Source organism: Podarcis muralis, chromosome Z, assembly GCF_964188315.1.
Source record: "Podarcis muralis chromosome Z, rPodMur119.hap1.1, whole genome shotgun sequence".
Taxonomy (NCBI): Eukaryota; Metazoa; Chordata; class Lepidosauria; order Squamata; family Lacertidae; genus Podarcis; species Podarcis muralis.
The window spans coordinates 38,516,739-38,580,133 of record NC_135673.1 but is presented as its reverse complement, the minus strand read 5'-3'; the positions used below and the strand labels follow the sequence as shown (position 1 = coordinate 38,580,133).

At 44.2% G+C, this 63,395-nt stretch overlaps 1 protein-coding gene across 4 annotated transcripts; it reads left to right on the top strand.

The window, feature by feature from the left end:
• Positions 1-3,566: 3,566 nt before the first annotated feature.
• On the top strand, positions 3,567-48,171 carry KLHL4 (kelch like family member 4). Of its 4 annotated transcripts, XR_013391267.1 has the most exons (12): positions 3,567-3,991; positions 25,995-26,171; positions 27,746-27,882; positions 28,129-28,325; positions 32,544-32,756; positions 34,571-34,757; positions 37,825-38,049; positions 38,708-38,870; positions 39,528-39,740; positions 42,131-42,302; positions 43,802-44,468; positions 44,548-48,171. XR_013391267.1 is itself a non-coding variant. In XM_028715441.2 (11 exons), the coding sequence occupies exons 1-11, from the start codon at positions 3,567-3,569 to the stop codon at positions 43,859-43,861; spliced, it is 2,169 nt and encodes a 722-aa protein (XP_028571274.2). In that variant the 3' UTR covers positions 43,862-48,171. The 4 variants fall into 4 exon arrangements, 3 of the variants coding, with proteins under 3 accessions (XP_028571274.2, XP_028571275.2, XP_077778282.1); XM_028715441.2 differs by having other exon boundaries at positions 43,802-48,171; XM_028715442.2 differs by lacking the exon at positions 42,131-42,302 and having other exon boundaries at positions 43,802-48,171.
• Positions 48,172-63,395: the final 15,224 nt, after the last annotated feature.

Here is a 63,395-nt window from a genome sequence, read left to right as displayed (position 1 = left end):
AGTCTTAGGAGTTTTTATACTCTTTCCCTGATTTTCAGTTTTATTTTGCATAAAATGTAAATGCTGGAGATTAGAAATGGGCAAATATGTCAGTTTTTGGTTTCTCTGTTTTCTCATTGTCACAATCTTAAGTTCACATTTTGACATCACTTTGCTTTAAGTGCACAAGAAAAATTATCAGCGGTTTAGTGAGAATTTCTTCTAATAGGTATCATTTTTGCAAAGCAAATTTCCCCAGTATAATGTGTTTTGGATGCTATTGTACTAATGCATTTCCATGCAGACTTTAACCTAATGCAGGTGTGGGGAATCTATTATGGTCCTCCAAATGTTGGTGAACTGCAATCCCTGGCCATTGGCCATGCTTGCTGGGGCTGATGGGGAAAACTGCATTGCAAAATTTGGAAAAATGCGAATTTTAAGGGGTTGCTGTGTTTCCGTTCTTGTATTGTTTCAGAAAAGGCACATTCAGTAAATTTGCCTTGAAATGAAAACTGGATCCAATTTTCTTTCCCCTGCTGAAGATGGAGTGAAATAAATACATAATGGCAAAAAGCCAAAGCTACATGGGAGGACCTCTGTGGAGCTCTGAAATAGAAAGGGAAAATTGGGAACCTAAGAAGATTGAGAAAGCACAGTCCAGCCAATTAAGCCCTTAGCAGTCCTCCTTATGTTGATTGAAGGCTAAACTAAAGCTTAGCTCCACCTGGACCAGGAACGTAAGGAAGTGCCCTCTACCAAGTCAAACCATTGGCCCATCTAGTTTAGCATTGTCTACACAAACTGGTAGCAGCTCTTCAGGATTTTAGGTCAGGGTTTCTCCCAGCCTTAGCTGGAGATTCCAGGGATTGATTCAGGGACTTCTGCATACAAAGTAGAGGCTCTCTCACAGACTCATAGTGTTTCCTTAAGGTAGGAACAGCCCTAGATTCCTGGGAGGGAACCCCAGGTTCGATAGGGTATACAGTAGTACCTCGGGTTACATACGCTTCAGGTTACATACGCTTCAGGTTACAGACTCTGCTAACCCAGAAATAGTTCCTCGGGTTAAGAACATTGCTTCAGGATGAGAACAGAAATCGTGCTCTGGCGGCGCGGCAGCAGCAGGAGGCCCCATTAGCTAAAGTGGTGCTTCAGGTTAAGAACAGTTTCAGGTTAAGAACGGACCTCCGGAATGAATTAAGTTCTTAACCCGAGGTACCACTGTATAGCCTTCTGATACCAACTACCTATGCAAGTTTAGTGTTATTTCAGCTACGTAAGGATTGACACTCAGAAGACTGAGCTTGCAGTTATTATGGAGAGCAGGGGCCACTAACCCCTTTGGGCCAGTGGGCGCACTGGGAATTTTGAGTTATAGTGTTATAGCTGCCTGTCACCAAATTGCTACTGTGAGGGAATGGCATGGCACAAAATGGCTGCTATGAAATTGTGGCATGGGTGCAAAGTGCGTGCCATATCTAAAAGAGCGCCAGAAGAGAGAGGACCACCAGGCGCTGCAGACACCACCTCCCATTAGCACCCATCAATGAAGAAATAAAAGGCAGCTATTTGATTACAGAGAGAAGTTCTTTGCACCTCTGTTCAGAATGCAAAGGAGTGTGGATGTCCAGTCCTGGCATTCAGTGAAATAGGAGCATGCTTAAGGGGACATGTTGAATTGGGGAGAGAGGCTGAGCCACTGCAAACAGCAACTGAGCCGGCAGAACAAACAGTCTGTTCTGCATTGTGGATTTTGCAGGTAATATGGACGGGCAGACTGGTGCCCATGGGCACCATGTTGGCAGCTCCTAATATAGAGATTCCTCATTGATGCTAATGAGGAAAAGCAATGGCACTTCTGGTCATTGTTTCAACAAGGCTGACATCCTTGACCCCAGGTGCTCCAGAAATGCAGTGTGTCAGGTGTCTGTCTGTGTGCACATACTGCACCCCTCCAAATACCCCACAATAGGTAGCTTCTTCTTCCAAACACCCCACCATCATAAATGGGAGGCATGTGGATCTTTAATAAAACGACAGAGGAACTTTAAATCCATGTGCTGGTTCTCTAGCACATGGGTAGGCAAACTAAGGCCCGTGGGCTGGATTCGGCCCAATTGCCTTCTCAATCCAGGCTGCAGACAGTCTGGGAATCAGCATGTTTTTACATGAGAAGAATGTGTCCTTTTATTTAAAAATGAATCTCTGGATTATTTGTGGGGCATAGGAATTCGTTCATTTATTTATTTTTTCAAAATATAGTCTGGCCCCCCACAAGGTCTGAGGTACAGTGGACTGGCCCTCTGCTGTAAAAGTTTGCTGACCCCTGTTCTAGCATACCCCAGCTGGTTACAGACAACATAATTGCACTGATTCTTTATGCAGTGTGTGTGTGTGTGTGTGTGTGTCAGAGAGAGAAAATAGATGAGCCGGATGGCATGAGGATATTTACATGGGCACTTAGCCAGGAAACAGTGTTGTGTTTTCCATAGATATGCTTCTTTAGGGAGGGTATCTCATCTGAATGTTTCAAGTTTCCTCTGCAGTCCTTCCTATAGGGAAGGTAAATTCCACAGAATTCTATGCCTACAAACTGGGGGACCCTGGGGGAGAGAAAGAAAGCGCATTTATGCCGGACTATGCCATTGAATTTAAAATTAAATGCTGTTCATTTCGTTTACAGTAATATTGTACGGTGCTTGAGGGCTACCTGCCTCTAGTTATTTCACTTTTAAAAAACAAATAACGAAAACAAGGAATATATGAAAGATATTCTTAAGAATAAACTGAACTGCTGGAGAATCACAGCACTGAAAAACCGAGCATTAAAAACCTACTTAGAAACATCCTCCCATTAATACCCCTTATAAAATCTTGTATCACATCCCTAAACCTCCTCAACTGACTTGGAAATGAACCAGATTTGATTTCACTGAGTGGCGTTTGCTTACACGTAAGAAGGCTTAAAGTTGTGCAACAAGGCATCCTGACCCTATGTGTGGGGCTTAACTTCCAGGGAAGCGTATATAGGATTGCAGCCCTGGTGTGAGGGAGAGGCATTTTGGCTTGCCTTGGTGTGTGTGTGTGTGTGTGTGTGTGTGTGTGTGTGTGTGTGTGTGTGGAATAAAGTATGAACTGCTTTCTTTTTTACATGCAGCTGAGGTTGCAGGCTAAGATCCCTTAGGATGATAGTGTAGCTCTACAGTGCTGGTTGCTTGAGTGTGTGTGAGCTGAGCCACCGGGTAGTGTAATAGCAGATGCTTGCCTGCGCTAAGCTGATTTACTTGTTTAAGATCTGACCTCATCATTCTGTCAGGATGGATTCCCACCTATACAGTTAGGAAGATCTTAGCAGAACTGTCCGCGACATACAGAGGAAGCCTCACTGAGAGAAAGGGAAGGACAAGTATTAGGAACACGAGCATTTCTTCCTTTCGTTCCTTATTTTGGAGAGGATGAAGCGGAGGCATTGAAAAACACAGGAGACGAACACAGGGTCTGTTTCCTTTCTGGAACAACAGGATTTTTTTTTGTAGCAGTGTTTTCCTTCTCTCTTTCTCTTTCCCCTTCCACAACTTGTGAAGATGTCAGTCTCGGGGAAGAAGGAATTTGACGTGAAGCAGATCTTGAGGCTTCGCTGGAGATGGTTCAGCCACCCCTCTCAGAGTTCCACAGGCACCGGAGGTTGCCTGCAGCAGGAAGGATATGAGCATAGAGGGACACCAGTTCAGAACAGGCTGAAGAGCCACTCGCGGGACAGAAATGGGCTGAAGAAAAACAACAGCCCAATACGACACAACATCTTGGCACCAGTGCCTGGACCGACCCCAGTGCCCCACCGGCCGATCCAGACTTGGCCTGAGCAGCAGAACTTCATTGAGCACCTGCAAGCCACAGAGCAGGCACCGAAAGCTGGCAGAGAGGAGGAAGGGGACAAAGAAGAGCTGGACAGAAAGGCACAGGAGCTGCAGATGATCACAGAGGAGAGCAAGGATGAGTCCATTGAGAGGTGGGTGATTTAGAGGGCAGCGCTGAGGAAAGCCAGCTGCATGTTATTGCTGTTATTAATGGTCATTGTTTGTAGTTATTGCTAACGTTGTTGTTGTTGTCATATATAAAAAGCACCATCAATGTGCACAGCACATTGCAATGCACAAGAGAACAAGTCCCGGCCTGGAGGAACTTACAGTCTAAAATATGACATGGCAGGGGGTGAGAGAGGAATGGCAGAGAAGTCGAAGCAGACAGGGTATCCATGTGCATTTATTTTGGTTGCATGTTCTTATACTTGGTTAGAGCAGGGTATGGAAAGGGCCTTAACTCAGTGGTAAGGCATCCACACTTTATATGCAGAAGGTCCCAGGTTCCGTTCCCAGCATCTCCAGGCAGGGCTGGGAATACCCCCTGCCTAAGATTTTGGAACACTGCTGCTAGCCAGTGTAGACAATACAGTGGTACCTCGGGTTAGGTACTTATTTTTTCCGGAGGTCCGTTCTTAACCTGAAACTGTTCTTAACCTGAAGCACCACTTTAGCTAATGGGGCCTCCTGCTGCTGCCGCACCGCCGGAGCACAATTTCTGTTCTCATCCTGAAGCAAAGTTCTTAACCTGAATCACTATTTCTGGGTTAGCGGAGTCTGTAACCTGAAGCGTCTGTAACCTGAGGTACCACTGTACTGAGCCATATGGGCCAGTGGTCTGACCTGGCATATAACAGCTTCCTTTTCCCCCAGTTAAGGTTTTGTGAGCCTAAACTTTAATGAGAAAGGTGAGCTTTGGCCTGAACTGCTTACTCTTTCTTTCTCTCCCAACTCTCTCTTCTTAAATAAACCTTACTGTTGCTGTTGTCTTGGAAATGAATATACTGTCCAGTTCTTAGGAAGCATGCTTTGTTTCATTTTTAAAAAAATGCTGGGGCTTTTTAACCCTAAGTGAATGAAACCCCTTCCTCTAAAATTCACACACATCACACTGTGCTAAATACTGCTATTTTGTGTGTGTGTGAATGGCGTTTCCTGTTTATGAGATGCACCCCCCCACCAAGGAACAAGGTCTTTTGTGCTTCACCTTGTTTTTACTGCCCCCCTTCCCCCCGACACATCTCTGAGAATTTTCAGTAGCTTCTGTAGAGCGTGCTAATTTGTCTTCAGATAAATGAACCAGCTCAAAACCTTCCCTTTCCCCTGACTTTATCAATAAGTTCAAACTTTGATGAATGGAAAACGTTGGGACACACACAGACACTGCCACCGGTCCTCTTTGTTGCTGCTGTTTATTGCCTCATTGATGAATATAATTAACCTTGAACCATACTGGGAAGTGGCAAGGAGCTTCTTAAAGGTTTATTTTAAAATTGCAGTAATCTCACCCGCAGCTTGCTGAAGGGAGAGAACCGAGGGCAGTCATGCACACTTGCTTGGGAGTACTATTAAACTAAATGCTTGACGGCGGGGGCAGTGGGTGTGTGCGGGGGGACGGGACACTTGCTTGTCAGGGATTGATATGTTGGATTGACCTGTAAGTCCTAAACACACATGGAGGCTGATCCTCTAGGAATAAGTTCCCTTGTGTTCATTTGAACTCACTGCTAACCCAGTGTAGACAAGCTTTCTAAGTAAAATGTCACTGAAAATGAGCAGGAAAGCATTAGGGTTCAGATTTAGGATGGGAGTCACTTCTTGTGAGAAACTGATAGCAACAGATAGCAACAAGGGCCAAAAGCAAAAAAAGGGGACGATGGTGGAAATGTGGTTCCAGAAGTAATTTGTTTTAAAAAACAGTATGTTGTAGTGGTTGGAGTGTTGGGACAAGAAACCTGAGAGGTCAGGGGTCAAATCCCTTCTCAGTCCTGAAGCTCACTGGGTGACCTTGGGCCAGTCACTTTCTCTTAGCCTAACTTACCTCACAGAATTGCTGTGAGAATATTTATTTAGTTCAGTCAGGATGCAAATGTATTTGCTCCAATACAAACTGTACATGTATTGCAAAAAATATATATAATTTTAGTCTCCGGCATTTTTTCATGCCAGGGAAAAAGGAATTCTGTTTGACAACCTGCATTTTTAAAAATTGCTTCTCATTTCTCCAGCTTGTGATGTGTAGCAATCCTGATTCGTTCAAATCTATGTCTAGGCAAGTTGAACAAAAGGCACGTTGGCATATTGAAATCTATAGAGAATTCATTAAGTGCCTGACACCAGTGTACTTTTTGCACTGATGCCAACAAGGATGCAGCAACATACTCAGTAATGGAATTTCCCTTGTGAAGTCTGATTCTACACACCTTTACTGATAAGTGTTCAATGGAGGCCAATGGGGCTTACTTCCAAGTAAGTGTATGAGAGAGCATAGCTTGAGCAGGGACATTGAGCATGAAGAACAACAAATATGGTGGAAACAGTGGAAACTGCTATACAAAGGCAAATGCAGCAATGCCCAACCAACTTTGTTGTGACCTCAGCTTGCATGACTTCTTACTTATGGCCTTTCTAAGGGTAGCACTGATTACCAGCTGTCCACTCCTTATAACTCAGAAGAGAAGAGGATGGGGGACAAACAAGAATTACTTGACTCCACCTAGCAGCCCAGATACGCACCAACCACCATTGGCTGGAAAGATCCCTTTCTCTGCTGGTAGCTGGCTAAAGTTGGGCTGAAATTCTCAGAAAAACAATTTTATCAGAATTTCTTTGAATTTTTCTTTTTCTGAACTGTTGGAAAAGGTTGATTCTCCCCTGGAGAATATTCAACAAAATGGCCTCCTCAGTTTCTTAATCCAATAATTGGATGGAGAATTTCAGCTCCTGCTAAGCACCCCCAATTTTCATATTGTTTTATATTCAGTAATTCAGTAATATTAAATAAAGCAATGGGCACACCTTCCTTCTCCTGGTCCTTTTCTCCTGGACAATTGCTTCCTTCCTCTATCAGAATGAATGAGCAACAGTCTCATTCAGCATTAACCTGAATCAAAATGTCTTAAAAGAGAATTTTCTGGGAATTCTTTTTGCTACCACAAAACCTGTTAGAGAATTCCACATCCCTCCCAGAGATTAATCTGAATATCCTCCTCCCCAGTCTTGCCTCCCACAATAAGGGTGGAAAATTTTGGGAGGCCACTTTTGCCCAGCAAAACTCAACAAGTCAATATAGTCATCACTGCTGGGATGCCTTCAAAATTGTGTGGAGTCTGGCCTTCCTTTGAGAGTCTCTCCATATATCCATATATCAGGAATATTGAACAGGGACATGGAAAAGTCACTGTATGAGAACAATTCCAGGCACTAAGTACTTCCAGTTGTAATGGACCTGGCATGGGGAATCATAAGAAGCTGCTTTGTACCACATCAAGCTAGTTGTCCACCCAACTTGGATTGCCTACTTTGACTACTCAGAATGAGGTCCTCCTCATTGACTGTTTCTGGATCCTTTCAACTGGAGTCCCTGGGAATTAGGCCTTGAACCTTCAGCATGCAAAGTGTGCTCTCTTCCTCTAAGCTATAGCCCAACTTAGAAGCCCCTCAGAGTCTGTGGAGAAGGTCCTTCACATTTCCTGCTTCCTGCTCGTTTTAACTGGAGGTCCTGGGGAGTGAACCCAGGATATTCTGTGTGCAAATTGATGCTGCCCTATCACTAAACTATGGTCCCTACCTGGCTAGGGCAGCATCACTGTGTTTTGCAGTGTCTGTGTTTTGAACCCCTAAAACATATTTCCTCTGGATTGGATTCCGGCTAGGGGCTTCAACAATGGGATCAGAATGAGAAGTTGTTTCCAATTACTAGGCAGGAAAGAAAACCTGTCACTAAAGCAGTGCATTGTTGTTGTTGTTGTTGTTGTTGTAGTTGTTGTTGTCATCATTGGTAGTGGTGGTGGTGAAGAAGAAGCTCCAGGTAGATTCCTATATGTGTGTCATGGACTGGTTGGATGCAGAGGAATGGTGGGAGGAACTAGCTGGAGAACCTCCAGGAAAGGAAGGCTCAGAGCCCAGGGATTGGTGGTGGAATGATGATGAGTGGTCAGAGGGAGAAGAGGGAGAAGACAGGGAAGAGGAGGTGTCAGATGCTGAAGAGGTAACAGGGCTGAATGAGCTGGGAGAGTCTGTGGCAGAGAGAAGCCCAGAATCAGAGGCAGAAGCTGAAGCAGGAGAAGAGGGAGGCCAAGAGTAAGAGGTGAGTCCGGCTGGTGAAGAGTCACGGGTGTCTCCCCCTCTTGCTACGACAATCTCCCCTTCCCCTCAGTCTCCCAGAACCAGAAGAGGCATGAAAAGAGCAGAGGAGTGGTTGGCTTCATGCAGGCGCAGTCTCTGATTGCTTGGAAAAAGCCTGAGGAGGTGGGCACTTTCAGTCTTGGCAACTGATTTTCATGGAATAAGACCACTGGGAATGAGCTGCTCTGCTCATTAAGCCTCCACAGTCAAGTCTGTGGAGATCCTTCTTTTTGCTAATAAAGTTAACTATCTTTGAACTGTGTGATTACAGACCAGCACACTCCTGTGACAATGTGTTAGAAAAGTCTGATCACTGAGCTATGGCCATGACCCAGCAACTGCTTTAGAACCTGAAAGTTCTAATTGGTTCCCATTAGCAGCTCAATAGGATTGGTAGGCAGGGAGACCAACAGCAGGTGAAGGCAGAGCAAAGGAAGGCAGAGAAAACTAATTTATTGTTTTGTCCCTGGCCTCTTCCATCCTGAGTTGCACAAGGGAAATGCTGAGAATGAGGAAGCACCAGAGGATAAGCAGTGACATCCCTTTGACTGGTTGTAAGCCAGGAGACAGGTAGGTGAGAAGGCTGAGGTTGGTGGGGCACTTTATCCTAATGGACCAGCCTCCACTGTTAAGCCACCAGCAGATCTATCCTCTGTGAAAACAGTCAGTGAAAGGGCCAGTATTAAAAATGGCCAGAGGGTTAGACATGCTAGTCATGTCGCTTCTTAAACATTAACTCATTTATTATGACACATGCTTCTTCAACCAGATCCCTGCTTCATCAGATGCATGTAGTGTTATCCTCACTTGGCATATGTATGGGTGCAGAAGGAGGCAAAAAAAGAGGAGTGAACACTGGTATCAAATGTCCCAAAATGCAAAAAGTACTGTCTGTGACCATCTGCTTGAAGTTTAAAAGCATGTGGTGCAAACGCAAGCTGTTTGTACATTGCATATTTTTTGACTGGGTGTTTTATTCTGTTTTGCAGTGTTAAAGTTAGTGATTGTCTGCGTTACAACCCAAGAAGGGGATGGGTGAGAAAGTGGAAGGCATAATAGTATTTAACATTCCTGCACCCAGCAATTAAGGGTCAGGGTATGGCACTTCTCATCTGCTGCCTAGCTTCCCCAAATCGTGATGACACATGTCTAGCGTCTCTCATGAACTTCACCAAATGACAAATACAGGGATTGTGGACTCATCTAATGGGAACCGTTTGAATCACAACCTCTTTCTATCAAGGATTCGTGACTGTCAGGATTGACTGGGCGTTGCGTTTTTCATGTCCCTGTCAATGACTATCTTCTCATTACCATAGAATATGGTGTTCTTGCCTCTAAAATGTCTAGTGTTTTGACAGACATTCTAGGCATTTTTTAAAAACTGAGTGGCCAAATCCCCCCCCCCCGTGGTTTGGATCCAATGATGACACAATACAAGTGGAAGACTATTCTATTCATAGAAGAGCTGAAGGGTGTGTGTGTCCAAAATTCCCTATTACAGCTGCAACCTGCCATTCCCACCCCTATAATAATTTTGGATAACTCCCTCACCACCAGGAGAACCTTCTCAAACAGTATGCATCCTTGGCAGGCAGAAGGTCACAAGTTTGATCTGCAGCAACCCCAGGTAATAATAATAATAATAATAATAATAATAATAATAATAATAATAATAATAATAATAATAATAATAATAATAATAAATCTTTATTGTCATTGCCCCCTCTCGGGGACAACGAAATTACTTAGGTAGGACTGGGAATGGCCGTTGTCTGGAGAGCCACTGCCAGTCAGTGTAGACAGTATTGAGGTAGATGGACAAATACTCTCACTTGCCATAAAGCATCTTCTTATGTTCCTAAGGAAACCCTGTTGCATAAGAGGAACTCTGCTCATTAGAAGGCAAAGCTGTGCTGGATCAGACAAGGGTATATAAATTCCAGCCTCTTGATGCCCACATTGGCTATCAGATCCTTTCCAGGAAGGTCACAATCCCCCAAGGTGAGAGCCTTCCATGCTGTGGCTCCCAGGAAATCATATTCAGTGGTATTCTCCTCTTGTAAATGGAGGCTCTGTTCGGCTCCCATAGCTAGCAACTTTTGCTAAACCTCGTAGTACTTAGGCTCCATTTGTGTGCCCATCTAACAAATGCTTCTCATTGCGTCCCAAAATAGTCACCATGCTCAATGTGTATTTATCAAATATTCCAAGACTGAAATGGTCAAGTGTAGAACCTTTTCTTACCCCACGCAAGAAGGAATCAGCAGGCTTGCAAGAGGCTCAGACTTTGCAGAGGGAAGAAACGCCTAAGGGTGGAAAATCTTGAAAAGCAGCTCAGTGGGGACTGAGCATGCTCAATGGGCATGGAATGCTAATTCTTATGGAAATGGAACTCTGGGGAGGGGGGATAGAATGGAATGACACATCCAGAAAGAGGATGCGACTGACCGACTGACTGAAATCAGGAACGGCAACATTTTGTTATTGCTGCTCCTGTTGTTTTTGAGTACATTATGAATGTAGATGACACTTTAATACAGGGCTGGCAAATCTAGATATCATTGGACTACAGATCCCACACCCCAGACCATGGCCATGGAGGGTCCCAGGTCCCCCATCTCTGCTGTAAGGGAAACAAATGGCTGCGTCGAGGAGCTTACAATCCAGATTTAGACAGTTGCCTCTCTATTTCCTTTGCTGCTATTCTGAACTGACACTTTAATTCGGGAAATATACCTTGAGCACAGGGAGAAATATTCTGGCATTTAAACTTATGACCCAGACTTGGGAGTACAGATTTTGTCTCCACGAGTATTTATTTGCTACAGGTGTTGAAGCTGTTTCCATAGAACTGGGGCTGCTAGGTGGGCTGGAGGGCCATGATCCTGATAGAGATGAACCACACAATAAGCCCAGTGGTGGAGGAACCCTCTCTGGCACCCGGGGCGGGATGCCAAGGGGCAGGGCAAATCGCCCGGTGACACATGCACGACGTCCGTATGGACTGCGCATGTGCAGCATCCCATACGGAGAGCGCACATTTACAAACTTTGCATGGCAGTGCAGAATATTGCCAGTGAGAAGTGGCTCCAAGCAGTGAGTATGAACGACACTGGCCAATTCCGGTTTCAGGATGGTCCTTTCAGGCCATTGTGAGCCCTCCAGGATTTTGCTGCCTGCAGAATTGCCCATTTAAATTTCAAGTCACATCTGCACTTTCTATGCAGATGACATTGAACCGGACCACTAACTAGCAGTGTAAGCTTATTCCAGGCTCACACAATGACTTCCAATCAGCGTCGCCTAAATAAGGTCAGGGTCGGCTATACAGAAAATCATTAAGCTGCCTCCGAGTCGGCAGACTTTGGGTGCGAGACTGACAAGGTGAGATGCACACAGCTTGCCTTCAGAAGAGGTGGTTTGGGAGCTCTGGCAGCCTTAGCTCTTTTCACCACCACTATCACCAAATCTGTAGTTTATTAATATTTTTATCCAGAGCTATATCAATAAAGAGGAGAATAATGATAACTGAAGGCAGAATAGAGAACTGAAGCAACGGGGAGGAACTCCCATCATCCCTGACCACTGGCCAAGTTCAGTGGGAGCTGAAGTCCAACTGTATCTGGAGATTCACCATCAGACTGAGAAGTCTGAAAAAATAGCTATCTCTCTTCTTTTTTTGGTGATACAAAATTCACAGGGGAAAAGAAAAGAGGCTTCTAATAGTTGAATTTTCTCCTTGTTACTACTGTCTTGGACTTGTTGAATTACCAACAAATCTGATTTTAATTTTTTTAGATAAATGTGAATATAAGGAACAAAACAGAGGAGGGAAATAGGTGAGAAGGAGAGAGAGATGAAGAATAAAGATTTGTGTGTCAGATAGGGAAGGTGTCAGATAGAGAGCTAGGCAACCACAGTTCTTCTTCCAGGGTAATAATGTTAGCAGAGCACCACTCTTGATAAGTCATCAGCATTTTTGTGCCAATATTTACTGATATACACATTTTTGCAAGGCATTTCCCCCTAACACAATGCAAATTTGCACAGTATTTTCATGAACATATGTGTTTCTATGCACACTTTACCATAATATATGCATCCCTATGCAAATTACTGGGCTGCAGAACTGCACTGTAAAATTTGGTGGTGTTTTTTGTGCATTGTTTCAGAGAGTGCAGATTTTGTGGGTTTGCCTTAAAATGCAAACATAATCAAATTTCTCCTGCATCCCTACATGTGAATAGCCCATTTGTTTTCTCATCATCTCTGCCAATTTCTTGCCTCCACAGTCCCCAGTTTTTAAGCTCTTATGACCTCACTTTCTTCATTATCCCAATGTACTCTTTGATTCTTTTCCCTAGGCAAAGAGACCATTCACTTCTCTCCCAGAAGTTGCACAGTTTGCTAACATTCTGCAGTTTCATTTTCTCTGAAACAGCCTTTGGCTGTGTAGGTAGAGACCACAGGCAACAGATAACGTTTTGTTTATGATAAACATGACATTTGGTAAACCTAACACTGTTGTATGGCTGTGCAATATCACCCAGTGGAGGGACCTTTTCAATTCTACTGGGCCAAGGAAGAAAAATATTCTTTTGTGAATATACTTAATGTTTTCACCAGCTCATTATTACCTCTTTCTTTTAGTTCTCCTGTGCCTAATGTTAGACTTTTCTTGTGTAAAGCCTCTGCACTGCAACTCAGGTTTCCCATTTAATTGCATTACACTCAGTAGGGGCATTGTTTGGAAAATAGCTTAAATTATATATTATAGTTTCTCATTATAGGCAGCAAAAATTGGCTGTAGCTGTTACCTAAGGGAGCAGCAAGCAGCAACTAGCAGCATGGAAGTGCCCTTTAAGTAAAGGTTATACACAATTCTGTAAAACGTAGAGGCAATAAGTGAAGTCATTTACACTTCCATAACAGGCTTTCTATCCTCTTCTTGAAGCCAGGCACACACTTGGGATAAATCACACAACTTTTTATGTTTGTGGCTTGATCCAAATAGCTTGGAAGAATGGCACAACAATGGGCATGGACTCTGAACAGCTGCCCATGATCCTGGCAATATGCTCACAGCACCCTTCCCCAACCTATGTGCTCCAGTGGTTTTTGGACCACAGCTCCCATCAGGCTCAATGGGGGGAAATGCAGTCCAAAATCGTAGTCCCATGGGGTTGGTGGGAACAAAACATCTGGGGGGCACGAGGTTGGCTAAGGCTGCATTACTTTAGCAGCACTGCCCTCTTTATCATGGGAAATAAAGATAATGGAATGGTACATTTTACTCTTTCTAATTATAGTCCATAAATCTTTCAACATAGCCATTGATTATTCTTGTGAAAAATGGTATCTCAAAAAAAAAAAAAAAAGGGGCCTGCGGACAGTGTATGAAATAGCAATGAAATTAGATACTTCAAGCATATTAAAGCAGCGTTTCGATTGTTTTCACAGAGAAGTTGGGGTGACACAGCTATGAAATCAACAGGAAATTGCATCACAGTGTGCGCATTCTTAGGAGGACATAAAAAACGATTGCTCGTTTTATAGAAATGCAGTCTAAAAGCACTTTAGTTAGACCTAATGGACAATTAAAGGTTATTTTACGGCTGAATCATTGACTTCCAAACTATTTATGAGGAGTTAGGCACAGGCCATTAGCGCTGTGCGCTTCATGCTTTAGACAATTGTCCATGCTGTGTTGACCACTTTACCCATCAGCTTTGGTCCTTACCAGGGATGGGAAAGATATTTGGTTCAGTTCCCATTTAAAGGTGAACCCACATAATTTGCACATTTCACAGCTATATGAGAAATAAAGCCTTCAGAATTCTCAGAATTTTGCAATGCAATAGTCCAGCCAACTGAGACCTGTGGGCGTAGGGCTGTATACAAAATAGATAGACAGACAGATAGATAGATAGATGATAGATAGATGATAGAATGAATGCTAAAATGCATACATTCTGAAAAAGTGTGCATAAAAGTGCATATTGTTGTTAAAATAACACACAAAAGGCCACTACATTAGGGAAAGTTGTTCTGCAAAAATGTGTATGGTAGGTACATCCCCCCCCCCCCGAAAAACTTCACCAGGACAACCCGCCTGTCTATCACATGACACCTGCCAAAATCTCTTGTGTGGGGTTCCAAAGCACCTGACAGCCAGCCATGAAGTCTGTTCCTCACACTCTCCTGTGAGTGGAGGGTTGTGGTTGGTGATGCAGTGCACAGACCTCTCTGCGGCAGCACATCCTTTGTGTAATGTACTCCTTCTATAGCAGAGGTGGGGAAATGCAAGACCAGGGGCTGACTGCACCAGCCCAGGAGCTGGCATACTTATTTCCCCTCCAACCTGCCACCCCCAATCTTCCATCCTGGCCAGCGTGAGACTCTCAGGGTTCTGGTTTGGGTGATTCTTCTGCAGCAGAGCAAATAGATGCTCCAGCTTCATTATCTCCTGTTCTTTCTCATGCACATATACTAGAGAGGGGAATGTAAGCAGCATTCCTAGAACTCCATCTCAGCTTCAAATGAGTAACCCTTTGCTCTCTCTTTCAAAACTGCCAGCTGTTTCTCTCTCTCCCACTCTCTCCCACTTTTCCCTAAGTTTGACGGGTGCAACCATGCCAAAGTGCTGAAGTATATCTCATTCAGAGACCAAGAGAGATCCCCAGCTCTCAGGGGACCATCTCCTAAGAATTAATTCCCATCAGCTAGACCTCTTGGACCTCCTAGCCATCCAACTGTTTTACAAAGGAGTGGCTGGACAGCAGCTGCTTAAACTGCATCTATCTTCATTTGTGGCAGGAGCAGGGAATCTGTGGGTCTTCCAGATGCCATTGAATTCCAGCTCCCTTCATCTTAAACCAGCATGGCCAAAAGCCAGGGATGATGGGAGTCTGGACAACATCTGAAGGGCCACAGCGCCCCCTCCCCCCACCTCCTCGACTACAGTATCTGTTTACCCTCATTCTCCATGAATACTGATCTACTCCTCTGGAAGTTTCAAAGCAAAATGCTGGTCACACCACATTATGCTTGGCTCAGCTTAGATCAGGCACCCCCAAACTTGGCCCTCTAGCTGTTTTGGGATTACAACTCCCATCATCCCTGACCACTAGTCCTGTTAGCTAGGGATGATGGGAGTTGTAGTCTCAAAACAGCTGGAGGGCCGAGTTTGGGAATGCCTGGCTTAGATCCATGCAACACAGCTGTGAGTTGTGAGTCAGGATGACCTCCAAGAAAAAAACACAGCAGATAAGAGCATAAACCCCTCCAATTGCCACCCAACTTACCAGAACAGCATGTCTGAGGGAGAGGAAAGGAATTTGTGCAAGGCTGACTGGTGAGCTTTGTGGCTGATCCTGAACTCCACATTGGCACAGAGTAGTCAGTGCCCTCCCCTTTAGTCTCAAGTGTGCATCCGCCTCCTGTTCCTTTAGCTCCAGAATTAAATCATGCTCAGTATGGATTCCTGACATCTTAGATTAGCATTTGGGTGCTCCTCCCCCTGTTCCTCTGCACCCTTCAGCTCTAAGAGCTGTCAACACCTATTAATTCTAATCAGAGCGGAAGCCTCACCACATCTTTCAGAACTGGGCCCTACACGCTTACTGCAAGCTGATGTGCAAAGTGCTAAAATGCATGAAATCCCAACTGTGGGAAAATAACAATTCTGAGGTTTTCCATATGACTAGAAGCAGCACCTTTGCAATAACTTTTCAGAGCAGACCTACTGTGTTATTCCCTAGAATCACAGAATTCTACATTTTTAATTATTCTTCTCCTTCTCCTTCTCCTCCTCCTCCTTCCTCCCTCCCCTCCCCCATATCATTTATAAATTGGTTCCCATGAGGCATCCTGAAGTGATTCACCAAATAATAAAATATATGTATAAAATAGTTTACATTGAAACACTTAAAACAATTGCATTTATAAAAAACACACACAATTAAAAACACAGTTTGTAGTTTAAAACAGTTCAGAACAACAACAACACGTGCATGCATTCAATCAGTTCAAAACAGCACAACAGAGATATTGACTGGGATCAAGATGCCAATTTTGGGAGTTTGTTGAAAGGTGAACTTAACCTGGAGCTGGAGTTCCTTCGCCGCTTAACCCCAGAAAAACCCTTTTCAGATCTCATGTATGGCACATATATAGTAGAAGTCACGAAGGGGCAGTATTTTCCCTTCGTTTTTGCCCTTGTCTAGCTGGGGATTTGCTCCATGCTATGATAAAGATATTTCCCCTGTCATCTTTCCTGAACAGCTTTTGGTAGATTTCTCTCTTTCCACTCCCCCTCTCCCCCCTTCCAGTTGACAATCCTCTCCTCTAACCCCCTCTTGCTTTTCCGTCTTTTGACACCAAGTATAATCTTCTGCGTCATCGGAACAACAGTGTGAAAGGTATCATCAGGACAGCAGCTCAGTTTCCCAAAGATGCTGTTTCTACGGAAACGCATGTTTCTAATTATGGTGGGTCTTTCTGACAGCTTATGCAAAACTGTACATCACTTTAGAGGGGAGCTTCATGGCACACATGCTCCCAGCACCCATTAATTTAACATTCTCTGGATCTCAGGTACTCAGTTACTTGGAAGGGGGAAGATGGTAGAGATTTTCATCCAGTTCACATTTTAATGGAAGCTACCTTTGGAAATTCACACGTCTCTGAATTTTGTGATGCATTTTCACAGCCAAAAATTGGACACACAAAAAGTGTCTATTAAGGTAAAAGTGTGCTCAATAGATTAATCAACTAAAGCTTTCACTGATCATTTCATGGAGGCACATTCTCACCAGTATGACTGTCAGCTAAAAGCAGTCTTGCTTATTTCCCCCCTTAGGCTACTTTTAGGCTATTTTTGTTACGATAAATTATTAGGTAATGAAAAATAACATGCTACACAACGACCTTTCCTTCTAACAAATCTTGGTAGCTTTTATCTATGAGAAAGTATGTGTAGAGAAGTTTTCCATGAGAAAATCTGTATAAAGTTTTTCCTCTCCCCAAATACTAGAACGTGTGGAATGTCTTGCCGTAAGATATGGTGATGATCATAAACTTAGATAACTTTAGATGGGAATTGGGCAGATTCATAAAGGACAGGTCTGTTAATAGCTGTATGGAATCTTCCAGTTTAGAGTCAGTATGACCCTATATACCAGTTACTGAGGGAACAAACCTTGGCAGAAGGCAATTGCATTCAAGCCCTTCTTGTGGGAAAGGATTTTTCTGAGCATTCTGAGCAGGAAATGAAAAATGTGAGAAACCAATTTGGGAAAAAAATCATTTCCTAATGCAAAGTGTCACTCTTCTAGTCCTCATCATACCATCTATTTGGGAAGTCATTTTACTGCAGTCACTGATACCTAAGTCAAATATGAAAATGTATAAGCAATTTCAAAATAAATAAGATTAATTGGAAAAGCAATTATTATAGAGCGGCAGAGTGAACAATTACCGAATCTAGCATAATTAGACTCGCTGTACACAGCCACTACAAATAAATTAGGTCCATCGGCGCCAGCTCCTCTCTAAAGGATTTGTGTAGTGGCTCCCCAGTTACCATAATTCTTCTGCATTTTGTAGCCTTTGGACTTGGACAACTAATCAAGCCATAATTGGCTATTTACCTGACAAGCTGAAATGATTATTAGTATTGCAGAGCAAGGCTCATGCTTTATTACCACGTACGTGAAGGCGCATCTTCTGGGATGTTTGGGTGCATAATGAGAGTATTATTTATTAGGTCACAGTTGCCAAATGGTTTCTAATGCTTCATAAGAGTATGAATATGGAACTATATTAATAAGGTTATTGGGAAAATACATAAAGTTTAAACCAGGGAGCATTGTGCTTTATTAGACAGAGACGCTCTTGGTGTGAAACAAAGCAGTAACTTAAAGCCTCTGGAAGTTTACCTCACACATGCTAAGCTCATTGCCCTTTCAGCTTCTTCTCAGGGCCTTTGTCTGCCTGGTCATCCAAGCCTGTCGGAACAGGGCATGAAGGCAAGGATAATGCCTCTCTCTGTCATTGTTTCCAGGCACTTGTTATTCAGTGTCCTATAGCCTGGGAGGGTGTTACAAGAGTGTGCATGCTTCCTGCCTGCTCAACCTATACTATCATCATCTTACCTGTGAGTCTTGGAAGACCTGCTCCCTTGCCTTGCAGGCTTCCCCCCCACCTGGCCTGGGAGGGCAGGGCCCTGACTGACTCCAGCTACAAAAGTTGAGGGAGCTCAGAGAGACCAGATACCATCATGGCTGCGGATGCATACCTAGGGTCCCTTGAACTCTTGACAAGGGACCATATGGCTCCCCTCCCCCCTAAAATCACTTTACCACAATAACCACATTAGAAATCATTTTACGTGGCCCAAGTACTCGAAGAATCCTGAGTATGGGAAAGGTGAGGAGGAAGAGTGGAAAAATTCACATGCCTTGTGCTTGATATCATCACAACAGTGGACTGACTCCAGCTTCAGAAGCTGAGGCTACTGATGAGGCCAGAGACCACCTTGGCTCCAAGTCCTGAAAGACTTACTCCCTGCCTTACAGGCCTTTTCCACCTGTCCTGGCCTGGGAGGGTAGGGCTCTGACTGACTCTGACTACAGGGGATGAACATACTTTTGGGCTGGGATATTGTTTAAAGGTTTTTGTTGGGGGTTTTTGTTGCTGTTACTGCTTTTTTTTTTTGTAGCTTTATTTCTTTTATTTTTTTATAATTGTATTATGATTTATGTCAAAATTGATTGTATAATGTCTTTAATTTATTGTTTATGACTACTTATGTTATAGGAGGTGGGTGGCGCTGTGGGTTAAACCACAGAGTCTAGGACTTGCTGAGTCTAGAACTTGGTGGTTCAAATCCCCGCGATGGGGTGAGCTCCCATTGCTCGGTCCCTGCTCCTGCCAACCTAGCAGTTCGAAAGCACATCAAAGTGCAAGTAGATAAATGGGTACCACTCCGGCAGGAAGGTAAACGGCATTTCCGTGTGCTGCTCTGGTTCTCCAGAAGTGGCTTAGTCATGCTTGCCACATGACCCGGAAGCTGTACGCCGGCTCCCTCGGCCAATAAAGCGAGATGAGCGCCACAACCCCAGAGTCGGTCACGACTGGACCTAATGGTCAAGGGTCCCTTTACCTTTTTACTTACGTTATACTTATAATTCTGTAGTTTTTTTTATGTTGTAAGCTGCCTTGAGCATGGTTTTATTTGTGGATAAAATGATGATGTATGTATGTATGTATGTATGTATGTATGTAATTTCCTCATGATCACGTATTAGAAAAAGGCAACACCAATCTCCAGTAATCTTTCTTTAGAAGGAAGCACTTGGGGAAAATGGGAGCAGAAAAGAATATCAGTAAACCACGCACTCAATAATCTGTGGGCTTGAGATATAGGACACAGCTATGACACCACTCTGACTCCTTGAATGAGAGATCTAATGCCCTGGCATGGAATTGAAAATTGGGAGAAAGTAGTGATATGTTTTATTGAGTTGGGAAAGGTAATCATAAGTCACTAGCTGGAAAGAAGCAGCATAGGTATAGATCTTCAAGAGAGCGATGATGGTTTTTAGGGGGTCTGTCATTGCTTTGGACAAATGCTGCTTATGTGAATGTTCCTTCTCCTCTGCTCAGTCTGTGTATTTGTACATGAATGACTCTTCCCATACTGATAAACTCCAGTTGGCCTGCTGCAATGTATTTTACATAGAGCTGCCCTTGAAGATGCTGCAGAAACTAGAATGCAGCTGCTAGAAATCTGACTTGGACTTCCCATTGGGAATATATCTTGCCAATGTTGAAGTTTTACCATTAATTGCCAACAATTGCCAAGCCCAGATCACACTGCAGGTGTTTGCCTTCCAGCCACTCATAGTGGGAACTCACATGCTTAAAGACACTCCTGCACCTGTATCAGCTCACCTGTATACTGTGGTCATCTGTTGGTACTCTTCTTCAGGTGTTTGCATTGTCAGAATTGAGACAAGTGGAGACCAGGCAGGAGGCTATTTTTGGCCGTAGCACTGCACCTGTGGAACTCTTTTTTTAGGGAACCTAATCTGAAATTTACCATGTTATCTTTTAAGTGCTGGGTCTTTTAAGGTACTTTCATAAAGTCTGCCTGCTGCTGCTATTATCAATATTTTATGCTACTTGATATGTTACTGAGACTTGCTGCATTTATTTTAATATGTTGCACGCTGTCTAGGGATGAATGGTGGAGCTGCAAATTCTCAAATGAAAAATAAATAGCTAGATAAATAAATAAATAAATAAATAAATAAATAGATAAATAATAGAAACATAAACCAACAAAAGCAACACAGTCTTCAGCAGTGAGCTTTTGAGAGAGTTCAAGTGGATCCGAAGCTGCCTTAAATCAAGTCAGACCATTGGCTAGCCTAATAGAGACATTTTGGAAAGTGATTCCCCCTAATACAGTGCACTTTGTATACTGTTTTCACTAACATGTGCATTTTATAATGCATGTTTTACCCTAGTGCGTGCATTTCTGTACACATTTCTTGACTGGAGGACTGCACTGCAAAATTCAGAGGAGCAAAAATTTCAAAGTTAGCTCTGTTTCAGTCCGTATGTTGTTTCAGAAACTGCATGTTAGGTATGTCTGCCTTTAAATGTGCTCCGGATGGAATTTGCCCTCCACCTCTAGCTTTAACAGATATAGGTCTTAATGTATATTCCATTTTGAGTGTGTGATGGCAAAGAGGTGGATGTTTAATCACTGGGTCTTCATGGTAGCTAAAAAGCTACACACTGTAATGCTGCTTGTTCTGTAAGTCTCCTGATAGTCTTACTGCCTCATAAATACAAACAAGTTCCCTGTTTTCTGAACCACATAAATACTCAACAAGAGAGCTGGGAGCAGGGAAATGGCTCATTTTAATCCCAAACTCATAAAAACAACCCAGTGGTGATAAATGAAAATGATTCTCCAGACCTAACATCATATAAGTTTCCATTAATGTTACATGAGTTTCCCATTATATTGGAGACACATCAATATCACCAGCAGAAGACATTTTCACAAGCATCAGAAATGTGTTTCTTTGGGTTCCCCCGCCCCTTCAAAAAGGAAGATGCAGCCCATTCCTATCTGATGATACAATTCACTGAGAGAGTTAAAACAAACATGTCTGCATCCCATCTCTCTGCTGTATGTGCAATCAGGGATATGGGCAGAGCACTCCAATGGGGCAGGGAGAGGGAGAAACTGAGGTGGAAAAACTGCTTTTTCCTATGCCCTGGTGACTTCTATCAGTCAGGCAAAATGTGTATGTAAGAGGGGGGATGGGAGAAGAATTAGATTCAGTCCGCATTTAAAGTTTGCGCGCTTCCAAAGTTTGCAGTGCAGTTTTCCATATACTAGGGTGGAGGGTGCATAAAAATGCATATATTCATGAAAATAACATACAAAAACGCATTATTAGAGAGCATTGCTTTACAAAAAGGTACATAGCAGGCAAAATTTTCATTCAGATATGTGTATATTAAAAGACATTCCTGTTATTATGCTGATGAATTTTCATAGAGACTTGGTTTTTAGTTTTTAAATGGCAAACAATTGTGGAAATATGAAGAACTAAATTTAGGATTGGGAAGATGAGAGACAGCCAGCTTGAGGGTTGAGTGGAGATTTAAATTCTGGTATCCTAGGAACTGTTATGATAGTTTGTAAGGTGGCGGCGGCCACCTTTCTTCAATTGGACTTCCATGCCCATTTATCATGCTAAATTATTTTCCTTCCATTGCTCCTAACACAATTTCGTTGAGTTCAGGATAATGTCTGCAGCAGTGGCGTAGCGTGGGGGGTGCAGGGGGGGCCGGCCGCACCGGGCGCAACATCTGGGGTTAGGGCAAATCCACAGGTTAGGGGGCGCAAATCCACGGGTTAGGGGGTGCAAATCCACGGGTTAGGGGGCGCAAATTACTTGCCTTGCCCCGGGTGCTGACAACCCACGCTACGCCACTGGTCTGCAGCAGTTGTGGAAGTTCTTCTCTTGCAGTTTAGGAGCCTTGCTATTTTGGGTTGTAACATGCATGCTCAGCACACAGATAAGGCTTTCTACTGCTGACATTATCATGAGCACCATGAGCGCAAAAGTGGGGCCAGGAGCAACAGCATGACTTGGGGGCGGGTATTAAATGCACAGTCATAAGCCCCATTTCCCACATTTCCCATCTACATGAGGGTCAAGGCTTGCTGAATTTGGGTCCTATTGAAAACATTTGGATAGGTGAGTCATACCTTCCCAATGTCTATGATCTCAGTTACAAAACTGTGAGATGATAGATAGATAGGATAGATAGATGATAAATATCTTAAAACAGTGGCGAGCCACATAGCGGGAACAGTAAGGACATAGGAATCTACCTTATATCATATCAGGTGATTGGCCCTGAGTATTGTTTGCATCTGAGAAGAGAAGACTCCCCAGGGAAAAGACTCCCTGGAAAAGACCCTGATGTTGGGAAAGATGGAGGGCACAAGGAGAAGGGGACACCAGAGGACGAGATGGTGGGACAGTGTTCTTGAAGCTACCAGCATGAGTTTGACCAAACAGCAGGAGGCAGTGGAAGACAGGAGTGCCTGGCGTGCTCCATGGGGTCACAAAGAGTCGGACATGACTAAACAACTAAACAACAACAACAACAACAACAACAACAACAACAACAACATTGTTTGCATCAACTAGCTGTGGGCTCTTCAGGGTTTCAGACAGGGAACATTCCCCAGCTCTTCCAGGAGATGCTGGGAATAGTCCTTGGGAACTTCTGAATGCCAAACAGAAGCTGTTCTACTAAACTATGGCTCCTCCCCTAAAAATAAAGCAAGGTCCCAGTCCTCATGATTCCGAATAAAAGGCTAAAATAAATAGGAGCACAGAAAGCTGCCACTGGTCTACTTATCTCAGTATTGCAGACTGTGACTGGCAGGGGGGTCTCCAGGGTTTCAGAGGGTGGATGTTCCCAGCCCTACCTAGAGATGCTTGGGATTGAACCTAGAACCTTCTTCATGCAAAGCAGACACCCTGCCATTGAGCTTCAGCCCTCCCCAAACAAGAGAATAAGGTGGCTGTTTAAACCAAGCCCCAAACCATGCTGTAAAGGTTATGCTGCCAGGCAGAGTGTAGCGAGGCTGCTGATCAGAAGCTTCAAAAGAAACTCTTCAGCTGGAGTGGGATCTTCATTTTTTACTCCCCCCACCCGTATTTTCGAAACAATTGCACCAACAGGATTAAAGAGGCCACCTTCAGGACATTTCTGTCCTCCACGGTAATTCTGGTGCTAGCGCATCGCTGTCTTCTGCCCAAAATGCAATGCCAGCAATTCGTTGCGCTATTTACCTAATAGTTCCAATTTTTGAGCTCAGTCTCCCATATTTATCTTCTAATGCAGCAGCCGGCTCGGCGCCTCCGTTTGAAATGTATGGGCATTCCGTTGGATATAATGAGTTTCCGTCAAAAGCTCTGTTAGTGGCTGGCACTGGGGATAACTCATTTTGGTGGAAAATAGGAAAAGAGAGTGGAAGAGGGAGTCGCGCATTCTCAGTCAACTAGAGCAAATCCTTAAGGCTATGTACAGATTATGATTTCTGCGCTGCACCTGGACTTTTCTCTCCCTCCCCCCCCCGCCCCTCTGCCCAGCCACATTGCTACTCAGTAACTTTACAGGTGCACAACTTAGTGGGAATGCAGGTGGGACAAGCCTGCTCAGTCCAGTCCCCTCTTACTGGAGCCACTCCTAGCCTGGTGCAAGTTAATGGCACATTGAAATTGACTAGACCAGCCTCAAACTGCTTCTGGTCTAGTCAATTTCACACCAAAAGATAAAAAATCCCTCTAAATAAGAACATGTTATTGAATGTGGACTTCCCATTGGCATCTAGCTGGCCTCTCTGGGAATAAATCCTGGGCCTTTGGTTTGATCTAACAGGGCTCTTAAATAAATAAAATAAATAGGATGCCATAAAAGCTATTTGATGGTGGCAGCATACACTGTTAGACATTGTGGTAGCCCACGAAGCATAGAACTCCCTCTCCACAGAAGGACATCTGGCATTTTCTTCATATACCGTATTTTTCGCTCTATAGGACACACTTTTTCCTCTCCAAAAATTAAGGGGAAATGTGTGTGTGTCTTATGGAGCGAATGCAGGCTTCTTGGCTTCAGCGATTGCAATGAGAAGCCTCTGAAGCACAGAGGGAGCGCTCCCTCCGCGCTCCGGAGGCTTCGCATTGCTTTCGCTGAAGCCTGGAGAGCGAGAGGGGTCGGTGTGCACCGACCACTCTCGCTCTCCAGGCTTCAGGGATAGCCGCCTGAAGCCTTCGGAGTGCAGCGCAAGTTTCCGCTGTGCTCTGCAGGCTTCGGATTCCTTTCGCTGAAGCCAGGAGAGCAAGACTCTCCCGGCTTCAGCAGAGAGGGAGAGCTGCGCAGAGCCCCTTCAGCCAAGCGGGAGGAGAAATGGAAGGGGCTCCGTTTCTCCTGCCGCTTCGCTGAAGGGGCGCTGAGCAGAGAGGGGGAGAATTTTTTTTCTTGTTCTCCCCCTCTAAAACAAGGTGCGTCCTATGGTCCGGTGCGTCCTATAGAGCGAAAAATACGGTAGCTTCCACTTCCCTGACCTCTCAACAGCTAAAGTGTGTGGTTTTTTTAAAAATAAATAAATAAATAAATAGGGTCTACCTCTTCTGTTTTGTTTTATGTCCTTCTGCTTTTTTTAAAGACTTGTTTTGCTTATTTATTATAATTTTATAATAAAACTATTTTATTTATTTTATTGTTTTTAATTGCATGATTGCTTGTAACCTGCTCTGGGAAGTTAGGGCGAAAGGCAGGTCAGAAAATGTCTTTGCAAACAAACAGACAATCAAACAAACATAAATTATCTCCAAAATTTACAATATCACATTAACCAAACACAGTTCCAAGACATGTCAGTGATAACACCTTACGTTAACTGAACTTTTATCACCTGTACGTAGCTTTAGACACTTCAGCTTGCGAGATGCCATGCCATACTTCGGAAAGTACTCCCGCTCTAATCTCATGCTTCCTACACCCTTGGCTTGCTGAATTCAGGGTGAATTTAATTTTGCTTATCCCCTTCAACCACAGAAAAGCACCTAGAGAGACTAGCAAATCACTATGAGAGAGAGGAAGAAGGAAACCCAGCCACTGGTCATATATTGTAAAAAAGAAGAAGAAAGGTTTATTTTATGGTAAAGGGTGGCAAGAAATCTACTATAAATAAATAAAGACACAACACAAAAGGAAAATGGACGAGGAGGGAGGAGGAGATAAGGAAACTCGTGTACAAGTTCTCAGTTACCAGCTATAATTTTTAAAAATGAGTTGTTGATTTATAATTATTTTTACAAATAATTATTCTATTGAGCAGTGGGGTGGTACCAGTTGAATAACAGCAGGAGTCAAATACTGTTATTCTCTCAGCTATACTGGTGAAATGGCACTACATTCCTTCCATCCCTGCTCTCCTTTTATTTTATATCCTCAGTAAAAAAAATTGTGTATGTATATTATTTGTTAAATGTTAATGATAAGAATGAAGTGTCATTTGGCAGAAATGAAAAACCTTAGTAGTTGTAGGTAGATTTAATTATATACAGTTTTTGTTCCGTTTCCTCAGTAAAGCATAATTAGGATTTCTTTTCTCTTTGAACTCTATGTTATTTAAGTGACTTTGCTAACAGCTATTACTGCATAACAGTGACCTCATTTTTTCTCCAAAAGGCTATCAATAAGCAGCTGCTCCTCTCCTATGGGAGGGAACAACAACAGATCAGATGAATGCTTTCATTCTGCAAACCATGCAGAGCAGACATTCCGCAAGATGGAGAATTATCTCCAGCAGAAGCAACTATGTGATGTTCTTCTCATTGCTGGAGAGCATAGGATTCCTGCCCACAGGTAAAGATTTTGACCTGCTATAGGTGCCCAGCCTCCCTGACTGCCCTGCTTCTTCTAATATACACATTTTTAAACGGCCTCGGCCCAGTATACCTGAAGGAGCGTCTCCACCCCCATCGTTCAGCCTGGACACTGAGGTCCAGCGCCAAGGGCCTTCTGGCGGTTCCCTCATTGCGAGAAGTGAGGCTACAGGGAACCAGGCAGAGGGCCTTCTCTGTAGTGGCGCCCGCCCTGTGGAACGCCCTCCCACCAGATGTCAAAGAGAAAAACAACTACCAGACTTTTAGAAGACATCTGAAGGCAGCCCTGTTTAGGGAAGCATTTAATGTTTAATAGACTATTGTATTTTAATATTCTGTTGGAAGCCGCCCAGAGTGGCTGGGGAAACCCAGCCAGATGGGCGGGGTATAAATAATAAATTAATAATAATAATATTTTTTCTGTGCACTTTTGTCTAATATGCACACTTTTGCAGAACAATTTCCCCTAATATAATGCATTTTTGAATGCTGTTTTCCACTACATATGCAGTTATATGCACACTATTTAACCCAGTATATGGATTTTTTGTACATGTTTTGTGGCTTGAGAACTACTTTACAAGATTCAGAGAGGTGCAAATTTCAAAGGATAGCTGTGTTTCAGTCTGCACATTGTTTCAGAAAGTTCAAATTAGGTAAGTTCACCCTTAAATGCAAACTGAATTGAATTTCTCCCCTATCCACACCTCGGTGTAAGTTCCCCTGAAAACAATGATACTTCCTTCTAAGTAGACGTGCAGAGACTTGCACTGTCAGTGTATCAAGCCAGTGAGGGGGGATTTAATTTGCCCAGGGAAGAGAAACAGCTCTCCAAGAGAATATTAAATTACTGAATCACCTTATTCTCTTCACTGCACAGATGTGTGACATTCTATTTCCCCCCCTTTTATTTCTTTTTTCTTTTAAAAGATATTTATTAAAGTTTTAAACAATAGAACAAACTTCACAATCGAAACAAGAGAAAAGAGAAAAACATTATCATAATCAAGTAAAAATAAAAAAATACAATAAAAAACGTAAAAAAAAAATAGACAAGAGAAAAGAAAAAAGACATTAAAAAAACCATAAAAGTCCGATTTCTTACTTCTTGTTTTCATAACCCTCCTTCCAGACTCCCTCACATCTCCCTTTACAGTGTTCCCTTTTACACAATCATATTCAGCAGTACCTTACCCTCTTTCAAATCTTATTCTGTAATATACATTTCAACTATTATGTCTCCAATTTTTCCCTTTATATCAATTTGTTTAAATTTGACATAATATTATTCTAACTTTTCCACCCTTATTCTTCTGAAACATTTTTTACATATTCCTTTCCACTATGTCACTAATGCCATATTATCTTTGTATCCTGCATCATGATGTGTGACATTCTAGTCATAGGCCAAAATAAAATATGTTATTCCATGTGCACGCAATGCATCATTTAGAGCAACCCAGGCAAAAAGCAAAACAAAACCAACGTAGTGTGGAAGGCTGATGCTTCCATCAAGATAAAGAGCTGACACAGATCCTTACCTTCTCTTCCCAGGTTGGTTCTGAGTGCTGTGTCTGACTATTTTGCTGCAATGTTTACCAACGATGTCCGTGAAGCAAAACAGGAAGAAATCAAAATGGAAGGAGTGGATCCCGACGCACTGAAAGACCTTGTGCACTATGCATACACAGGTAAACTCCCTGACAACTCTCTTATGCACAGCGGCTTCCAAATCAACAAACTGTATTATGCTCTTTCACACAAACAGTTGTGCATATTTGGAGGCAGCTTGTGCCTGTGCTCATCGTGTTGTGCGAACAAGTCTAATACCTTGTGCAGTCATAAGAACACTTTCTTTGAGTTTCCCCCACAAAAAAAGAACAATCCATTTTCATGCACCTCTCTCTCTCTCTCTCTGAAAATATTAAACCACACAGGTGTCTTGGAACTCAAAGAAGAAACAATTGAAAGCTTGCTGGCCGCTGCATGCCTTCTTCAGCTTTCACAAGTCATTGAAGTCTGCTGCAACTTTCTTGTGAAGCAGCTCCATCCATCAAACTGTTTAGGGATTCGGTCCTTCGGAGATGCTCAGGGGTGCACAGAACTCCTGCGGGTGGCGCACGTGTACACTATGGTGAGGTCAAAGGAACAAGTTCCCTGGAACTAACTGCTGGGAGGTTAAAGCTAGAGAGGAACTGGCAAGTTGTGGTTGTGGTCGCAAATGGCTACAACAAGATTAAATGCCCAAGGAATCTGTACAGGGCACCATCAAGGTAGAACTTTGCAGCACATATCCAGGGCACAGATCAGCAGAATGAGTGACATGGCCTGTAAGTAGAGCAAGGCTGGCTCACCACTTTTTAAAGTATGTAAAATAGTATACAGTGGTATCTCTGGTTGCGAACGGGATCCCTTCCGGAGGCCTGTTGGCAACCTGAAAAGAGCGCAACCTGAAGCGCCGTATCTATGCAGGTGCGCGGCACGATTTGGCGCTTGTGTGCATACGCAAAGCACGATTTAGCGCTTCTGCGCATGCTCGAATGGTGAAACCCAGAAGTAACCCTTTCTGGTACTTCTGGGCCGCCGTGGGACGCAACCTGTAAACGCGCAACCTGAAGCGTCCGTAACGTGAGGTATGACTGTACATTTGCAATCTAAAAAGAGCTACCCCCCATGTGAGAAAATGAAGAAGCAAACACTCAATTCCCCCTGCCTCCAATTTGAAATGAGAGGAAGGACCATAGCTCATCTGCTTTGCCTGCAAGAGTTCCCCAGTTCATTTCCCAACTTTTCCAGGTGGGGCTGAAATCTTAGAGAGCTGATGCTAAGCAGCCGCCAGATGGACTGTGGGTATCTGACTTTGTATAAGGCAGCTTCCAATATTCCTAAATCATACAACCTCACAACAGGTAATCATTATGTAGACCTTCTGCTCAATCCCAACCCAACTGCCCCAAAGACTGATAAACATAATGCAGCGGAATGAGATGGTAAAAAAAGTGGAATAGTCCAGAGGTGGCAAAATGGACCCTGCCATTTCAATCAGCAAACGCTAGGGGAATACTGTATCTGAAAACTTACATATATTCAACAATAACAACAACCCCAAGCACTCTGCAATTAGAAAACCAGCACGGCAAGCAGTGGGCTGGAGCTCATGTCCCTGATGTGTCTGATGCCTATTTTAAGGGAGGTTTGAAGTAATCTTTACAAAATAGCTTCTTCTCCCTCCCCTGCATGCTTCCTAAAGAGGTACGGTCCACTCTTCCATCACGGCCACTGCATTTGCATACCCGCCAAGTGTCCTGGGAAAAAATGGGAAATCCTGTTTCTTCATGCAAGACCACAGTTGCCATTTTGGGTGCCATGATTTTGCGAGCTCTTGCACAATGCTCATACTGGGGGGGGGGGGGGGGCGGGAAGCATTTTGGTTGGGGCTGCAATCCTGTGTGGCATCCCAAAATGTGTGTGTGAGATCGCACCCTGAAAAAGTGTTTTTTTTCAGGGTGAGATTCCGGCGCGGTTCACGTGACTCACCCGGGAGCACATCCAGGAAGAGGCACATCCCAGTTTTTGATCTGAAATAGTTGGCTGTTATGCATTTGTAGCTCCCTAGGTCTCATCAGAACTGGCATGTCCTCAGGTCGTGATGGAAAGGGCTTGGTACAAGAGCCCATCTGCCTGACTCAATTTAATCTGAAGAGGTTTTTTTAATTTGCGACTGAGCTAATCGATTAGATGCACCGATTAAAACCATTCAAGCCTCTTCACTTCTACATTTCATCTTTTTTCAAAGAGCAAAAGGATGCCTTCTCCCCTCCCTCCTGTTTCAAGATGATAGGGTAAACGAAGGCTAGAATCCTCTTTCAGCTGTCAATAAAGTCAGCGGCTCCCCAAAGAGCACATTAGCTGTGGGTGGGGTTTGATGCCTTTGGTGGCAAGGAAAACACAGTGGTGCTTTTCAGAAAGGGAGCAAATGACTGGGTGTGATCGGGAGCTGGAACAAGCGGATATGTGAAAAATATCTATAATCTGAGGAGCAGAGAAGAGCCTATACACTGTTGCCCATACCCCAGTGATTCAAAGGAGAGGAAGGAACAATTGAGACATGAGGTGAGAAAGAGGAAGCCTGCTGTGAAATAAAATCTAGGTATAAATATTGCAGAGGGGAAGAGTTAAGAGAACCTCTTCAAATGCACAAAGAGCAACAATTCCTGGGTCTGAATGTGAAATGAAAGTGATGTGTGGCTGGGCACAAGCTCAACCCAAGTTGCTGTTTGATTCAAAAGCAGCTTAAATCCCTGTGAAGCAAAATAAGAGAATTTCCATGGTTTTTGAAGCCACCAAGATGAGTTAAACTGGAGCGTACACGCTGCTGCTGAATTTTTATGACCCATGGTAGTGGTATTAAGGTGTGCAAGGCACTGGTTGCATAGACTTCTGGATGGGTTGTAGGCCCTCTGCTCTTGGGGTGGGGGGCAGCTGAGTCCTCACACCTTCACTTGTAGAGAACCAGGAAGGTGCTTACCTTAGATCAAGCTTCCTCAACCTTGGCCCTCCAGGTGTTTTGAGACTATAATTCCCACCATCCCTGACCACTGGTCCTGCTAGCTAGGGATCATGGGAGTTGTAGGTCAAAAACATCTGGAGGGCCGAGGTTGAAGAAGTCTGCTCTAGATACACCAGGAATTAAGTGAATGCTGGGCCATTAGGGCAAATGGAGAAATGCACCACCAACCTCGGTCTGCCCTCAGCCAGCCCCCACTTATTTCCCTACTTCCCTATTTCCCTGGGGAGTGGCATAGACTGCTGGATCTCCCCTCCATAGTTTCAGTGCTGCCCTTGTAGAACTCAGCAGGGAGGAGGAAAATGGGGGCAGAGAAAGAATTAGTTGTCTCTGTTGTTGGCGATGATTCTACCTATTATCTTCCACCCTACCAGGCCCAATGGGCAAACACTGCCATGATTCCATCTAGCTCATCATTGTCAACAGGCATGAGAATGAGGAGAGTGACTCCCAGCAATAAACACTCAATGGATATAAGAAGCAGCCTCTAAAAAGTCATGTGAGAAAAGATCATTATTATTTTAGATTTGTTGTTACTGATGTGAACTATTAACAGTCTCCTACCTGGGAAACTTGCTTCAACAAGCAAGAAACTGCTTACAGTCATACCTCATGTTACGGATGCTTCAGGTTATGTGTTTTCGGGTTGCGGACTGCAGGAAACCTGGAAGTACCAGAACGGGTTACTTCCGGGTTTCGCCGCTCGTGCATGTGCAGAAGCACCAAATCGCGGCGGTGCCTGCGCAGATGTGGTGCTTCAGGATGTGAACGCTGCAGGCTGCGGACATGCCTCCATCATGGATTACGTCTGCAATCTGAGGTTCCACTGTACTATAAACAGCTTGTGGTATTTCTTAAGCTCATCACATCTGAGTAGAGATTAATTCTGCATAGTTTTTAATCAGTTCATATAACTGATTAATGAAATGCTGCACTCCTACTTTATCCTAGAAATGTTAGCAAAAATATTGCATCCAGAGCTCAGAACTCCAGCTGAAGCATATTTCTCTAGAGACTTGGTTGGGATTAGGCAAGGAAGTTATGGAGTGAGGAGTTATCTCTTTATTGTCAAAAGTACCCTTATATGTTAGGCGAAGACAGCTCTGTGTCTCTCAGCTCCTCCTAGGTGTGCACCCAATGAGGCATTTGCCACAAGAGAGAGGCCTTGTCCCAATCTCAGCTTAAGTATCTTCCCCACTTGAGCTGCAGGCAAGCAGGCGAAGACTCCACCTGCATATAATCTGCTTCTGCTCCTCCCACTTCAGTCCTCTTCTGGTCTTGGGAGAGAGTGAAGTAGGAGAGGGGAGGGCAGGAGGAGGAGGTGAGGAAGCCCTTGACTCTATGCCAGCTGGACCTCTCTCTCCCTCCTCCTGCATCTGCACCTGTTCTTCACCCTCCAATCCTGCATCTTCTCCTGCCTCTGACTCTCAATCTCTTGGCTGTTACAGACTCCCTCAGATCACTGACCCCTTCTTCCAAGTCAGTCTCCAACCCTCCTTCTCCCAACGCCCACTCTTCAGTATCCAGCCACCACTCCCCAGCGTCCAACCAGGCCCTGACACTAGAGTTAGAAGAAAGAAAAGTAGGCTACTTGTAATTGCAATACTATCCTCTCTGAGCCTCTAGGCTCATACGGGATAAAAGGCAGTATGAATGAAATTCTTGGGCGTTGGGCTAGATGGTGTTCAGTGTCCCCTTCCAGCTCTACAATTCTATGATTCTATGAATGAACAAATATGTAAAATGCAGATGCCATGCTAAGTTATGTTTTACTCCTTTCATTAGGAACACTTCACTGAGGTAATAAAGAACCAGGAATTTCTCTTGCTGCCGGCTGGTGAAATTGCTAAGCTCCTGTCAAGCGATGACATCAATGTCCCAGATGAAGAATCCATATTCAAGGCATTGATGTTGTGGGTTCGGCACGACTTGCAACCCAGGCAGCGGGAGCTCGGAATGCTTCTCTCCTATATCCGATTGCCTTTGCTGTCCCCTCAGGTAGGCCTCTGGATAGAATGCCTGAGAGATTTGATTTCTATGAATCCTTATGCACACTGACCTGATCCACACCTCCAGGGTAAATGTGCGGCTTGAAACATCATTATCCTGCTGATTTTGTGCTTCCCTAGATTTTGTGATACTGTTTTCAGCTCCAAACCTCCTGTTGTTATGACTGTTATTAATTTTTATTTTGTTTAAACCATTTTGAACCTACTCTTTATTGGTCACAGAATCCTGGAACGAGCAATCACATTTCAAATAATATTTCATTGAAATGCACCTAATGTGAAAATCAAACCCTACACTAGCAACTAGGACTGAGTGAGAAATTTGATTCAGATGACATTCAGGAATGTGAAGCCTACCTAATCTGCATTTTCTGAAACAGCATGTGAACTGAAACACAACCATATTTGAAATTCAGACTTGCATGAATTTTGCAATGAAGGTCTCCAGCCAAGTAATGTGCAAAAATTCATATACTCACGTATATTTCAAATGCATATATAGATTTTTATTAAAAAATGCACTCTATTAGGGGAAATTGCTTTGCAAAATGTAAAGATTGGGGGGATGTAGAAAAGTATAAAAATGTGTATATTGGAATACATTTTCAATAAAATGTTGATGAGCCCCTCACAATCTGATGTGGAAATGTGGATAATAACTGAAGCTGACCTATTTGTTATATCAGCCAAGTAAGGGCACCATTCTATCAAAAGAGTTGGGTGAATAGCCATGTTTTTACCTTTGGTATTGCTTCCACCTAGTAAAAACCTTCTGCTGGCAATTAGTTTAATTTAATGTTGGAAGGATGACTATGGGACTGTACTCCTTTCATTAGAAGACAATAGGGATATGTCAGCAATCTTGGCACTTAGGTTGGAGCCAAAGCTGGAGGCATCAGAGAGCAGAAGCTGGCCAGGTCTGGTGGTAAATCACATGGCACCTCCCATTGGAGACCAGGCTGTGCTTGTGTGAGAAACTGTGAGTGGAATTGTTTCCTATAATTCCCCCATCCAGACATCCCAATAGTATCATAGGATCATCAGACCATGGAGAAGTGCTTTGGTAATGCACTGAGGAGGTCAAATTCTGGGGGTAAGAGATGGGAGACAATCTTCCAAGCTATGACAAGAAGGTTGAGGATGATAGTGAGTGGGATTTGATTGTAGGAAGCTTGACAGCAGTTCCCCAAGCCAGGAGTCAGCATGGTTAGGCATCTACTGAAGTTCATGCACCAGTAGGTAAGTTCACTGCTGACCTGCCAACTTCATTCCCCAAAATTGCAGTTGAATTCCAACATTTTGTTTAGTCTTGTGTGTGCAAACTAATATGCACAGAAGCCCATGCAACCTGAATCCTGGGTCCTGTTGGCCCACTTGCCAACTCTCTCCTCCCATAGCCAGCTCCAGGTATGGAAGAGGAGAAGGATCAGTAGCAGCAACAACAGCCACGAGGAGGATTTCCAATGGCTGTCTCAGGGTCCCCACTAATTATTATGATGCCCTGTGGCCCATATCATCTGGAGAAAGACTTGGCTGATATATATGATTCTATCCTGACAGTAAGAGCTGTTCGACAGTGGAATTTGCTGCCAAGGAGTGTGGTGGAGTCTCCTTCTTTGGAGGTCTTTAAGCAGAGGCTTGACAACCATATGTCAGGAGTGCTCTGATGGTGTTTCCTGCTTGGCAGGGGGTTGGACTCGATGGCCCTTGTGGTCTATTCCAACTCTATGATTCTATTCTATTCTATATAGAAATGACCTTTTGATTACATCAATATGAACACCAAGACTTTGTATGTCTCAGCTATTAGCAGATCTGGAAAACAGCCCCATGTTCACTGATGACCTTGAGTGCCAGAAACTTCTCATGGAAGCAATGAAGTATCACCTGCTACCAGAAAGGAGGTCTATGATGCAGAGTCCTCGTACTAAGCCTAGGAAGTCCACCGTGGGCTCTCTCTATGCTGTGGGGGGTATGGATGCCACCAAAGGTAAACTGACAAAGTGACCTCTGGCCTATGAAAACTTAGTTCACAATAAATGTAGTTAGCATGTAAGGATGTAAGGATGGGGTAGCCAACATGCTATTCTCCTGATGTTTTGGACTACAACTCCCACTATCCCTAATAATTTATTATGCTGACTGGAGATGATGACAGTTATAGCCCAAAACATCTGGCAGGTACCCACTGGTTACTCCTGATACAAAGCCAGGATAGGGAATCTGGTCTCTCCAACCATCATTTGGCCATTGGAGATTATTGATGAGGATGAGCACAACTGTGGCAACAGTTTAGATGAACTACAGAAGATCGATATTAGCAAGCTGTGCTCTGACTACTAGATCGCTCAGTCCACAATTCCTTTGCCTTTTGAGAGGCTACCAGGCACTGCCTATACAATTCCAAGTACATTTTCACATCACAGGCAACATGGAACGGTGAAAAGAGTACTGGTCTTGGAATAGGGAGCTCAATTCAGACTAGGATGGGCAGATGCAAAAGAGGTCAGGGCTCCTGTATTTAAATAGTTGTGTAGGAAAGGGAATTTTAGCAAGTGCGGTGACCTCTTCTACACAACTACGAGAGGAGCTCTGCCCTCTTGCATCTTCTTTCACCAGCTTCAGCTAGGAAGACAGCTATGGCCATTCCTGGATCGGGATAGCCTGACCACAGTTGTCCACGCAAAGTTGGATTACTGCAATGTGCTCTATGCGGGACTACCCTTGAAGTGGCTCCGCAGGCTATAGCTGGTGCAAAACCTGGTGACTAGGTTGCTTGTGAGGGCAAACTACCGCTGGCAATCTGCTACTGGGTCAGGTTCAAGGTGTTGTTACTATCATAAAAGACCCTCTACAACTCAGGACCAGGTGACTTGAGAGACCAGCTTATCCATTATATACTCAGCAGACTGTGGTCTGTGGGGGAGCTTCTCCTTCAGGTTTCAAAGATACTCTGTAGAACATCACTCCTGTCGAGATATAACAGTTGACCACTATCTGCACTTTGGGAAACAGCTGAAGACATTTTTGTTTCCCAGCTGGAAGTATGCTTATTTTGTATTTTATTGCATTTTGTACACTGCCTTGAGACATAATGTGTGTGGAACGCCCATAATTTAATATAATCGCCATCACCACCAACCACCCCACCTTAATTAGAAGGCAACTTCCTGTGTTTACTAATCTACCTTCACATTATTATTACTATTGATTTATTAATATCCTTATAAACAACTGTCTCAAAGCAATTTACACCAAATATATTTTAAAACAGATAAAAATACAAAAGCATACAAAGTGGACACTCATGGTAAAGACCCATTCATCCAGATGGGAAAGCCCATCAGAGCAAGATGGTCTTAAATTGTTTCTGGAAAGTGCAGATAGCGGGTACCTGTTGGATCTTGACAAGAATGATGCTCCACAGAACTGGGGAGCCACAATAAAGCCCTGCCCCAAATTACACCTTGCACCTGTTGGCATTGCCAAGCTATGACCCTGAGCCTCCTCCAGCAGGTCTTGCTAATTCTGCATACAGTATTTTGAATCCTCAACAGGGAATGCAGGTGTAAGCTCTGGAAGATAAGGCAATTCACCTATAAACCAAAGCCTATCCGATTCCATCTGCCACTTTTAAAGTGCCCCCCCTTTTTTTTTAAAAAAGGGGAACGAATAGGTTTATATTCCGCTGCTACCTGCAGAAACTTTAACCTTACCCCCACAGCATACAACCCACAGAAAAGCAATTATTCAAAGAGATTGTAGTGTTACTTGCTACTGCAGAAATTGCTAGCAAGATTGGATGTTTGAACTAATTTCAAACACGCCGTCTTGCCACCATATTACATTTCGTTATATGGAATGAATATTAACATTATTCAGATACAGTTGCTCACACTGCTCCCAAGGTAAAAAAAAAGAGAGGAAAAAAGCACAGCACTTTAGATCCTCAGGATGAAGGGGAGAAAATGGTTTGGATTGCATTGTGTTTCTTGTGCAATCATAATGGACACATAGGAGATTGAAGCTGAAGTCCGAGCCTTAAGATCTTTGCTTTAGTGGCTGACCTTTAGAATTGAATGGACAGGAGTGGAATGAATTAGAATTAATTGGAATTTCACAGTTGAAAATAGCAACACTGGTTGCCTCGCTTCAGAAAGGATATTGTAGAGCTGGAAAAGGTTCAGAAAAGGGCAACCGAAACCATCAAGGGATTGGTGCAACTTCCCTCTGAGGAAAGGTTACAACTTCTGGGGCATTTTAGTTGAGAGAAAAGGCAGGTAAGAGGTGAAATTATAGAAGTCGGTAAAATTATGGATGTCGGGGAAAGTGGACAGAGTAAAGTTTTTTGTCCCTTTCTCATGACCCCAGAATTCAGGGACACTCAAGCTGAATGTTGGAAGACAAAAGAAAATACTTCTTTACACTGTTAAACAATGGAATTGCCACCAACGAGGGTTGATTTAAAAGAGAAATTCAGGAGGATAAGACTATCAGTGCCTACTTGTTGTGATGGCTGCTGTTCTCAGGCCCTGCTTGTGGGCTTCACATAGACATCTGGTTGGTCTGATCCTGCTCTCTCTCTCTCTTTTATCCCTTTACAAAAAGATTAAAAAACACCATGCACCACTCAGTCGGTGAATATATCCCTAGCTACAAGGTACAAGTCTTGGGTGTTTACCGTTCTACTTTTCCAGCCTATTTCTGCATGCATGTAGTTCATTTTCCACACTCTATAACTTGCCACTGGTACACATGACCACACCATCATTTTAGAATTTTGACCAGTTCCTATCCTTGAAGCGAACTCTAAAAAAACTTCTTAACCACCAAATATTTAATGGTGCCTTGCACTTCCATGTATTTCAGGCACAAATACTTTCCATGTATTTTATGTACAAATTCTCAAGATATATCAGTTATATAAGTGGTTAAAATTGGCTGCTCATTACCTCCAAACAGTGTCAGCGATATCACTGAATGTTCATGAATATTCCGTTGCCACCACTATTCTGTAAGATTCTCCTTCAAATTCACTATTCATATATTTTCAACAGGCACTACCACCATTGAGAAATACGACTTGAGGACAAACAGCTGGATCCAAATTGGAACCATGAATGGAAGGCGGCTACAGTTTGGGGTTGCTGTGATTGACAACAAGCTGTACATTGTAGGAGGAAGAGATGGCCTGAAAACATCCAATACAGTCGAATGTTTCAATCCAGTAACCAAAGCCTGGACAGTGATGCCCCCAATGTCAACCCACAGACATGGTTTAGGTAAGAACATTTGCAAAATTATCTTCTACTTAAACTGGCAATGACTGTTTGTCACACATTAAACATGCACTTGCCGTGCAATGATTCTCCAGAGACCTCTAACTGAGAACAGGTCTACACATACCTTGAGAACAGGTCTACATATTCCTAGCCTTCCCTTGACATTAGATGCATGTGTGAATGGACCACTGTGATTCAATGATCACAGTAAGAGCTTTCCTATCATAGCTCAAACACAACAACTTGGATCCAGCATTGGTGGAAGACAGAACTACGTGTGTTACTGGGCTTTCCCAGCCCTCCTCTTCACTGCAATTATTACAAAGAGAATGTTTTGAGTACACACACAGAGTTAAAAATGGGATGGAATGCACTTTTTGAAACAGACATGGGTCAATTGAAGACCATTCCACCCATCCCTACTCCGTAGCCATGAAGCTTCACAGGCTGTTCGCAGCCCCAGAGATTCCTTGTCCTGTATTGTTGCATGAATTTCAGTGTTGTGTTTTGTTGTGTGACTGGTATGCCAGTTATCCACCATATGGCTCTACTGGGTGGATGGCGGGGTGTAGGTGAGGAACATGAATACGTAATTAAACAGATGTGCCTCTACATTAATATCTACTACTTTCCTCTCAACTCTGATTTTCATCCAAAGGTGTAGCAATGCTTGAAGGGCCAATGTATGCGGTGGGAGGCCACGATGGATGGAGTTACCTCAACACAGTGGAAAGATGGGATCCTCAGGCCCGGCAGTGGAATTACGTCGCAAGCATGGCAACACCAAGGAGCACTGTGGGGGTTGCAGCACTGAACAGCAAGTATGCACAACACTCACAGATAAGCTCAGTTGATTAGACCGTTGGGCTGATAATGCCAAGGTTTCAGATTTGATCCCTGTATGGGACAGCTGCATTGTAGGGGGTCGAACAAGATGACCCTCAGTGTCTCTTCCAACCATAGCTGTCAACCTTCCCTTTTTTTGCTGGAAATTCCCTTATTCCAGCACCATTTCCCGCTGCTTCCCGCTGCAATCTTGGATTGTTAGATATTCTGTAGACTATCCTTGGGGCAGGTTAAGGCTGCTGGTCCCTTATTTTTGAGGCTCCCCGGGTCAGGTGAGCCTGCTGATCCCTTATTTTTGAGGCTGCTGATCCCTTATTTTCAAATCTGAAAGTTGACAGCTATGCTTCCAACTCTACTATGATTTTATTATTAACGCTGAAGAGAAACTGCCAGTCAGTGTAGACCAGAGATGGAGAACCTTTGGCCTTTTGGATGTTGTTGTACTGCATCACCCTTAAGCATTGGACTTGCTAGCAACACCTGATGGGAGTTCAACAACATCTGGAGGGCCACATATTCTACATCCTTGTTGTAGAGCAAGATGAACCGATGGCATGCTTCCTGCGTCCTTCCTTCAAAATGTGGGCAATTAGACAAGATGCCTTCATGTCTTGCTTGTCCTGCTGTTATAGGTTGTATGCTGTTGGCGGGCGAGACGGCAGCTCCTGCCTGAAGTCCATGGAGTGCTTTGACCCCCACACAAACAAGTGGAGCATGTGCGCATCCATGTCAAAGCGGCGTGGAGGGGTTGGTGTTGCAACCTACAACGGGTTTCTCTATGCCGTGGGTGGCCACGATGCTCCTGCTTCGAATCACTGTTCTCGGCTTTCGGACTGCGTAGAAAGGTAGGGGCGTTTTAAATTTTTTTTACTGCATGTATATAAACCTCATTTTCTTCAAGGAGGTCAAGGTGGCATACAATATTCCCCAACTCCAATGTTATCCCCACAACAACCCTATGAGGTAGTTCAGGATGAGAGAAGGTGACTGACCCAATGTCACCCCAGTGAGGTTCATGCCCAGGTGGGGGTCTGGTCACCATCTCAGGTTGTAACCATTATGCCGCACCACATAAAGGAATTAAATGATTGACATCTTCCTTTGTGTGTCCAAACAGATGTTTTAGGTTTAAACAACATGCTGGATTTACCATATTTTTTGCTCTATAAGACGCACTTTTTCCCTCCTAAAAAGTAAGGGGAAATGTGTGTGCATCTTATGGAGCGAATGCAGGCTGTGCAGCTATCCCATAAGCCAGAACACCAAGAGGGATCACTGCTTTCGTTGTGCAGCGATCCTTTTGGCTGTTCTGGCTTATGGGATAGCAACGCAAGGCTTCTTCAGGACAGCGGGAAGAACGCTCCCCCTGCCCTGAAGAGGCTTTGCGTGGCTGTTTGATCCCTCTTGCTGTTCTGGCTTCTGGGATTCAGAATATTTTTTTTCTTGTTTTCCTCCTCCAAAAACTATGTGCGTCTTATGGTCTGGTGCGTCTTATAGAGCAAAAAATACGGTAACAGGTATTCGCCAGAGAAAGAAATTTAGTAAATTAACAAAATTAGGGATGCAGTTGGAGGGCCTCCCAAAGAATGAAAGTTAAAATTAGGCAAGTGATCATACTGTACCTGTGTGCCGCTTCGTAAATTGATAGATTCTTATTGAAGGTGCGGAACTTTCTGGAAGCCACATATGTGGGCAGGACGATCAGGGCCGTCTTAAGCATATCTGGCGCCGTGGTGCAAAGATCCCTCCGGCACCCCCCTTTCCTAGAGTTGCCAACCTTTTCCCAAGCCTCTGCGGGGATCGCACTCCTCCTGCGGAGGCTTGGGAGGTAAGCTGCACGCCCGCCAGCCATATGGTTGACAGGGCACAGTTGGCAGCCGTGCAGGGAAAGAGGAGGCTGCCAGCAAAGCCGTGCAGCTCCCCCACTCGCTGGGGCGCCCCTGAGAGGCTGGCGCCCTGGTGCAATGCGCCAGTAAACCCAATAGGAAAGACAGCTCTGAGGACCATAAGCAACAATGCATATAAAATTGACATTTATACAGTAGGCTAGGTCCTACACACATGCACACACTCTTCTTTATTTTCCTTCCAAGGAAGCGAGAAGCATGATCCGTATTTGAGGACATATTCAAGGCAGGCAAAAACACTCAAGGAGGATGCAAAGCAGAGTCAGTGGCAGATAGGGGAGAAGTCCTGAGGCCCAGGCAGAGAGGCTTGGAGGTCTGAATTTGGGCCTCAGGTTTCCCACCCCTGATTTATCTGAAGCAAATGCTGCTTCTCTTAATTCCAAATGTATGCTGTATGCACACTTTCCATCTAACAATGAATGGTAGCTTTGATTTATTAAACTGCAAAAGGCTTCTATACTAAGAATCCATCAATTTCTTCAAAAGTCAGCTTGCTGATATCTAAAATTCCTTAAAGCGTGCACAGACTAAAACATTTCTATGAATTATTATAGCCATCCAGCAAATAGTAATAATAATAATAATAACAACAATAAATGCTTGGCTTTTTCTGGAGACATTTGCTTGATGTCCTCTAAATGGAAAGGGAATAAAGAATGGGTGATTGGCTGTCACTGTTGCTGCTGCATGCTTCAACTCAGTCATTTTATATTGTGACTAAGAAGAAAGGACTAGATCATAAGTCAAGAGTGCCATCTCGTGGCTGCAGGAAGCATGATTATATTTCTTACTTCCTCATGGCTCAATATGGAGTCTTGAGAACCTTTACCAGCTCAGATTTGGGGGACCGGGTGTGGGGGAAGTTTTCCGAAAGGAGTGTCACTCCTGCCTGTTAATCTGGATGCCTTTGTTTTCTCTTTGATTACTCTTTGCTGCTGCTAGGTATACCTACTGCCCCAATGCCATCGATTCCTTCCTCCCCAGATGGCAAATGTTGCTTCCTTTTCCTGCCCTCACTCTGATTATTCTACCCTGAAGCCAAATCAAAGTGAGGGCGCAAGTGGGAAGTGACATGTCCTGTCTAGAGAGGAAGAAACAGAAGGAACTTTGCAGGGGTGGGGAGGGGGAAGAGAAAGTAGCATGTAGTATAAGAGATGAGGATGAATGTTACTGGGTATATAATTCACCCTCTTCAATTTCCCACGCCCAAATCACCAAAATGGCCCCTTCCAATGGGCTGCTGCAGCTGAAGGAGGCATTTAAGCTTAGTTATTTTATTTTATTTTCTATTCTACTAATAACTGCAAAGATCTACATAAATACTCTAGGTATGATCCGAAAACAGACACTTGGACCACTGTAGCACCTTTGAGCGTACCCCGTGATGCTGTTGGGATCTGTCCTCTTGGAGACAGGTTGTACGCAGTGGGTGGTTATGATGGACAAACCTACCTGGATACGGTGGAATCTTATGATGCACAAAACAATGAATGGATAGAGGTAATTTGCTTGTTATTGCATTTATATCCCGCTTTCCCTCCAAGTAGCTCAAGCTTCTTTACATGGTTCTCCTAACTTCCCCTTTTTGTCCTCACAACAACCCTATGGGATAAATTATGCTGAGAAGATGGTGGCTGGCCCAAGGTCACCCAAGGAGCTTCATGGCTGAGTGAGTCTAGCCTGCTAACAGCTACACTACACAACACCATCTTGCCTATTGCCACTAACCAAGAAATGCCCACCTGTCTCATTGCTCTTCCAGATGTACCAACCCCAGCTGCTCCAGGGTCTCTCTTTCCCTCAAATGTTTCCACCCATTATCCCTGGCTGCCCCTTCTGCTTGAGTCTGACTCCCAAGACACCTCAAGCGTAATTATCCTGTAAAGCCTTTGGTACAAGCCTTTAAGTCCTTACACAGCGCAGAAACAGAACTTTAGTGCGTGTAACCGTATTTCTCCCATATTAGTTACTTTGCCCAAGTCTTCCTCCCCCCCCTGTCAAAGTTTACATTGTAAGGGTCTTGGGGCAGGGATCTACCTTTTTGTCTATGTTACTCTGTAAGGCAATTAATAGATAAGCAGCAGTTTTTAAGCAGAGGTTGGATGGCCATCTTTCAGGGATTCCCCAAAAAGTACCACTCCTTTAACACCCCATAAAAGGTAAAGGTACCCCTGCCCTTACGGGCCAGTCTTGACAGACTCTAGGGTTGTGCGCCCATCTCACTCAAGAGGCCGGGGCCAGCGTTGTCCGGAGACACTTCCGGGTCACATGGCCAGCGTGACATCGCTGCTCTGGTGAGCCAGAGCCACACACAGAAACGCCGTTTACCTTCCCGCCAGTAAGCGGTCCCTATTTATCTACTTGCACCCGGGAGTGCTTTCCAACTGCTAGGTTGGCAGGCGCTGGGACCGAACAACGGGAGTGCACCCCGCCGCGGGGATTCGAACCACCGACCTTTCGACCGGCAAGCGCTAGGCGCTGAGGCTTTTACCCACAGCGCCACCCGCGTCCCTTAACACCCCATACACCCCAACAATAGCCCTAGCAATAGCAATATACAGTGGTACCACTAGTTGTGGACAAATCTGTTCCGGGGTGCCTTTTGCACCCCAAAAAGTCTGCAACTAGAGTGGCGCTTCTGTGCAAACACGGAGCACGATAGAGCAGTTCTGCGCATGTGCGAAGCATGCAGAACGCTTCTGCGTATGCACACAGGGTTTGCTGTGTTCGCAAGCCAAAAAGACCCAACATGAACCTAACGCAACACGAGGTATGACTGTAGTATTTAGAGGGAAATTATATGCTGTTCTTAATTAACTTAGATCATGGCTGGGGAAACTTTCACTCTCGAGGTGATGCTGGGCTCCCACCATCCTTGGCCTGGAACCCAGATGGAGTTCGGGTTTGACATCCAAAGGGCAGCAGTCCCCCTCCCACCGATTCAGGATGGCATGTTAGGTGGAGTTAACAGAGCACATTCTGGTTCTTGTTTTTTTTAGGAAGTTCCAGTCAATATAGGAAGAGCCGGCGCCTGTGTTGTAGTCGTGAAGCTGCCATAACAGACCATTTCCAGGTGTGAAATATTCATAAGAAGCATGGCAGAAGAGGAGATGCAGCCTTGAAAACAACACAAAGCGCTTCCACTACAGGAGGAGGAAAGACAAGGATGAGCCCGTGTGGAGCCTGAGCACGAAAATCACATTTTCTGCATTCCAAAGACACACTTGGCAGGTGTTTGATCATCATGGGTGATGTTAATCTCTATCTGTAGGGAGGATCTGGGTACACACTGTGCATCAATAGAGAGAGCCTCATTCTAAAGCAATTCTGTGTCAAGAACAGCTGAGTGTGCAGCTGAAAATGAAACCTGTATCTCTCCCCCCCCCCTTATAATTGCTTACACTTGCATTATAAGAACCCCTGGACAGCTTGATATGGAGAAGGAGGGCAGGGAGCCATGTGGAGCCTTGAATCCCTATTCCCTCACCAGAAAGACGCCTTGTGTAGTCTCCTCCTCATGCACAAAGATACCTCTGCAGGGTCTTTTCTGCACCACTTAGCGCCCATAAACAGTTGCCAGGACCCCAGGACTTTGGCAGGGCTCATTGCTAATGCTTGCCTCTTTTGTGCTTTTTCAGGCCTTGCCCCTGGTTTTGATCACCATTGGTTAGCTGGATCTAGTTGCCCTTAAAGTTTCTCACAGCGCTCTTGACCTGGGGTCACATTTCATGTGGGAAAATGCAAGGGTAGCTAGGCACAGCTGGCCAGTGTTGTGCGGAGCACTGCTACTGCAGCAAGATGTCCATTGATGGAAGGCAGTGCCGAGAGGACGCATTGTTCAGGGCCACTTAATGCTTGAGCTGACCCTGATTCTTTGGATTCTGTGATAAATATAGACCAGGAGTTGGCAACTTAGCACATGTTGGCACTGTGGTGGCTATGCAGCTATGGAATCTCTGAGCATCCCCTGTCACTGTCCCCATGGTCATAAGGTAGCAAGGGGGGTTACTTTCTTCTTCCAAAAGTACATACAGTTGAAGGAGGAAGTTGGAAAAGTGCCACTCTTTCTCACATCCTCTTTCAACTCTAAGATTTGTGTGTGTGTGTGTGATTCAGATTAATTATATTGGTTTTAACTTTGACCCAGAATCCATGTAGAATCTCTCTCTCTCTCTCTCTCTGTGTGTGCGCGCACACACACATGTATTTCATCTTTTTTGTCTTTGGGTGGGGAGGTGCTGATCTGGGAGAGGGTGGGAATGCAGCCCTTGCTCAAAATGTGGCCAATGGTCATAAAAAAGAGGTCAGTGGCTCCTAATATAGGCATTGCTTACGTATCACCCAATGTCTAGAAACAAGGTGGCTCCCATCTCTACCCTTCCTGAAGCATGTGCTGAGTTAAAGGGGGGGGGGGGGGAGCAGATTGTGATTGCAGAAATAAAATACTTGATAGGTTATAAGCAGCAACTCAATACAATATGATAATCTTTATTGTCATTGTCCCATACAGAACAACGAAATTGAAAAATCTACATGAAACATTCAAAACCTAACAAGCCTGCTATCCCAGCGATCCCAACCTAGTTAGCCCACTAAAAACTCTGATACCCTATTTTTAAATACTCCCATAGAGACTCCTTACACTGTGTTTAAAACCAAAATCGCATTTGGGTAGAAACTGTTTCTCAGGCGGCTAGTCCTAGTCTTTGTAACCCTGTACCTTCTTCCAGAAGGCAGAAGCTGAAAGAGATCATTTCCGGGGTGCGCACTATCCTGTGCTATCTCTGCAGCTTTCTTAAGGCACCAGGAAGCATAGATTAGTTCCAAGGTTGGAAGAGTGCACCCAATTATTCTCTCCGCAGTCTTTACAATGCTGGACAGCATTGTTTTTCCCCTAACCGTGCAGCTCCCAAAGCACACACACGGACCATAAGTTAATACGCTCTCCACAGTACAATGGTAAAATGCCATCAACATGTCCTTTGAGAGGTTGTTTTTTCCGGAGGATTCTCAGAAAATATAACCTCTGCTGTACTCTCTTCATTAGGCCTTTGCTGTTTTCTCCCCAGGTTAGGTCATGTCGCAATTCCATTCCCAGAAATCGAAACACCGAGACCTGTTCCACGAATTTCCCCTCAATAATAATAATAAGAACACTCAAATACAATGTCACACTGATGTTCCTGGAATTGCTAATGGAAAAATGATTAAAGGATGTAATTATTAAAGTGGTCTTTAGTCTTTCTGAACACAGGACTCTGCTTGCATGGGCCCAGTTTTTGTTTTGTAAATGTATTATATGCTTACCCTTGCTGCATGTAGATCTGCCCTTTTTTCTTTGCTTTCCTTCCTTCCTCCCCTGACAGAAAAAAAAGTCACTGCAGTGTTGCTTCCACCCATATGAGGTCATGTGCTTCCAGTTCTCCAGTTGAGGACCAGTATATTGCAAACGCATGATTGCAAATGCACGCAGAATCTCTCTGCTTTGTTGGGCAGAGGCCTTAGCACCAAATAGAAGTCCTCAGGAGAAGGTGGTGCAATGTGGCAAACCTTGTTGGTTGGGCCATCCATGCTACCCCTACAGTTCTCCCACCTGTGACAGATCAGCCTAGGCCCCTGCAAAGTGTTGCATGTCTTGCAAGCATCAGAGTGCTTAAAGAAGGGGTGGGGAGCCTCAGGCCCAAAGAGACCCAGTGAGACCCTGCTCACTGGCATTGCATAACATCACATCTCCCTTGCTGAAATGTCCCATTGAACTCTGATAGTGCCTCTTGCTTGCTTGCTTGCCTGGATGGAGGATGCAGAGGTCCGTATGTGCGTGTATAGAAACTAACTTACTGTACAAAGCTAGCTTTCCCATTCATTGACCTGCTCACTTTTGCCCCTGGTTCTGCCCAGCCCAGGTCTGTGGCTCATAGAAGGTTGCCCCAGAAGTTCTTTGGCTCAGAAATGTTCCTCACCCCTAGTTTAAGTAAATGCAACCAACCCCCAACCCCTTCCCTAACAAAACATCACAGACCATCAGCTTCAAGTCTTTCACTATGGGACCTCAGGAAGATGGCAAGGTCCCAACATTGTCTGAGGACACAGCTACATTGGCAAAGAAAAAAAATGCTTTATACGTGTTTGTATATGCATTATAACGCTATGACACCAGATGGTGCTGTGGAGTTCTGCTTTTGCTAACCCGATTTGTCATACAAAGTTTGCAACGCCTGGGATCTAGAATCACATAGAATTGTAAAGTTGGAAGGGACCCCAAGGTAACCTAGTCAACTAATGTCAACTAAGGAATGTCAACTAAGGCATCCATGACAGGTGGTCACCCAACCTTTGTTATAAATAATCCTGTAGACCATAATCTGCTAGGGGCACTGAGAGTTGTTGGGAGACCCCTATTCACAGGGCTACAGTTCTGGAGTGTTTTAACAAGTATTCTCTGTTCCCAGGGAACCATGGGAATTGTTATGTGAGAGGAATAGGGGTCTCCTGACAACTTTCAGCACTCTTAACAGTTCATAAGATTCCCTAGGGGGAGCCATGACTTGTTTAAAGTAGTATAATACAGATTTAATTGTATGGTGTGTTTGTGTCCTTAGTCCTACTCAACTCAATGGGGCTTAACTTCTGAATAAACACTGGGCAGCCTAGGACATGCTACACCAGGAATAGGGAACCTCAGGCCCAGAAGCCACATGTGGCTCCCTAGGATTCTCTGTTTCACCCCCAGGGTCACCTAGGCCACACCTCCTCCAAACCCACACTCCTTCACCTCCTTGCTTTGTTTTTGACTGGCTGGAATGGGTCCTTGAGCTCTGATCATGCCTCCTGCTCTTGTGGGTGGGGAACTGAGAGAGGTGTGTGAGTCTGTATAGAAACTAGCCTGCTGTATGAAGATGAAATTCACATTTGCTGTTCTGCTGGTCTGTTTTGCTTCTTTCCCTGCCTGCCACTGGCATGTGGCCCTTGGAAGGTTGCATAACAAAATGAATAGGTCCCTCTGGCTAAATAAGGCATTCACACCGCCGCTTTGCATGTTAGAATGGCCATGGCCAGAGAAAGGAGAGTGGATTCATGTCTGTAGTCTTTTCCTATGTGCAACCTACATATGCACCAGTCCAGTGGTCCCTCCTAGCTCCTAAAGAGTCTGGATATACTTTGCACATGAAGTTTGCACATGCTGAATAAGCGTCAAGGGCAGGGCCAGTTCTGCTCCTCTTTCTTTGTAATATATGAAGTGTTCTTAAGATTTACTTTCTGAGGTTGTCTAGTGGGTGCAGCCCTCCAGAATCCATAGTCTATGTACCACCAAAAGCGAAACACCTCTCTCTCTCTCTCTCTCTCTCTCTCTCTCTCTCTCTCTCTCTCTCTCTAAAAGAAGGATTTCTAATGAAGATGGCACATAAAACATAAGCTAAAAACCGCACAGCTGCTATTATATTAGTCACCACATGCCCGATGATTCTCGGAATTGTCTTTCCTTTGCAAATCCATCTGTGAGAACCATTTTGAACCAATTTTGCTTCCTCTGGAATAATGGCTGTGGGTCGAGACCCTGTTGGCAGTGTGGCATTAATGTAATCGCATTTGTGGAATGAAACATACACAGGGGAACTATGTATATCATATTGATATGACAAGTCTGCGACCTCAGCTGTGGGGTGCAAACCTTGTGATGCATTCCGATAAATATTCTGTTAAGTTCAGAACTGGTGTGCTGCAGGGAACTACAGATCATTAAAATAAGTGTGTTTACACTTTAATTCCAAAAGATGCTGAATACTAAAGAAGGTGATTTGTTGAGCACTTGCTGTGGAAAGGAAAGGGCAAAGTACATAGGAACATAGAAAGCTGCTCTCCACTGAGTCAGATCGCTAGTCCAATCCATCCCAGTACTGTCCACACTGACTGGGAGCAGCTGTCCAGGGTTTTAGGCAGCCCTAATGAGATGTTGCTATGTTCTTCCCAGTGGAGGCCGCTTCATCAGGGCAAATGGGGTCCTGCCCCATCAACCTCAGTCTGGCCTCACCCAGCCCCAACTCGCCTGCTTTCTTACTTGCACCCAGTCCAGGTGGTTGGCACAATTGCCTGTTTCCTCCTCCTCCTCCTCCTCCTCCTCCTCCTCCTCCTCCCTCTCAGTCTTGACCCTGAAAAACTCAGTATGGAGGAGGATGAGGACAAAACCTAGAATTAGTTGCTTCTGCCTGCCATCAGCTGTGTCTCCATCTACTCCTGGCTAACCTGCCTTTTGTCCTATTTTGCACCAGCCATAGCCAGGCACATGAAAAGATGATACTTGTGTGCTCTTCTGCCCTCCTCTTAACTTATACTGAATGGGCAGCAGATGTGTTCTTCTGAGGATATGAATGTGTAAAGGTCAGTATTTCCCACTCCAGTTGGCAGCAGCTCTCCAAGGCAAGAATGATTGTGAACAATGCTAACCTGAGGTCTATTTAACTGGAAGGGGCCATTTGTATGCCAGGCATTCTATCACTGGCCTATGATTTTTCTCCATGAGAAAAGAATCCAAGAAAAATGGTGGATCTACTAAAGCGAATGCAGGGAATCTATGTATTCAGGAGTTCCCTCTGTGCATCAGAATGTTGGGGATGCTCTAACATAGGAACACAGAAAACTGCCTTAGAGCAGGTTGAACTGTTTGTCCATATAGTTCAGGGTTGTCTACTTTGACTGGCAGCCGCTCTCCAGTGTCCCAGGCAACTAATGGTTCCCCACCCCCATACCAGCTACCCTGAAATGTACAGGGTAGGCACAGTGGTAGGCACCCCCCACCCCAATCTGCCTTCAATCAGTTCCCCATTGCCTGCCATCTTTCTTGCAGCCAGTGACTGGCAGCAACCGTTCAAGATTTCAGGCTGGGTTTGTGCCTCTCATACCTACTTGGAGATGCTGAGGATTGAACCTGGGACCTTCTGCATATAAAGCAGATGTTCCACCCTGTGGAATGCCCTCATATCAGATCATAGCTGTCAACTTACAGATTTGAAAATAAGGGACCAGCAGCCTCGAAAATACAGTGGTGTCTTGCAAGACGAAAAGAATCTGTTCCGCGATTCTCTTCGTCTAGCGGTTTTTTCGTCTTGCGAAGCAACCCTATTAGCGGCTTAGCGGATTAGCGCTATTAGCGGTTTAGCGGCTATTAAAGGCTTAGTGGCTTAGCTGCTAAAAGGCTTAGCGGCTTAGAAAAAAAGGGGGGGGGGAGCGAGAAAAAAAATCGCAAGACTAGCAAGACGTTTCGTCTTGCGAAGCAAGCCCATAGGGAAATTTGTCTTGCGAAGCAACTCAAAAACGGAAAACCCTTTCGTCTAGCGGGTTTTCCGTCTTGCGAGGCATTCATCTTGCGGAGCACCACTGTAAGAGATCAGCAGCCAAAATAAGGGATTTTAGTCAACCAGCAGCCAAACAAAGCCTCAAGCGGTGGTTCCCACAGCGCAGCAACCCGGCAAAGGGGATGCAGCAAGGAAAACCACCGCCACCTCTCCACTGGGAAGCGCTGAGCAAAGGCGAGTTCCCAGGCAACGCAGCCAATTTGATCGGCACAAGGCATGCAAGCTCCACCCCCCAGTCATTCTTAGACTCCTTATTGGGTGAGCAACGCAGCCAAGCAACACATTTGGAGCCTCCCTCCTCCCAGGCCGGCAGGGAGGGAGGGAGAGGAGCTGCTTCCTTTGAAACCCGGGAAATTTAAGGGACATCATCAATAAGGGACAGCAGCGGGACATGGCGCTGGGATAAGGGACTGTCCTGCCAAATAAGGGACACTTGACAGCTATGCATCAGATGTCAAGGAAATAAACAACTGTCTGACTTTTAGAAGACATCTGAAGGCAGCCCTGTTTAGGGATGAAGTTTTATTTTGTTTTTAATGTTCTGTTGAAAGCCACCCAGAGTGGCTGGGGAAACCCAGCCAGATGGGCAGGGTAGAAATAAAGTATTATTATTATTATTATTATTATTATTATTATTATTATTATTATTATTATCATCATCATCATCATCATCATCTACTAGTGAGCTACAGCCCTGCCGTAAGGTTAACGACTTAAGGGGCCAAGTGAAATTCCTCTAGTGGGTGGGATTTGCTTCAAGGTCATCTAATTGCTGATCCCTACATTAGTGCTCAACACTGCCAGCAGTTATTGCTTTGAAATGAAGATACAGTGGTACCTCAGGTTACAAACACTTCGAGTTACAAACAAAGTAGTACCTCGGGTTGAGAACTTTTCCCCAGGATGAGAACGGAAATCACATGCCAGTGGCATGGCAGCAGCGGGAGGTCCCATTAGCAAAAGCGCGCCTCAGGTTAAGAACAGTTTCAGGTTAAGAACGGACCTCTGGAATGAATTAAGTTCATAACCTGAGGTACCACGTAATAGTTTATTGTCAATGTAAGCACATTATGTATGTACAGTGGACGTTCGGGTTGCGAACATGATCCGTGCAGGAAGCACATTCGCAACCCACAGCGCCGTGTTTGCGCACGTGTGGGTTGTGATTTGGTGCTTCTGCGCACGCGCAAAGTGCGATTTAGTGGTTCTGCACATGTGTGAGCGCCAAAACCTGGAAGTAACCTGTTCTGGTACTTCCAGGTTCGGCGCGGTGCACAACCCGAAAACACGCAACCTGAAGTGTCTGTAACCCAAGGTATGACTGTAATCATCCCGTTATTAAGGAAAACAATGAAGTCATCCTAAAAAAAAAAAAAATTTTTAAAGAAATAATCCAGCTGCCCCAGAGAAAGAACAAAGCACATGCAGATATATTTCCTTTCATGTGCCAATCTATACAGTGTGTTTGTGTATTTCTGATTATTTCACCTGTTGCCATCATATAAGCAAGGGAATATTACATTGTATATAAGAAGCCTGGTCTGTTTTTTGGTTTGTTTTTTTTTTTTTAAAAAATACTTGGAATCCTATGTGTTTACCCACATAATTTTGCAAGTTGACTTCCTCCCTTTTAAAAAGTTATTGTGACTTGGGAAAAAAAGAAAAGTTTTACAAAAAAACAGACAATGATTTCTGAACCCTGTCGATGTGCAATTTTTTAAATAAATGATTTTAAAAATAATATTATACTATTTGCTGGGCTTAGATAAGGAAAAAAAACACGTGCAGAACATGGAAGTATTTAGTGGGGGTGGATAGTATATGGGAGGTGGGGAGGGAAGGGTGTGTGATTGCTGTTGTTGTTGTTGTTTTTGTTTTTTTTAAAAAAAATACTGATCCATTCAAACATCAAAAATACCTTATATTTATAGTGCAGCAAGTACAGCATGCAGTTGAAATAAAGTCTACTTTCTCTGACAAAGAATTCATGGTGTATGTTTGGCTACGATGTGATTTTCTTTTTCATGGTATCTTTTGCTGCGAACAATCAAACGAGAGAAGGGATGCTTTTCCAGTAGCTTTAGGTGAGCAACCAAAGGATATCAGTCACATGTCTAGTCACAATGGGGTACTAACTTGAATAAAATAGTGGGGGGCCATCTGAGTGGCAATGCCCATCAACTTAGGGGGAGGCTGTCCCCTCAAATATTTTATCAGGAGAGGCAGAGCCCCTTGGAGTTGGCTCCTGTGCTGGAGAGCCAGTGCAGCACACTGGTTTGGAAAATGAGCTGTTAGCCACACAGTTTATATTACTGTCCAGTCCAAAGGTCGTTTCTTTGCCTTTGGCCAATCACAATATCTCTGCCTGTACTGTGGAAGACATTGGTTCTGGCCTACTTTAAGAGATAGTTGTGTAAGGACTACTGAGGACCAAACTAGGTGAGCCAGAGCATGCCTGTGATTGTGCCTCTTGTTTCTATTTTCGTAAAGAGCATCTGTATGGCAGCTGTGTAGTTCTAATGTGGACCAAAGCTGTAGAACGGGAGGAGGGGCTCCGACCCCCGCTCTCAGTAATTTCTTCATTAAGGGCACTTTTCTCTCTCTGATGGAGTAGTTAAAAGTTTTAGACGGATGGGGTGAGGAAGGAGGGACTTTAATGAAGAAAAGAGCACCAAGGGGGAAATATTTTTTTTGATCGAACACAACATCATGCGTGCTCACCAACACAAATGCATGTTACACTCACAACCCTGGAAGAAGAAGAAGAAGAAGAGTTTGGATTTGATATCCCGCTTTATCACTACCTGAAGGAGTCTCAAAGCGGCTAACATTCTCCTTTCCCTTCCTCCCCCACAACAAACACTCTGTGAGGTGAGTGGGGCTGAGAGACTTCAAAGAAGTGTGACTGGCCCAAGGTCACCCAGCAGCTGCATGTGGAGGAGTGGGGAAGCGAACCCGGTTCACCAGATTACAAATCTATCGCTCTTAACCACTACACCACACTGGCTCTCAGAAGGCAGGCTAGGCTGTGTTTCAGTTAGGCTGAGGTTTAGTGGTGGTTCTTGAAAGAGCAGCTGCTCCTCCCCCAGTTTCCCCCTGTCATCTGAACAGTAGCAGGGAGGGATTCAATTTCTCTTCCCTATTATCTCTTTCTCTCTATGCTGCCCAGCTGCTCATGAAACAGATGAGCGGTGGGGAAAGCATGGGAATATGTGTGTGTGAACACATTTGTTGTGATGGGCATGCATGAGGCTGAATTCAGATGTGGTTTTATGGATTATAACCAGGCATCCCCCAAACTCAGCCCTCCAGCTGTTTTGGGACTACAGCTCCCATCATCCCCAGCTAACAGGATCAGTAGTCAGGGATGGCGAGAATTGTAGTCTCAAAACAGCTGGAGGGCCGAGTTTGGGGATGCCTGGTTATAATGCAAGCATCCCATGTCCTGTTTTCTAACATTCCTTTTTATGCCACAGTTCCTGTTGCATTGTGGAACTGTGGCTTTTTGATCCACCACATTCTGATTATTATTATTTTAATGGTGGGGAAGAACTGTATACTGGGGTACCGCCCCAAATGTAATCATATGAGAGTGATGGTGGCATGATCAGAAAATCGCAGGGGAAACTACAACACAAAACTCCCACGATTTTCCAAGTTACAAGGGTTGCAAATTGGTTCCCCGCAACCCGTGGAAATGATTAACAGAGAAATGAGCACGCAACACCTGCAAGATTTCACTGGATTTCCAGAGGTGTCATTTGTGTCATGCCAAAGATTACAAAAAAAACAACCACACAAATTAACAGGTAAAGAAGTTGCAGGAATACCATAGAAATGCAGCCTAAATGGGCAGTATGTGTGCAGATGTGTCTTTTGGCCCACCCAGTTTTAGATTGGGCTCCACCTCCTTTGGTATTCAGCCTCCACCTACCCGCTTGTGCAAATGAAGCCCAACTAATCACTGTGTCCTGCAAGAGAGGGCCTCCTGCAAAGACTATTTCATCACCAGCCCTTTGGAACTCGCTTCCACTGTATCAATTCTCCCCAACACCGACTGAAACCCTTCAATGGAGAAAGTGGATAGAGAAAAGTTTTTCTCCTTCTCTCATGACGCTAGAACTCGTGGACATCCCATGAAGCTGAATGTTGAACTATTCAGGAAAGACCAAATAAAAGTACACAGCGAAGCAGGAGGCAGTGATGGTCACCAACCTAGCTGGCTTTAAAAGAGGATTTGACAAATCCATGGAGGACAGGGCTGTCGATGGCTACTTGCCACAAAGCCACTTCCAACCTCAGGAGGAGGTGTTGTTGTTGTTGTTGTGGGCTTCACACCCCCAACACGTGTGCGGAGACTGGCTTCCAGCCCCTGCGCAATCAGGGGAATCCTCGGGCTGCGTTGTCCCCTGGCGAGCAATCGGCTGGCTCAGGGGGTGTGGCTTGCCTCATTTAAGGCAAGCGTGGCCTGGGATCTCCCTCTTTGGCCGCTCAGCTTCTTATGACTTGTCACTTCATACCTGACTAGGGCTTGTCGCATTCTTTTCTTGCAGGAGATGTGGCTGTGCGCATTTGGATTATAGGCCACAGTATTGTCCGCCGGGCTAGAAACCGTGCCATCAAATCGTCACAACTTCTTTGGTTTTGGCGGTTAGGCATTGGTAGGGGTATTGTTATGTAGATGTGTTGGGGGGGAGCAGCGCCATCACCTCCCCCAAATATTGAAGGGTAGTCCAGTAAAGGATTCCGGGGGGCATGGCCTCGTCTGAAGCCTATGGAGGTCAGGGTCTAAAGTGCCCCCCCCGAGCGGTGACCCCTGGGGGAGTCCCTAGTTGATGTGCATCAGCAGGTGTTAACCCTTCCCGATCTTCAAGCAAACAGGCTGAAACTGGATAGACGGATAGGACCAATACCTAAGCCAATACCGCTCTTTACCTGTAACCAATAAAGTTGTGGCCAATTTTAGCCCATTAACCTTAAAGATTTGTGTCACGTGTTGTTATTCCTACTGGTGGGAGAAGGGAACTTGCTACGCAATGGCTATGCTCTGCCTCTACAGTTGGAGATGCCAGCACCAGTGTGAAGAGACTGCTCAGAACCAACTCACTCTGAGGAGCATCAGTTTGCTTGCCCAATCTGAATATTCCTCTCACTGTGCTAACGCTGTGCGTACCCTTATCTTTTAAAACAAAGAGCAGGGGGCGTGTTGCTCACTGGATCACCTCTTAACTTGCATAGCCATGCAGTTCACCTGAAGTGCCTTTAACCCTCACCTCCACTCATGAATCATGTTTATCTGAGCATTATAGATTTTTGCAGAAATTTTAACCTGAGTTCTTTATCAGCTGAGAGCCTGGACAAGCAACATACCTGTGCTGGTTGGACATAGTTGTGCAAGAGAAATCACATCACCAAAGACTGGTGGATTGCACAGGAGGATCAGCTGACTGGGATGAAGGATAGGATAGAAACTGAGTGAATTAGTGAATAGAAAGAGAATAAAAACAAGCTTCTGCAAGTGTATCTGTCACACTGGATTCATTTGTGCCACCTTTAATCTCTGCTAGTGCAAGGACTCTTGTGCTAGTGAACAGAAAGTTGGATATAACACTATGCCTGCTTTGATTAAAATGAAATCTTTTAATCTTTGTTTTGATTAAGAAGGAGCATCATTTACGTTTGTAAACAATAATTATTGATGGAAATAACTGATCAATGAACTAAAAATTGAACTAAAAAGTGCACTGGGGAAAAGAATTCTGGCCTCTCTCCCTGATATATCTCCTGCCACCCATGAATGATTTTTATATCCATGTGTTCATCTATTGGTGGATATTCAAAGTTGTTCCCACACTCCACCCACAAAACAAAATGGTAAACTCCAGCTAAGGTCTCACCATGTAAACCTACTGCCTGCCTAACTCTGTTCTAAATCGCTTGGGAAGAGCTGTTTAAATTCCTTTTCGTTAGAAAGTGTTTAACATTCTTTCAGATCTTGAATACAGAACAATTAATTGAAGAGGCATCTAGATTGCACAGTGTGTCCATGAATATGATTAGTGCATTGAATTATTGAACAACATTGATAATACAGAGAGCAAACATTTGTAGTGGTGTTTGTTCTCTTCAAGTAAATAGCAGAGTTAGTCTTCTGGGCTGGAAAAAAAAAAAACCCTATTCTTTTCTCACCCCACTCCCCTTCAAACCATTGATTGTAGGAGATGGTTTGGTAACACTAGGAAAGAATGCAGAAGTGATGATACTACTCACTGGTGTGTGAGAAAACCACGTGTCTCCAAAAATGAGCACGTAGAACTAAGATAGCTATACTGATGCTCTCCAGAGGTTGTTGAGCCATGGCTCCCATCCTGCCAGCATGTCAACGGTCAGGAATGATGTTAGCTGTAGTTCAACAACATCTGGAGGGCACTGCACTAGCCATCCCTGAGTGTAGATGTAAGAAATGCAGAATGGATTTCACAGGGAGGGTTTAGGTTGGACCACCAGAATTTCTAAGCAGATTTTTGAAAATTTTTGAAATTGTACGGTTCAATTTTGCGCCTTGTGAATTCTAGTAGCAGCATTTCTTCATTCGCTGAGGCTTTTCTATCCCATATTTTAATTATTTTATTTATTTATTGGAGTATCTATGGGCTGCAGTTCCATGAAAAAACACAACAATGTGGTATTCAGAATACAAAGTTGCAATAAGAGCAATAAAAACGATAGGGGGAAAAAAATCAGGAAAAGCATCGATAAATACTGGTTGGTGAAAATAGATTCACATTGCAAAGGCACATCTGAGTAACAGTCTTCAGAAGACATCTAAAGGAAGGCAGAAGTGATTCATGACAAACCTCTACCATCAGAGAATTCCAAAGGGCAGGGCCTCCCATACTATAGGCTTAAAGGTACCCCTGCCTGTACGGGCCAGTCGTGTCCGACTCTAGGGTTGTGCACCCATCTCACTTAAGAGGCCGGGGGCCAGTGCTGTCCGGAGACACTCCCGGGTCACGTGGCCAGCGTGATGAAGCTGCTCTGGCGAGCCAGCACCAGCGCAGCACACGGAAACGCCGTTTACCTTCCCGCTAGAAAGTGGTACCTATTTATCTACTTGCACTTAGGGGTGCTTTCGAACTGCTAGGTGGGCAGGAGCTGGGATCGAAAGACGGGAGCTCACCCCGCCGCGGGGATTCGAACTGCTGACCATGCGATCGGCAAGCCCTAGGCGCTGAGGTATTACCCACAGCGCCACCCGCGTCCCTACTCTATAGGCTTAGTCCCTAATAAAAGCCACCTGAACCTCAGGGACGTGGGGAACCATGAGATGTGCCCCCTCAGAGGTTCCTCAGTGATTGAGGCAGAGCATAAGGGAACCAGAACTTCCTTAATGTGGTGTGGGCCCAATTATTTAGGGCTTTCTAAATTACTACAATTAAGTAAACACAGTGGTACTTTGGTTTTTGAACTTAATCTATTCTGGAAGTTTGTTTGACTCCCGAAATGGTTGAAAAATCAAGGTGTGGCTTCCGATTGGCTGCAGGAGCTTCCGGCACTCTATTGGAAGCTGTGGAAGCCACAGCTTTGGACGTTCAGCTTCCAAAGAACGTTTGCAAACCAGAACACTCACTTCCGAGTTTGCAGCATTTGGGAGCCAAGCTGTTTGAGTACCAAGGTACTACTGTACACAAAGCTTGGTGGATTGCACAACAAGAATCAGCTGCTAGGGAGGAAGGGTAGCATAGAAACTCAGTGAGCTGATGAATGAATAAATAAGGATCAAAGCAAGCTTCTGCTAGGATACCTGTTGCATGGGATTCATTTGTGCCCCTTTTAATCTCTGCCATCTGCTCATGCAAGGACTCTTGTGCTAGCAAATATGACACCATGCCTGCTCTGATTAAAATGGATTATTTTAATCTTTGTTTTGCTTAAGTAGAAGCCTCGTTTTAGTTCATTAACAATGATTATGGATGGATATAATTGATCAACGAACTAAAACTTGTAGCCCTGAAGAGACTAAATGCATCTGGGGAAAAAGTCTCAGAAGCCGCATGGCCAATGATCAGGGAAGATGGACCTGGTAACATCAGGAGGAAACCCAGGGTGAAAGTCCCACAATCCTTTGCTTCTAATGTCGTACGTATGAAGCAGGCGAATACTGAATATTGCACCGTACCAAGCCTCAAGTATACTTCTTGCAATAAAAATTCTGATCAGAAGATGGCACTGTATGATCACCTTTAAGGGAAAATACACTTGTTGAATAGAAGATGTTAGTGTAATAGTTTGATTAGCTGCAAGTCTATATTCTTTTGCAACTTTATTTGGGGTTCATGCATTTTGTTGCTGTGATGTGCCTGTCCATATGTAACAGCTCATATTGTTAGGCACACAAATGCACACAGTTCCTTTACACTCGGCTCTTGCTTCTGCCAGCTCCAAGTTCCTTCTTAAGCGTGCTTGCAGCCATTGCCAATTCTGAGCATGGGGTGTGTGCATAACGCATCCAGCATTCTCCAGCTGGTGTTTGAGTCTGATTCCTTCTATTCACCAGGCTAGCTTGCTGGATTAAAGAAATGCGACAACAGTGTAAATAGAATATAAAACAGACTGAACCGTGTGATTAGAATCTAAACTGACTTGACAGTGATTTCATTTAATCATCTTTCCCTGCAAGCACTATTTAGCATTTATTTAGAGCCACCAGGGGACTAAACACTGCAGAGAACATGTGCTGGAGGGTGGAAGTGAATGCAAGAACAGTGGGCTGAATGGAAGCAACAAGTTGGACTTTGGCATTAACTATACTACATAGTCTTATCTGATCTGAGAGACAGTGTGTAGAATAGTGGTTAGAGTGCCAAACTAGGACCTGGGAGATGAAGGTTCAAATCTCCACCCAGTCATGAAGTTGACCTTGGGCCATACACATTCTCAATTAGGAGTGGGCAGATCTGACCATTTTGGTTTCTCTTAGTTTTTCATTTTTCCTGTTTTAAGTTCTCCATGTTAACTGATGGTGTGTGTGCTTTTTAAGTCCTCTTGAAAATCCACCCCCATTTTAGTGCAAATTTCTCCTAATATACACATTTTGCATGCCATTTGGCCCAATTTATATATTTCTGCAAAGCAATTTCCCCTACCAAAATGTGGTTTTATATGCTGTTTTCACGAATATATGCATTTGAATGCACACTGCTCTCTGCATTTTGGTGCACAGTACTTGACTGGGAAGCATTGCAAAATTCGGAGCAGTGCAGACTTCAGAGGAGAGCTGTGCTTCATTTTGCATATCATTTCAGAACGTGCAAATTACATAGATTCAGCTTTAAATGTGAAAATGAATTGATTTTCTCCCACACCCCTACATCTCAGCCTAAACTACCTCACAGGGCTGTTGTTCAGAGAAAATGGTGTATGTGTGTGTGGGAGAACTATATACACCATATTACTCTCCTTGGAAGAGATATAAACACAATAAATAAATCTTGCATCACTTTATAGCACTCATGGCTTGCCTCTGAGATTGTGGGTATTTTTTTGGCAAGGTGCTGAGGATTCAAATGAAAATCCCCACTTGATCAAACCAAAGGCATATGTGCAGCTCCAGTTTCCTGCTTCTTACAGTTGGCATCTGGGTGCCTTCTTAGTTTTTATTCTTAATATCTTGCATTAGCCTGATGGAATAGTTGAGTTTTCAGCAGGTGTTTAAAGGTTGAAATGGAGGACACCTGCTGAATCTACGCTGGCAGAATATTCCACAGGACTGGGCCAATGACACTGACAGTTCTATTTCATGTTGAGGTCAACTGAGTCTTGCCAACTCAAGGAACAACCAATGACACACCTGCCAAAGATATCAGTGATAGAGCTTGGGATATAAGCACTCAGATAAAGACATAAGGTAGCACCCAGTGGAGCGCTTCTGCTAATGAAAGGATTTCTGCTTTTGCAGTGGGATTTCCCTCCTCTCTCTTCTTTCCATGCATTCCACACACCCAACCTAAATCTGCTCTGAAGAGGACCACCACCAGAACAGATTTATGCGGTACATGGGGAAAGGAGAGGAGAAGAGAGGAGAGGAGAGGGATGTTCTCTTGCACAGCCAAAATCCTTGCACCAGCAGAAGCTAGTTGGATACCACCCATGAAGTGCTTCTGCAACGGTATTGTCTGAATATTTAATTAAATTTTTTTGCATCCATTTATGGATATCAGATTATGAAATAATGATGATGATAGATGAAAAGTGCATTGTAAAATGCTTTAAAATTACCACTGATACATAAGTGTGCACATGTCTACAGATTGCATCTTGAGTATTCACTGGTTGCATCCAGAAAAAAAGCTGGCATATAGCAAGAAATTACTGTTCACCTGGGTCCTCTCGTATGAGCACCAGTTTTAATTCAGAGGAACTAGTTAGATCAATACATCCTTGCACATCTGCTTCTATGCTATGCCATAACCAATTAAGCGCATTGATCTCTGAGGACCTCTGGGGCAAGCAGAGTTGTTCAGCTTGTTTTTGAGTACACTTTACCATTCATTAAACATGACTTTAAAATCCAGTAGTCTCATTACTAGGATATAATTGGATTTATTCACAATGAAGCCCGAGGTACACAGTGATAATGAAGTCTTCCCTTCACCCTCTAAAACTTGGATTCTGGACCATTTCAAAAGGAAGAGGAATGGAAAGCTCTAAGGTCAAGGGATGAAAGAAGTGGTTTGTGGGTCCAGGCACTCATCATCCCAAGATGATGAGAAGTCCTTGCTTATCTCCCTATGCCTCCCAAAGAGAGGAAAGCAATTCTCAAAATGAAGTTTATTCAATGAATTTGCAATCCACCACACAGCTTGTTATGCTGAAATGTATCTGAGCTTGAATTGTGAAACCGCCGCCAGAAGGTTGTCCCTGAGTTTCCTTGCTGTATGGACTTGTTGCATGGATGGTAAATCGACTCCCTTCTTCAGTTCAATTTATTTAGGACTTTTCTACATTAGAAATTAGGATGGGAATGTGGAAGCAAGAGGCTGACATACCATAAAGGGCGTAAGGGACATGCCCTCTCCTGGCACTAACTTCCACACCTCTAAGAGTGGGCTTTACATGCAGTAGTTCAACAGGTTCAGTTTTTCCACCACTGCAGGTCCATGGTGAGGGAAGCAGAAAACACAGATGCTCCTCTTGACCTTCCAAAAACAGTGAGGTTTCATTCAGGAATGTGGCATATAAGAAACTAAGAAGAGCTCCACCAGAGCGATCTAGTCCAGTATTCTCTTCCCATAGTAGCCAACCAGATGCTTATGGGAAGCTACAAGCAGTGCATGAGTGCACTAATAATAATAATAATAATAATAATAATAATAATAATTTATTTATAGCCAGCCACTCTGGGCGGCTTCCAACAAAACACTAAAATACAATAATCTATTAAACATTAAAAGCTTCCCTAAACAGGGCTGCCTTTAGATGTCTTCTAAAAGTTTGGTAGTTATTTTTCTCTTTGACATCTGATGGGAGGGCATTCCACAGGGTGGGTGCCACTACCGAGAAGGCCCTCTGCCTGGTTCCCTGTAACTTGGCTTCTCACAGTGAGGGAACCGCTAGAAGGCCCTTGGAGCTGGACCTCAGTGTCCGGGCAGAACAATGGAGGTGGAGACGCTCCTTCAGGTATACTGGACTGAGGCCGTTTAGGGCTTTAAAGGTCAGCACCAACACTTTGAATTGTGCTTGGAAATGCACAGAGTTTGTTATAGTGAAATGCCTCTGAGTCCAACAGGCTGAGTTATGTTCTAAGTGTAAATGAAACCCCATTGCTCAGTTTTCAAGATTAGGATGGAAATACACAACATTTGTACAACATAAAGGGGGCAGGTTGCCAAACCCTTTCATAATAGTATGTCTCATGCCTCTAACAGAACAGAGAAAGGCCATAACTTAGTGGCAGAATATTTGCTTTGCATGCAGAAAGCCTCAAGATCAATCCCTGGCAACTCTGGGTTAAGCTGGGAGAAGACATTGCTGCCTGAGATGTGGGAGAGCCAGTGCTGGTCATTGTAGACAAGGCTGAGCTGGTTGGAGCAATGGTCCAATTCAGTAAAGGTAGCTTCCTAGTTGCTTTACAGGCAGTAATTCAACAGGGCCAGTTGCCCCATCCCTGCAGCTTCATGATGGGGAAAGTTGAAAATGCTAATGCATTTATTGAAAACAAATCAGTTTCTTACAGGGACGCAGCATATAAGAACATAGAAGAGCTCCATTGGATCAGACCAAAGGCCTATCTAATCCTGCATTTTGTTCTCAGAGTGGCCAACCAGGTGCCCTTGGGAAGCCACAATCAGAAAATGATGTGTGCAATAGTGTAAATCCAAAATCGTGTATAGTCAAAAGACATTGGGCTCAGTGGCAGGTGGGATTGGCAAAGCCTTTTTTTTTTGCTTTCCACCCTCTTAAAAAAAAGCAGCCAAGTGCCTAAAGAAAAATGTGCACAAGTTAAATGAACAAAAGTTGCAAGTTACCTTTTAAAACTTTAACTTAAACCATTCTTACCAAACATGTAGCCTTTTTCTATGCTAGGAGAAGGGGGAAACTTTTGAAGGAACATAGAAGGGCATGTTTTAAAGGTCTAACAGCCTATATTTACTTTGCTGCATATTTTGTGATCTAAAACTTCTGCTGGGGTTCTCTCACCAAAGAGTACTTTCCCCAAACCTGGATCTTGGCATCCAGGGAATTCTCCTTTGTATACCTATTTCCTGCCTTTGTAACCAACAAATAGCACTTTTCTATGGGAAGAAGCTGATAAAGTCGGTAATGACCAAACACATCTGTGACGGAGCTGCTTCTCAGGTATAGCAAGATGCATCAGGGTTGCTTACTCAAAGAGAGTAAGGCAGGTGTTAGCGCCAAAAGAATTTGCATCCTTGATTAAAACAGAGGACCCCCCTTCTTTTGCTGAAGAAGCAAAGACGACATGAAAATATTTAGATTTCCCCCATATTTTCCCCCTAAGTATGTTTTTGCTCATTAAAATCACAACACTGGGTTTATGCCATGATATACCACTCTAATTAGGAGGATTACAGCACTCACTGGCAATGAGATTCCATATTGCCTGCTAATCCTATTAACATTCTGTCAGAGATAAGTTGAGCATCTTCTATTTACAGTAATGTTTACTCCAATTATGAAAGATTAGTAGACAGATACGGGATCTACTCCATTTCCGAGGGGG

What these genes read in the sequence shown, in the direction of transcription:
- KLHL4 (XM_077922156.1), top strand. Translation starts at nt 3,567, where the DNA reads ATGTCAGTCTCGGGGAAGAAGGAATTTGACGTGAAGCAGATCTTGAGG. An exon ending in TGTGCACTATGCATACACAG is followed by an intron (nt 27,883 to 28,128) that starts GTAAACTCCCTG and finishes TAAACCACACAG; the next exon opens with GTGTCTTGGAACTCAAAGAA. An exon ending in AACCCACAGACATGGTTTAG is followed by an intron (nt 38,050 to 38,707) that starts GTAAGAACATTT and finishes TTTCATCCAAAG; the next exon opens with GTGTAGCAATGCTTGAAGGG.